Here is a 72,089-nt window from a genome sequence, read left to right on the forward strand (position 1 = left end):
GATAGTGGAGTTTCCCCAAAAATTTATTTCTCAAAGTAGTGGTGAAAGGTATAACTTCTGGGCTGTCCCAGTGTGGGTGAGTAAGTACTAAATGAAAAATCCACTCTAACATTCAATTTTCTCTAAGCCTCTTAATCCCTTCCTCTACATTACACCAAAGGAGGTCAGGCATTTTCGGTTCACTCCAAGTGGTCAATATTTTGGTTCCTGTCTCAGCCAATCATTAAAAAAAACTGCTAGAGTAATTTTTAACTCCCTGAACTGCAACATTAAATGCAGAATGTCTGTTAAGTGAGCCTATATTAATAAATTTGGCTTAATCCAATTTTAGGTCACTTCCACCATTATCCCATAACCTCCATATTTATTTCCACACATATTTCCTGATTTATGTCTATATTAATTAGAAAAGTCAAGTAGTTTCTGGAAGTGCAGCACACCTCCTCATTGGTCACACTTTGTACCTCATCATTAGTGGCCTGGTGGTACCGGAGTCCAGTTACAGGTCTATAAGCAAATAAGGGTAAAATAGATGGATCATGAAAAGAAGCAACATTTTCTGGTGTGGCAATTGTCTCAGGGGAGGTAATTACTGTTTTTTTTTTCAGGTAATGCAGAGTTAATCCACTCATGCAGGGGTGGAAAGGCTGATACCACTGGGGGTGTGGATGATGCTGCCACTTGGAGTGGAGATACTGCTTCTGCTTGGAGTAGGGAGGCCACTTATGCTGAGGTTGGGAAGAACTGTTCCACTGACAAAACTATCATCAGAATTTAGAAGCTCAATTTCCCCAGCATAATCAGTCATTCCACATGTCCCCATTCCAACTTACAAGATGCCATTTTTTCCCAATTTTTTTTTCTACTTTTACACTAGACACCCTGTGAAGCTGGTTGGGAGTTCAACTTGAATTGTAATTCAGACAATTGCAGGATGAGATTCTGAGTTTGATTTTCAGCAACATCAGCTCTGTGGCTATAGAAGATAAAAGTTTCTTTCAAGACACACATAGAAACCTTCATTTATGCAGTGCTTGAGGTGGTATATATAAATATAGATATGCTTAATATACATAATATATTTATGTATATTTCAGGGATTCAATATATATGATATATATTAGTATATCATATATAATATATTAAATATAAATATATATTCAAATCCCTGATATATATTTAACATATATTATATATCATTTTTAGATATACGTACATATATGGATATATATTATATATAAATATATACCTATATGCATATATAAATATATGCCTATAAACATATATACATATATAGTACATATATATACCTATACACATATATAATATATAAACATATACATATATACATACATAAATATATTTAACCACATTAAACCAGTGACATTTGAGCAACTGACTTTATCATATTTCTCAGTTTTCTATAAATGTTCAAAAGTACTATAAACATAGTTATCAAGCTTCTTGTTTCTTATAAGTGATTAAACAAGAGTATCCAATACAAATATTTTGTATGTCTCTATCACCAATTTATGCTGTGGACTATCAGTGCTCTCTCTACTACTGGAAATAGAGTCACTGGAATATCTAAATTAGATTAGGAAGCCAATTCCAGAAACTCTAGATCAGATACAGAAATGCATGTTTAGATTTTTTTTTTCCTCTAGAATACTCCCAGTACCAAAATCTGCATTTTTCAGGGTTTTTCAGAAAAATTGAATCAGTAGCATAGCTAGCTAGCTAGATAGGTAAATTAGATTTGTTGTAAGACATTGTTTCACACAATTATGGAGGATGAAAATTCTCATGCTATGTCATCTGCATGCCAGAGACTCAGAGAAGCCTGTAGTTTATTTAAAAGGCCCTAGAGTTTAAGGGCTGATGGTTTAGGTCTTAGTCTGAAGTGTGAAGGCTTAAGAACCAGTAGTTCCCAGGACAGAAGAAGATTGTCATTCCAGCTCAAGCACTGTGGCAGAGGAAGGAAGGATCCAACCTTCTTTCACTTTTGCCTTTTTCTTTTATTCAGACTCTCAAAGGATTGGATGATGCCCACACGCAATGGGGAAAGCCATCTGCTTGACTCGGTTAACCAATTAAAATGCCAGAAACACCCTCACAGACACATCCAGAAGTAATGTTTAATCAGATGTCTACATCCTACGGCCATGTCAAGTTGACATAATATCATGCATCACACCCAATGTCTTATAATAATATACGTTTGTTCAGAAGTGTAATACAAATTTAGTCACAATAAAAATGTTAGCCTTAATAGCCCCAGTGTGAGAAATTATTATTTAATAATTGAAGAGTTTCTTTAATTTTAAATATGTAAAATTAGTTTTTAAAAATAAATTATTAAAACTAAGATTTATACCATAGTTAGTATCTGAGAGGCACTGGGTTAAGAAACCTTTGATGCCGATGCTCATTTAATCTTCATGGCAATCCTGCAATGTTATTCTTATTCTTATTTGACTCCAATTTTATAGATGATGAATACTTAAGTACAGATAATTTAAGTAATTTGAATGAAGGATCAGAGCTAGTAAGTCCATGCTCTTAATTACTTTGCTATGTAACCAGACTCTATGCTTATGACATTTATATTATTACATTCAAGTTAAATAAGGAATATATTAAACTTAACCATTCCTGTTTTTCCCTTCATTTACTCATTTAATTCAATAGAGATGTAGGTATGGAATATCTCTCACTTGGAACATGGAGTATGTTTTTGGAAAATGATAGCACCATTTATTTCTTAAATGATTACATTTAAAACAAAGCTTAGAAAATTGTTTCAGTCATATATTAGACTGTAAACAGATGTGTAACAAGGATAATTTACCTTGGTTCATATTCTGCTAAAATAAAACTGATAAATATTTGACCTATATCTGGAAATTTAACTCAAGTATTAAATGTGGTTGTTGTACAATATTTGTTTGCACTTTTCAGTAAGACTTAAGGTGAATGCAAATCTTAGCTCTAGGAGTTCTGCCACTTTCTTTTTTTGATGTCTAGACAGAACTCATAATGCCTATTTAACTATGTTTCATATGTTAGGAAAGGAAAAACAATCTCTCTTTCCCTCTATAGAAGAATGTTATAAGCATTAAGAGATTTTTAAAAATTATATTTGATATACGCAAAGTACACTTTATGGTAGACATTCCTGTATTTTCTTTAACATTCCATTAGAAGAAACAATCTAAATTGTCAAGATGCTTTATGCTGCTAAATCAAACCAAATTAATTTCTACTTCCTACTGGATGTAATTTTTGATCAAAAATACTCCTACATTTTGTAGGGATAGATGATTTGGAAATATAATTTACTGAACAATCTAAAATATACTTGAATGCACATCTCTGTGAATTTTTGATAATATAGGCATAATTACAAAAGTGGTATAATATAGTTTCAGGACATTATAACAAGCTAAGATTTTTTTAAATAATTTCAAACTTTCATTTCAGATTCAGGGAGTACATGTGTAGGTTTGTTACTTGGGAATATTACATGATGCTGAGGTTGGTGGTACAATAGATCCTATCACCCAGGTACTAAGTATAGCACCCAATAGGTTGCTTTTCAACACTTGCCTCCTTCCTCTCTTCCCACTCTAGTAGTCTGCAGTGTCTATTGCTGCCATCTTTTTGTGCATGAGTACCCAAAGTTCAGCTCCCACTTATAAGTGATAATATGCGGTATTTGATTTTCTGTTACTGCATTAATTTGCTCAGGATTATGGTCTCCAGCTGCATTCATGTTGCTGCAGCTGACGTGATTTCATTTCTATGGCTGCATAGTATTCCACGGTCTAAATATACCACACTAAAAAAAAATCCAGCACACCATTCATGGATACCTAGTTTGACTCAATGTCTTTGTTACTGTGAATAGTGCTGTGATGAACATAAGAGTGCATGTATTTTCTTTTTTGGTAGAATGACTTATTTTCTTTTGGATATTTACCCAGTATTGGGATTGCTCGGTCAAATCATAGTTGTGTTTATGTTCTTGGAGAAATCTGCAAATTGCTTTTCACAGTAGGTGAATTAATTTACATTCCCACCAACAGTATGTAAGCGTTCACTTTTCTTCACAGCCTTACCAACATCATCAACATCTGCTGTTTTTTTGACTTTTTAATAGTAGTCATTCTGATTCGTGTGAGATGGTATCTCATTGTGGTTTTGGATTACCTCTCTCTGATGATTAATGATATTAAGTATTTTTCATGTTTGTTGGCTACTTGTATGTCTTCTTTTGAGAAGTATCTGTTCATGTCTGTTGCCCATTTTTAATGGAGTTATTTGATTTTGCTCATTCAACTCTTTAAGTTTTTTATAGATTCTGGATATTAGACCTTTGTTGGATGCATAGTTTTTGAATTTTCTCCCATTCTGTAGGTTGTCTGTTTACTCTGTTGATAGTTTATTTGTTGTGCAGAAGCTCTTCGGTTTAATCAGGTTCCAACTGTCCATTTTTGTCTTTGTTACAATTGCTTTGGATACAGCCTAAATGTTTCTGTTTTTGCATATACCCACAGAATCTGAAACATGTAATTTCTTTCTTTTCCTTTTTTATTGCAAACTAAAAATAATCTGACAGATAAATGATTGTTCAAGTCCAGATGATTTATATATATATAGCCTTCTTAATTAGCAACAATAATGAAAAAGGGTTAAAATAACACAAAATCTTGTAATTATTTTTCATTTGGAAATTTCAAACCCCCAAAAGATGAATAAAATTCAGTTAGGGCTCATTACAAGCACAACCCATCCAGTGAGAGAGATTGCAATATTGGTACGTTAAGTTTGGTCATTTTTGACTCAGTAAATAATGATCTACTTAGAACTGTTAGTAGGTACATCCACAATTTAATAATAATAATACACACACATATTTACAATAAATATTTATTTTAGTGAAAAAAATTGTGACAAGAGTGAAGAATACAATGAAATTTCTATGAAGTTTTGCTTCAGTTTTTGCTTATACTTTTTGATCACATGAAAATTACATTAATATATAAAAAGATAAGCATGAGAATTCATCATTGCTGACAAACATTTCTGATGAAACTAAGTTGATATGCATTTATTCTTCATAGTTGGTAAAATCTAGGCCTTAATTTACTTTATATCATTTAATAAAGTATTTTTAATTCTAATTGGAACACTTAAATGATAAAAAGAAGATAGATATTTGACTTTGCTTTACCCAGAATTCTTTTTAGGGTTTATGATATTTTTTAGAAAAGAAATATAGCTGGACCCAGTGGCTCATGTTTGTAATCCCAGCAATTTGGGAGGCTGAAGCAGGATGATCACTTGTGTCCAGGAGTTTGAGACCAGCCTGGATAATATAGTGAGACCCCACCTCTAGTATAAATTAAAAAAAAAATTTAAAAAGAATAAAAATAAGAATAAATATAATTTAAAATTCCTCCTTTAAAGATATATATTTAATTTTGATTTTTGTGGGTACACAGTAGGTGTATATATTTATGGATTATTATTTTGAAAGTCAAATGAAAATTTTATCATTTAAACCTTAAGAAGCTTTAATATAAGTCTCAGATTTTCAAATAGGTACCTGAGAATATGCATATGATTTTATTTCCTTTAGAAAATAAAGCAAATAAAACAGAGTAAGCACAAAGGAGGATCAACTAGTTGAAAATGTTTATTATACCTTATCCAGAACGTCATGCCAGGTACCTAAGCTGATATTTTAAATACAGCTAGTATAAACGGACTCAAATATAATTTTCTTCAAGTCATTCAGTTTAATAAGTTATTATGATTTAGAATGGCATTTCACTGTTACCCACTCTATGTAGTTTTCAGAAACCTCCATTAATTAACTTTGGTTACTCTGAAAATTATTAGAAGAGAAACTCATGTCTTCTTTGTACATTGTGGCTTACACATTTCTGTCTCCATTACTTCAACCCTGTCTTTTAACTTATATATCTCCTCAGAATTTATCTGCACTTGCTAATTTTTATTTTGGTTTTGTTCTAAAGCTGCTTTCCTCCAATAACCTATCTTTTACTAAATCCACTTCACAGTCATTACATCATATATTCTATTCACACTTACATTTTATATGGCTTACCCCTTGCATGTAGTATTTTTAATTAAAATTTTCACTTTGGAGTAGTTATAAATTCACATCCAGTTTAAAAAAATAGTACAACACCATTTATTAAATAGGGAACCCTTTCCCCATTGCTTGTTTTTGTCAGGTTTGTCAAAGATCAGATGGTTGTAGATGTATGGTATTATTTCTGAGGCCTCTGTTCTGTTCCATTGGTCTATATATCTGTTGTGGTACCAGTACCATGCTGTTTTGGTTACTGTAGTCTTGTAGTATAGTTTGAAGTCAGGTAGCATGATGCTCCCAGCTTTGTTCTTTTTGCTTAGGATTGTCTTGGCTATATGGGCATTTTTTTTGTTCCATGTGAAATTTAAAGTAGTTTTTTTCTAATTCTGTGAAGAAAGGCAATGGTAGCTTGATGGGGATAGCACTGAATCTATAAATTACTTTGGGCACTATGGCCATTTTCACGATATTGCTTCTTCCTATCCATGAGCATGGAATGTTGGGAAAATTGGCTAGCCATATGCAGAAAACTGAAACTGGATCCTTTCCTTACACCTTATACAAAATTAACTCAAGCTGGATTAAAGACTTAAATGTAAGACCCAAAATCATAAAAACACTGGAAGAAAACCTAGGCAATACCATTCAGGACATGGGCATAGGTAAAGACCATGACTAAAACACCAAATACAATGGCAACAGAAGCCAAAATTGACAAATGAGATCTAGTTAAACTAAAGAGCTTCTCCACAGCAAAAGAAACTATCATCAGAGTGAACAGGCAACCTACAGACGGGGAGAAAATTTTTGCAATCTATCTATCTGAGAAAGGGCAAATATCCAGAATCTACAAAAAAACAAATGTACAAGAAAAAAAATAAACAATGCCATCAAAAAGTGGGCAAAGGATATGAACAGACACTTCTCAAAAGAAGACATTTATGTGGCCAACAAACATATGAAAAAAAGCTCATCATCACTGGTCATTAGAGAAATGCAAATCAAAACCACAGTGAGATACTATCTCACGCCAGTTAGAATGGCGATCATTAAAAAGTCAAGAAAAAACTGCGTGTGAATTTACAATTACTTCACAGTGAAAATCTTAACAGAGGAGAGGATGTGGAGAAATAGGAACGCTTTTACACTGTTGGTGGGAGTGTAAATTAGTTCAACCATTGTGAAAGACAGTGTGGTGATTCCTCAAAGATTTAAAACCAGAAATACCATTTGCCCAGCAATCCCATTACCAGGTATATGCCCAAAGGATTATAAATCATTCTACTATAAAGGCACATGCACACGTATGTTTATTGCAGCACTGTTCATAATAGCAAAGACTTGGAACCAACCCAAATGCCCATCAATGCTAGACTAGATAAAGAAAATGTGGCACATATACACCATGGAATACGATGCAGCCATAAAAAAGGATGAGTTCATGTCCTTTCCAGGGACATGGATGAAGTTGGAAACCATCATTCTCAGCAAACTAACACAAGAACAGAAAACCAAACACCACATGTTCTCACTCCTAAGTGGGAGTTGAACAATGAGAATGCATGGAAACAGGGAGGAGATCATCACACACTGGGGCCTGTTGGGGGATGGGGGGCTAGGGGACAGATAGCATTAGGAGAAATACCTAATGTAGATGACGGGTGGATGGGTGCAGCAAACCACCGTGACATGTGCATACCTATGTAACAAACCTGCACATTCTGCACATGCATCCCAGAACTTAAAATATGATAATAATACAGAGAGATCTTGTACACTTTTCAGCCAGTTTTCCTCATTTGTAACATTTTACATAGAGTCAAATAACACAACCAGAATATTGACACTGAAATTATTTCTTCATGCTTATAAGTTTATCATTTTAAAAATATCATATAATTATGCAGTATATAACCCTGGGGGATTTTATTGTTTAATTCAGCCTAAGTCACTTGAGATCCATCAAGTTGTTGCATGCATCAGTAGATTATTTCTTTGTATTGTTGAGTAATATCCCGTGTGCCACAGATTATTTAACCATTTATCCATTGAAAAATATCTGATTTGTTAACTCAGTACTACTAACAGTAAAGCTGATATAAACATTTGTGTACAAGTTTTTGTGTAAATATAATTTTCATTTTTTGGATAATATGGAAATTGCATATTTAGTTTATAAGAAACTGTCAAAATAATTGCAATGTATGTGTGCCCTTTTATATTACCAAGAAAAATATATGCGTAATCTAGTTATTTTACGCAGCCTGTGCAGCCCTTGAGGAGTATATCCTCCCACAAAGATGAGAAATGGGGATAATAGAAGACAAGGTACTTCCCACAGGGTGAAGCCAGGTGCCAATGGAAAAACAAATATATCAGATCACAGAATCAAAATATGACTTTTACTATTGCCATGACATCAATGAATAGGGCCCTTCAAATATGAATTTAAAATATCAGCTTTACTGTTAGTAGTGCTGAGTTAACAAATCAGATATTTTTCAATGGATAAATGGTTAAATAATCTGTGGCACATGGGATATTACTCAACAATACAAAGAAATAATCTATTGATGCATGCAATAGAATAACCAATACTGGTTATTCTAACCAGTATTGACATTGTCACTTAAAAAAAACCATAGCCATTTTGATAGGTATTTAGTAATATACCACGAGGCTGAATAATTAATAAAGAACAGATTTATTTCTCACAGCTCTGGAGACTGAAAGTCCAAGGTCAAGGGGTTCACATCAGGCAAGGACCTTTTTTTCTGTGTCATTCAATGGTGGCAGGCAGAATGGCAAGAGAGTGCAGGAGCAAGAGAGAAAGGGTGTGGAACTTACCACTTGTTCACAAACTCACTCCCCTGATAACTAAGTCATTTGTGAGGGTTCTGCCTAATGACCCCTTAAACGTCCCCCATTTCAATGCTGTTGCACTGGAGATTAAGCTTCCAATACATAAACTATGGAGGACACATTAAAACCACAGCAATTACTAATATTGAGACTTTCTTAGTGTTAATTATTTTCAAAATGAAAATTGGTTAGAAATTTTTAAATAAAAAATTAAAATGTTTAAGCTTGAATTTGTTCGGATATTGTACTTATTTTGATGTGGTTTGAAAATATATATGTAGAAAATGTGAACAATTGATCTAGTTTTGAAATAGAACTATTACAAGCAGACTGTTACTCAGAGAATAGAACCAGAGATCTGTGGGAACTTGAAAGAGGCAATAATTATTGAGTGCCTACTTCATGTCAATCATTGTTCTATGCACCAGGGTTTATCCAGTGAACCAAACAGACAGAAATACTTACCTTCATGGAACACCATATTAATGAGTATTATAAACAAATAATATTGATAAGTAAAATATGTATTATATTTAAATCATTGAGTACTAAATGAGAAAAAATAAAGCAATGAAGGATAATATAAAATTATTATGTGGATAGTCATCTATGGAAAAAATCTTTTAGGCAGAAAAAATAGCCATTTTAAAGATTCTTAATAGCTAATATGAAATTGAATGTAAGTGTCTGGAGTTCCTTGGAAAGGTCATGGCTGGTAATAAAAATGTAAGAGTCACTAATGTCTGTGTATAGCTACTCTGAAGTCATTTTTGACTGCTAATCTTGAAGTAATGTAAAGTTGCCAAATAAATTTGGTGATCCTATTGGTTATAACTGATATTTTTTAGAAGTTACTTGAATACTTACTTATGTATTTTTGCATCTAAAAATGATTGATAAATCCCAGAAATAAAAGGAAGAAGACAAAATATCTATTCATAATGTCAGATTCTGGCATTCAAAATCCTACTCATATGTCAGTTGGAAAACAAAACTTTCAGCCAACACAATTTGAACTGGAAGCTACCAGGAATTGCTCCAGATCCAGAATGAAGGCACTTCATTTTAAATTCATATTTGAAGGGCCCTATTCATTGATGTCATGGCAATAGTAAAAGTCATATTTTGATTTTGTGATCTGATATATTTGTTTTTCCATTGGCACCTGGCTTCACCCTGTGGGAAGTACCTTGTCTTCTATTATCCCCATTTCTCATCTTTGTGGGAGGATATACTTCTCAAGGGCTGCACAGACTGATTTGTGTGTTTTACTGTTACCATCATTTTAGAAAAAATATTTTCTCAAAACCCTAGTGACTTTCTCATCTATCTGAGTCTAAGCAATTCCAAACACCAACAACCACATAGAAAAGTTTTTCCTGGGTGTAAATCTCAACTCTGATGTATTTTGTGGCTTTCTTGCTCCTTTGCATGTCTCAGCTTGATGACTTACAATTTACTGTCATGTGAAGTAATAGTTTGGAATAGATAAAGGAAACATCTAAATATGATCTTTATTTGGAAGAGTAAGTTCCTTTGTTTAACTAAAAATTCTTAATGAATCTCTGTTGCTCAAAGTCTTTTTCAGTTTTATCTCCCACTCTCTGGGGTGCAAACATACTCAGATGTTCTAATCCAATAAGGCCTCAAATTCATTCAGTGTTCTCTATTATCTTTGCTATTTCCACAAGCCAGCCAGGAGTAATATTTCAAGTCCATAGCTAAAGATAATTTATTTCTTTTTATATATAAATCCAATATATTTGTTTGTAATAGATGCACAGATATACTGCATACATAAGTTTAAGGATTCATTCTTCTTTCATCTTGTGGCTTCAGCATGCCTTGGGGCCTTTGAGTCCTCTGTTTAAAACTGGCTGACTTGAAAAGAGAGGCAAGGTAGAGATGCATTGGCCTTTTAACAGTCTTTGCCTTTAAGAGACACATACCACTTCTGTTGATATTCTATCATAAGAACTAACTATATTGCCCTTCGTATATCCACAAGCATCTGAGAAATGTAGTTTATGGCTGGGCAGCCACTTACACAATGACAATTTTATAGAAGAACCACGAATTTTGATGAAAAGATAGCTGACTTTATAGCATTGTATATCATAAGTGTGCACTTTTATTCTTCTCTAGATCATGGCATACAGATTACTTCAGTTCATTAACAGAATGTGGACTCTGGGATTTAAAATTATAGGAAATAGGAGTTAGTGAAAATGGTTTTATATGTAACTATGGAGTGAATATCTGATAGACAAGTAGCCACTGGTCTGGTCAGAATACACCTCAAATGCCAGAGTGCATTCTCTACATGGGATACTATCAAATAGCACTACAAGGTATGCTAACCACAATGCTTCCACCAGGTCTTATGTATAGTCACCACTTGTGTAGCAAAATTATCCTTGAGTTCAGAGTCAGAATTGATTCAGATATTAAGGAAATTATGAAACTTTAAGTTCCGTACTAAGAAAATTAAAACATTCTATAATGATTTCATTTAAGGTTACTATGACATAAAAAGTTTCATAGCTTTTAAATAAGCACACATTTATAATAATAGTTGTTATTTTCGGTAATATCAAGGTGTTGTAAAATAATTGCCCACTAACCTCACTTCCAGTTACCACTAACAGATGTGTAAAAACAAGTTGTCTCTCTCTCCTGATAGTATCTGATAGTCTAACTTTCTAAATGTCTAACAACCCTATCTTTGTCCCCTTGATCCTTACACTATGATCTACTCCTTTTATCCCTCAAATTCAAAAGGTACTCTAATCCTGAAATATCAGGTCAATACCCACTCTCCTTAGAGAACATTCTCTGATTGCTTTTAAGATCTTTCAAGTGAAAATTGCATATATCTTATTTGAAGGTTTTTAGAATCTAAAAAAAAAGATATAAATTTTGCCTCATTCTAGTGCTTTTACGTGAAAAGTCTATGCTTGGGACTTCTATAATGATTGGATTTTAGGTTAATATGACTTAAAAAGATTTCATATCCTTTAATTAAGCACACATTCATATTAATAGTTATTATTTTAGGTAATATCAGGGTGTTGTACAAATTGCCCAGTAACCTCACTTCCAGTGATCACTGATAGATGTATGAAAACAAGCTGTCTCTCTCTTGATAATCTATTTTATAATTCAAGTGCTAAAGAGAATGCTAATGGATTGATTGATAAAATTTAATCACAGTTATTTTATGAGTTGCTTATTGTTAGAGTTAAAAGGGAGTGAATAAGAATTGCAAATGAAAAATGGATTGTATATTTGGGGAAAAGAGAAAATAGTCTCACAGTTATTACTTAATGTTTAATAATATACCAAAAATAGATTACATCAAAAGAGAAAGGAACCTATGAGATATGTGACTCAGAATAATTCTTTATAGTCATATGAGAAATTAAGCCTATGAAATAATGTGAATATATATTTGTTTACATATGTGAACACAAACTGATGTCTTAGATCATTTTAATTCAAGCAAAACCATTTCTTTAAAAATAGAGATTCTAGCATCAGTTGAATCCAACGAATCACATGCAAATTAGTTGCTAAAGGACTGTATTCCTAAATAAAATCTCTATACCAACCTATTCCTTCACAATTTCTTTTTAGAGAAAACATAATTACATTGTTTTGCTAACTTTTTTTGAGGACCGCACCTAGTTCATCTATTGGCAAAATATTTTTCTTTTCTAAAGCTTTATATAACAATAAAACTACTTTAGCATTTATTTTGATATTAGGCTATAAGTGCTATAATACCAAAAAATAAAAATTCATACACACATACACACTAATGAACCCCTTTACTGAAACCAGAACATCTTTCTGAGAATAAATATAGTGTTGTTAAATCAAGTTTAGCCTAAAACTGCCTCCTTACATATTTTAAGTTTGGCCTAAAAGTTTCTGTGTACATTGTGAACTATAACAAGTGGAAGTGTAAACACATCATAGCCTACACTTGTGCCAATCATCGAGTTTTGCCCAATCAAATGTAGCCAACTGTTTGAATTGTGTTCAAATAAGGCAAATGCTGAGCTATAACCAATCCAGCTCTTTCTATACCTCATTTTCATTTTCTGTTCGTCACTTTTCTTTTTCTATCCCATAAATCTTCCACCACGTGGCTGCAGTGGAGTCTCTGAGCATACTCTGGCTTGGTAGGCCACCTGATTCATGAATTGTTCCTTGCTCAATGAAGTGGGGTACATAATAGAGTTTCTAACAACCCCCAGGAGTGCTGAGTGACCAAGCAAGCTACCCGCCAGACTCACTGTGTCCATTGCTGTCTCAGAGTAGCTGGGAATCGTGGTAAGATCTCTTGCTGGATTCCGAAGCTCTACGGATTTGGGTTTTAAGCTCTCTGAGTTTCTTCAATCAAATTTCTGATCCAAACTGGGTTTGGAAGTCACAATAGAAACTTGACTGGGCCCAGGATCAGATTGGATCTGGTAATTAACTGGCTTGGATCCAGTTAGAGGCCTCTTACATCTGACTGGGTCAAAGAAACCAGTAGTAAATGGCAATATTGCAGGGGGTGTAAAATTTGGCTTTGGGGCCGGGCGCGGTGGCTCACGCCTGTAATCCCAGCACTTTGCGAGGCCGAGGCGGGCAGATCACGAGGTCAGGAGATCGAGACCATCCTGGCTAACACGGTGAAACCCCGTCTCTACGAAAAATACAAAAAATTAGCTGGGCGAGGTGGCGGGCGCCTGTAGTCCCAGCTACGTGGGAGGCTGAGGCAGGAGAATGGCGTGAACCCCGGGAGGCAGAGCCTGCAGTGAGCCGAGATCGCGCCACTGCACTCCAGCCTGGGCGACAGAGCGAGACTCCGTCTCAAAAAAAAAAAAAAAAAAAAAAAATTTGGCTTTGGAAAACTCACAGGAATTTTTGTTTTCTACCCCTTTATTTCATTCTTCTTGTGTACTTAGGCAAAAAATCACTGGGTAAGTTGAGAAGGGGAACATGAGAGTAAAGTCAATATTTGAAGTAAAAATGGGATCCTTAATTTCTGAAGAACTGAGTTCCTTCAGCTTACACATGCATAAGTATCAGGCCCAGGAAGCAGCAAAGTCTTACAGAAATGGCAAAATGTTACTAAAGATAACTTACAGTGGAAAACTCCAAATGAACAACACTCCACTTAAGTGCATTTGGAAATGAAGCCTCCCAAATTAGTCTCATCTAGGGATGCCTAATGATATGCAGAAACTTCTAAAATTTTTTCAATATTTTTATTTAAAGCTTTTACAAAAGGCAAATAAAAAGCTTAAGCAATTAATTAATATAGAAAATGAAATCTGCTAACTTTTTGGCTTAGTTACTATCCTGATCCAAAGGAAATCGACTTCAGTACCAATTAGTCGACTTTTGGTAAGTAGTGGGGTACGCTTGACCTGGGCAAAGAATGGGATTGAGTTTGAGGCCCAACTTGGGAAGGTTAGATTCCCTCCTAAGACATAGGGAGTTAGAGGCCCTCCCCTCAGTAAAATCCCTCTTGGTTAAAAACGGATTTGGCACTATGTGATGTTAACTCCTATCCTCTTTGGATTAATCGGCCTTACACTTTTCGCTGATGGCTATGGGTGACAGGATTAGGCATGTACAGGATCACAGGACATGGGGAACTTTTTTCTCCCCAAAGGGGGAAACTTGAGAGTTTATAGGATTGCTGGAAAAGATCACTTCCTGACTGACAGGTAGCCACCTGAACTTTTGATTCAGTATCTCCGCAATGGATGGGTCTTTCTCTGGCCTCCCTGAGCTCTTTGCCTTCCCCACCCCACCACAGGCAATGTTTTTCTTTATTCTCTTTCTCTCCTTTCCCTTTTCTCTTTTTTCTGTTATTCAGGGTGACCATCTTGCCCAGAGACCACATGTTGCAACTCCTGATTGGAGGTAAAGATGACAGAGCCCAACCAGGGGAAAGATTAAGCCATGCCAGTTTGATATTGGATGCTAAGCAGAGTAGCTAATGTGTATGCTTTGTCACAGAGAAGTATCTGTACAGCCCCTGTCACTTGTGGCCTATAAAGAAATACGTCGCATCATGTATTAGAGAGATTCAGTTGTAGGGGATTAACAAAGAGACGCTTAGTTAAGTGAGCAAACTCTATCTAGCCCATTCTTTGATCTATTTAATTTTAGATGGTTTGGTTTATGGGGATCCTAGGTAAGGAGCATACTCCAAACTCTTGGTATTATCCTCCTAATAGTATTTCCCCTGGTGTGCTGTATTCTCCCAAAAGTTTTAAATGTTTCCATGTAGCAATCTCTAGAATGTCAACTGGTCTCTCTTCAACTGCAATGATAAAAGCTGAAAAAAATGTGTGACCATAAGGGAGCTATAACCTATGAATGACATGCTGAGACCAGAAACGCAAAATGATGGTAACTGAGAGTGATGCTAAGGCCCTATATTATGGTCACGCTCTTCCCTAAGTGAGAACCTGACCAAAGAGGGGAAATTTTTAAACAAAATTGTGGGAGGCCGTTGTTTTGGACTGAGCTCATGTACTAGGCCCCAGACCAAATCAAAATGAAGTCACTCGTGCTAAATGTGACATAATCAAACTAAGATTTTAAGGAAACACAAAGATCTTAGAACAGACCCAGTTTTGGGTTTTTTTTTTTTTTTTTGCTCCTGTAAACAGGACATTCAAGCATAAGTAAGTACCCTCTACTCTAACCCGTAAAGCAAACAAACAAACAAAAAACTGAAGTCCTTGTTCCCACCTTGCAAAACCCACTGTTCAACTGGTTTTCAGTAGGTTTCAAGACCAAATAACTACATTTACAATAGTGATAGTGACATCAATGAGCAAAGTTTCAATCAATCTCTCAAAATTGAGAAGATGACCAAAAGGAGGGAATTGTTAAATCAATTTTAGCCTAAAGCTGCCTCCTTCCATATTTTAAGTTCAGCCTAAAGTTTCCTCTGTAAGTTGTGAACTATAACAAGTGGAAGTATAAACAGACAATAGGTTACACTTGTGCCAGTCACTGAGTTTCGGCCAATCAAATATAGCTAACTGTTCGAACCGTGTTCAAATAAGGCAAACACCAAGCTGTAACCAATCCGGCTGTTTCTGTAACTCACTTCCATTTTCTGTATTTTTTTTTTTTTTTTTTTTTTTTTTTTGTCAGTAAGTCTTCTTCCACCACATGACTGTGCTGGAGTCTCTGAGCGTACTCTGGCTCAGAAGGCTGCCCAATTCGTGAATCATTCATTGCTCAATTAAACTCTTTTAGAATTTAATTTGGTGGAGGTTTTTATTTTATCAATGTCTACAATGGGAAACTTTTCTCAGTAAAAATGGATGCAGTAATATAGGTGGTCTTTCTCTCACATTATGCCACCTTTATGGGGCGAGAAAATAAGAACTTTATTCCCAGTAGGATACACAAAATGAGAGTAGTGAATCATAGCAGTGGTAGAGGCAATTTTTGTCAACAAAGAAAAAAATTTTCAAGTGCAACATATTTAAGTGAGCATGCACAGGCAAGATAGGTGTAATATAGGTAAACATGATTTTCAGGGCTTGTACAATCAGATTAACAATCCTGCTAAAAATTTCCCAAGCATAAATCCTTAATATGTGGTGAACATAGAATCTGTGTTAGACAGGGGACACATGAATGTTGATGAACCTGTCTCACAGACAACACCAAAGTAAGTACTATGTTATCTTACTAGGAGAGTGGAAATTACTCCAGTCAGAATAAAACCTCTTTCCACAAGAATTTATGAGATGAATAAGCAAACATATTTCACATATTAAGATACCAAACTTTCTTCATTAAATTTTTATGAAATGCACACATTGCTCTCAATGGTAACAACAAATTAATTCACCTCCAAAAGCAATATTCCCAATTTGGTGGATAGTCTCTATATGCTAGCAAATTACATTTGGGTGGTTGGATACATTTCAAGTGGATTCAATAATGAACTTGTATTAATTGTGAATATGTCATTTCTTCTAAAAGTGCTACCTAAGATAATCATTCAAAAAGCAAGTGAGACAAAAATTGTAAACTGTTAAAATACAATTACTCAGCATCAAAATAATAAAACAATGTCTCTCATTTCCTAATTTCAGTGAAAGTACATATCGTGGCTTACAATAACTACACATTTTGTCTGTGACATTTAAAAATATTTTTATTCTCACATTTTGTGAAGTAGTTTTTATGTACAGTAAAATTATTTTTTGGAAGTAAGAATTTATATACTGGGGCAGGGGAAAAAAGAAAAAATAATACATGCATGCATAGATATAGATAAAGCAAATGTTGAAAGTTTTAATAACTGGCAAATTCAGGTGTAGGGTATGCAAGGGCTTCATTATCCTAATCTTTTTATGTATGTAATCTTAAAGTTTCAAAACAAAACATTGGGAAAATACAAAAACAAAACACTATTAAAACATTTGCCCTCCTCCCTACCTCCCCTGTATAGTAGTTGCAGTGTCTATTGTTGCCATCTTTATGTCTGTGAGTACCCACTGGTATTTGGTTTTTGTTCCTGTGTTAATTCGCTTAGGATAATGGCCTCTAGCTGCGTCCATGTTACTGCAATATATGCAATTTTGTTCCCTTTCATGGCTGTGTAGTATTCCATGGTGTATATGCATCATATTTTCTTTATCTATTCCATCGTTGATGGGCACCTAGGTTGATTTCATGTCTTTACTATTGTGACTAGTGCTGCAATGGACCTACAAATGCATAGAATGATTTATTTCCTTTTGGATCTATACCCAGTAATGAGATTGGTTGGCTGAATGGTAGTTCTCTTTTAAGTTCTTTGAGAAATCCCCAAACTGCTTTACACAGTGTCTGAACTAATTTACATTCCCTGTCAATAGTGTATAAGCATTCCCCTTTCACAACTGCCTCACCAGCATCTGTTGTTGTTAGACTTTTTAGTAATGGCTATTCTGACTACTGTGAGATGGTATTTTATCAAACATTTTAAAAGAACTAGTACTAATCCTACTCAAACTATTTCAAAAAATACAGGAAGAGAGGATACTTCCAAACTTATTCTACGAGGCCAGTATTACCCTAATACCAAAACCAGACAAAGACACACACACACAAATACAGGCCAATACCCTTGATGAACTTTTTTTTAAAACATTTATTTTAAGTTTAGGGGTAAAAGTGCAGATTTATTATATAAGTAAATTTGTGTCATGGGAGTTTGTTGTACAGATTTTTTTTCACCCAGGTGTTAAGCATAGTAACGATTATTTTTCCTGATCCTTTCCTTCCTTCCACCCTCCACCACCCAAAAGGCCCCAGTGTGTGTTGTTCCCCTCAATGCATCCATGTGTTCTAATCATTTAGATTCCACTTATAAGTGAGAACATGCAGTATTTGGTTTTCTGTTTCTGTGTTAGTTTGCTAAGGATAATGGCCCCTAGCTCCATCCATGTTCCTGCAAAAGATAGTTCTTTTCTATGGCTAGTTCTTTTCTATGGCTGCATAGTACTCCATGGTGTATGGAGCTAGTTCTTTTGGTGTATGGTGTATGGTGTATGGAGCTAGTTCTTTTGGTGTATGGTGTATGGTGTATGGAGCTAGTTCTTTTCTATGGCTGCATAGTACTCCATGGTGTATGTGTACCACATTTTCTTTATCCATTCTATCATTGATGGGTCCTTGATGAACATTGATGCAAAAACTCTGAACAACATACCAGCAAAACAAATTCAACAACATATTAAAAAGATAATGACCAAGTGGGATTTATTCCAGGGATGCAGAAATGGTTTCAGATTGACAAAGCAATCAGTATGATACATTATATTAACAGAATGAAGGAAAGAAATTACATGGTCATTTCAATTGACACTGAATAAACATTTGATAAAATTCAACATTATTTCATTACTCAATCTATGCATCTGATGAAGGCCTAATATCCAGCATCTGTAAAGTACTTAAACAAATTTACAAGAAAAAGAAAACAACACTAACAAAACCATTAAAATGTGGGCGAAGGACACAAGAAGACACTTTTCCAATGAAGACATACATGGGGCCAACAATCATATGAAAAAAAGCTCAACATCACTGATCATCAGAGAAGTGTAAGTCAAAACCACAATGACATACTATCTCATACCAGTCAGAATGGTTAATTATTAAAAAGCCAAAAAATAACAGATGCTGGCGAGATTGTGGAGAAAAAGGAATGCTGATACACTCTTGGTAGGAGTGTAAATTAGTTCAGCCATTGTGGAAGACAGTGTGGTGATTCCTCAAAGACCTAAAAACAGAAATACTATTTGACTCAGCAATCTCATTACTGGTTATATACCTAAAGGAATATAAATCATTTTGTTATAAAGAAACATGGATGCGTATGTTCATTGCAGCACTATTCACAACAGCAAAGACATGGAATCAAACTAAATGCTCATCAATGATAGACAGAATTTCAACATGTCGTACATATACACCATGGAATACTAGGCAGACATAAAAAAGAATGAGATCATAAAAAAGAATGAGTTCTTTGAAGGAACATGGATGAAGCTGGAGACCACTATCCTTAGTAAACTAACGTAGGAACAGAAAACCAAATACTGCATGTTCTCAGTTATAAGCGGGAGCTAAATGATGGGAACACATGGACACATAGATGAAAACAACACAAACTGGGGCCTACCGGAGGATGGAGGGTGAAAGGAGAGAGAAGGTCAGGAAGAATAGCTAATGGGTACTAAGTTTAATACCTAGGTGATGAAATAATCTGTACAACAAACCCCAATGACACAAGTTTACCTATGTAACAAACCTGCACACATGCCCTTGAACTTAAAAAAGCAACTCGCAAAAATCTGAGTATAGAAGGAACACATCTCAACACAATAAAAGCCATACATAACAGACTCACAGGTAGTATTTTTCTGAATGAAGAAAAGCTGAAAGTCTTTCCTTTAAGATCTGGAGCAAGGCAGGGGTGCCCACTTTCACCACTGTTATTAACATAGTACTGGAAGTTCTAGCTAAAGCAGTCAGACAAGAGAAATAAAGGGCATCCAATTTGGAAAGGAAGAATTTACATTATCCTTTTTTTGCAGATGTTACAATCTTATATTTGCAAAAACCTAAACACCCCACTAAAAATGATTAGAACTGATAAATGAATTCAGTAAAGTTGCAGGATACAAAATCAACATACAAAAATCAATAGCAAAAATCATTAACAATGAACAATCTGAAAAATATTAAAAAACATAATTTTATTTACAATAGCTACAAATAAAATCACATAGCTAAGAATTAGTGTAACTAAAAAAGTTATAGATCTCGACAATGAAAACTATGAAACATTGATGAGAGAAATTGAAGAGGACATCAACAGATGAAAAGATATTTTATGTTCATGGGTTGGAAGAATCAATATTGTTAACATGTCCATACAACCCAAAGCAATCTACAGATTTAATGCAATACCTATCAAAATACCAATAATATTATGCATAGAAATTGAAAAAACAATCATGACATTCATACAAAATCATAATAGACCCAGAATAGCCAAAGCTATCCTTTTCAAAAAGGACAAAATTGGAGGAATCACATTGTCTGACTTCAAATTATACTACAAACCTATAGTAATGAAAACAGTATGATGCTGACATGAAAACAAATGCATAGATTAATGGAACAGAATGGAGAACTGAGAACAAACCCATTCATCTACAGTGAATACATTTTTGACAAAAGTGCCAAGAACATACAATAGGGAAAGGACAGTCACTCTAATAAATTGTGCTGAAAAAAAATGGACATCCATATGCACAAGAGTAATACTAGACCACTATCTCTCACCATATGCAAAAATTAAAATGGATTAAGCACTTAAAGCTAAGACCTCTAACTATGAAGCTACAAAATGAAAACATAGGGAAAACTCTCCAGAACATTGGACTGGACAAAGATTTCTTAAGTAAATACTCCACAAGCGTAGGCAACCAAAGCCAAAACGGACAAATGGGATGAAATAATGTTAAAATGCTTCTCTACAGCAAAAGAAATAATCAATAAAGTGAGAAGATAACTCACAGAAAAGGAGAAAATATTTGCAAACTATCCATCTGACAAAGAATTCATAACCAGCATATATAATAAGCTCAAACAACTCTATAGGAAAAAATTTAATAATCAAATTTAAAAATAGGCAAAAGAATTGAATAGACATTTCTCAAAAGAAGACAAATAAATGGCAAAGAATTGTATGAATTCTTTCCATTTCCCTCCTTTCCATTTTCCCTCTCCCTCCTTTCACCCTCCACCCTCCAGTAGGCCCCAGTTTGTGTTGTTTTCATCTATGTGTCCATGTGTTCTCATCATTTAGCTCCCACTTATAACTGAGAACATGCAGTATTTGGTTTTCTGTTCCTACGTTAGTTTACTAAGGATAGTGGTCTCCAGCTTCATCCATGTTCCTTCAAAGAACTCATTCTTTTTTATGATCTCATTCTTTTTTATGTCTGCATAGTATTCCATGGTGTATATGTACGACATTTTGAAATTCAGTCTATCATTGATGACCGAATTTGGTACAACATCATTGGTAATCAGAAAAATGCAAATCAAAACTACAGTGAGATATAATCTTACCTCAGTTAAAATGAATTTAATCCAAAAACAGACAATAACAAATGCTGGTGAGGATGTGGAGAAAAGGGATTCCACCTACACTGTTGGTGAGAATGTAAATTAGTACAACCACTATGGAGAACAGTTTGGAGAGTCCTGAAAAAACTAAGAATAGCGCTATCATACCATCCAGCAATCCCACTTGTAGGCATATATCCAATATCAAAGAGATATTTGCACACTCACATATACTGCAGGACTATTCACAATAGTCAAAATTTGGAAACAACCTACGTATTCATCAACATATGAACGGATAATGAAAATATGGTACATATACACAATGAAGTACTATTGAGCCATAAAAAGCAATTAGGTCCTTCCATTTGCAACAAAATAAGTGGAACTGGAAGTCATTATGCTAAGTGAAATAAGCTAGGCATAAAAAGATAAACTTCACATATTCTCACTCATTTGTGGGAGTTGAATATTAAAGTAGTTGAACCCTAGGAGACAGAGTGTTGAAGGATCATTATCAGAGAACGCGGAGGAACTGGGGATGGTTAACGGGTTCAAAAAGGAGTTGGAAAGGATAAATAAGACCTAGTATTTGACAGCATAACTGGGTGAATATAGGTTATAATAATTTATTGTTAATTTTAACATAACTGAAAGAGTGTAACTGGATTGTTTGTAACAAAAAGGATAAATGATTGAGGTAATAAATACTTCATTTACCCTGATGTGATTATTACATATTGTATGCCTGTATCAATATATCTTATGTACTCCATAAATATATAGATCTTCTATATACCCACAAAAAATTAAAATAAAAAAACACTTAAAATGTATAATGAAGCACCATATCTGACAATCAACAACATATGATCATTGATCCTTGGTCAATTATGGTATATGATGTTTACATTTGAACTTAAAATCCATCATGGAAAGTTGTTACTTATATGCAATAGTAGGCCTAATGGAGAGATTTTTGAAATTTGGAAAATTATTCATTTTCTTGAGGAAATGTGGTTTGGTAGGATAAAACAGAGGCTTTGAAAAAGGAAGATTCACAACATTTGAATCAATGTTTGCTCAACCATGTACAACATAAATGTTTCTGGGTCAGTTTATTAAGCACATTTAGGGACTAATTTCACCTTTTAAAATTGGTTTATAACTACCCAATTGCATAATACTTGGCACATAGTGGAGTTAGTAAATAATATATTTTGTCATTTTGTTTTACTATTTGTTTTGACAATTATGATTATTGCAACTTAGTTTTCTGACACATTTGGCGCTGTTTTCTCACTTACAAAAGAAAGGTCATGAACTAGACAATCCTTACGGTTCTTACAGATCCAACATTCTCACTGTAGACAACAGGTCAGCAAATCTGTAATAAAAAAAGTATACAACTCAAATGTCCAAAACCTGATTAATGAATAAAGGAACATGACATAGTTATAAATGGGATGGTATTTTGTGATGAAAGGGAATGAAATACTAATACATGCTATAACTTTCCAAAACAATGTAACATGGGAAAGAGATATATAATTTGCTATGGACTCAGTAATTATTCTAAACTTTGTTTCTCACATACACGCACAGCCACAGGAGAAGACACTGCATAACACACAGGACCACACAAGGGTTACATCCAGGAACAGAGTGAACAACCAGGAACTTTGAGAAACAGATTTTTTAGTGTGAAGAGGGTGGGATGTCCCGTTTGCTGCAGGAGAATGTAATTGGTTTCTTTGCATAATTCTGTAGGCTGGTAGGGCACTGAAATCCACTTATCAAGAATATACAGAAACTACTGCTGGTACTTTTCATAACGAGAATTGTTTTTTTCTGTTTTTGTGTGTGTGCCCTTTTTTTTTTTTTTTTTTGGTGCTTTATCCATGGGAGCAGAAGGGGAGGTGAACATGTAGTTAGGCCATTTGAAACACGAACGATGTTACCAGATATCAAGAAGGCACATAATATTGGACCTTTATTTCAGACCTTAACCCGCAATTGACCTTTGATTCATTGGTATCAATTTAAACTCAATAATGGCTAAAACTTTTAGGGAGTAGGACAAGTGCATCCCTAGTGAATTTAGTGCATGAAATAGAGGAAGAAGGCCACACAATGAGGTAGTCATCAAAAAGAATGAATTTTAGAGGTATCTCTCTTTATGTCCAATAAAAGAAATCGAGGGACTTGTGTGGGATTGGTGTAGGGAGAGCATGTCTCCAGGGCATGTGATTTGAGATTAATTAATGCCTCTGGCAATAATGACATCCATTGGGGTTCTCTTTGCCATTTGTCAGTTAACTAGTATTTCTGAGGATTCCATTATACTTCTCAATTAAACTTCTGCTTCAGACCTATAGGGAAAATGTAAAGTCCACTAAATGCCTTCTTTGAGAACCCAGCATTGTATATTCTGAGAGCCTTGATCATGATCATTAATATCTAGAACTCAAAAAGATAAGTGTCCTGGTAAAGCTTTGTTTTACAGCCTTAGTAGTCTAGAGATATTCATAACCTTGTTTAAAATTTTGAGTATATGTGAGTCAGGAAACTATCTGAGTGCTTTACCCCAAAGGGGGAAGCTCTTAGTCAGTGACCCGGAATTTGTAAAATGTGCAAAACGGGACATTTGTTGGACAGGGCATCCAGTGCCAAGGTGACTACCAGAAGTTTGGCCATTTGCACTGATCCTTGGGTCTTGTCCTTTAACAGGGATGTTCTGGTTAAGAATGGAAAGCAGTCACATTTCTCTGAGTTCCATCACCTATCATGGTGGTAATATCTGTAAAGTGTTATGAACTTTGAAAGAAACCAAAATATATCACTCCAAAATATATTTTCTTTGACATATTTCAAGATGGCTATTTAAAAAGGTTGGAATTTGCTGAAATGCTATCTTTTGTGGGAGAGATATGAATCTGTAGAAAAAATCTCCATTGATGTAGTAAGGCTTTTTCCGAGGGCCTTCTCTTGTTACTCATTCACATCTAGGAAATATTAACTGAGAGCCTGAAATTTTTAAAGGTTCGAAAGAAACACCAACTACTCTAAGGGCCACTACCTGTGATGTTTCATCTACATAACAGACAACATCTGTTAGTGAAGCCTCTTCTTCTCTCTCCTTAGTACCTGTACTGCCACTATAACCTGTTTTGCCACGATTCAAGCCACCATTTTTTTTTTTTTTTTTTTTTGAGACAGAGTCTTGTTTTGTCGCCCAGGCTGGAGTGCAGTGGCATGGTCATAGCTCACTGCAGCCTTGACTTCCTGGGCTCAAGTAATCCTCTTACCTCAGCCTCCTAAGGAGCTTGGATGACAGGCATACACCATCATGCTTGACTAATATATATTTTTTTATTTTTTTGTAGAGAGACAGTCTCACTATGTTACCCAGGCTTGTCTCGAACTCCTGAGCTCAAGCGATCCTCTCACCTCAGCATCCCCAAATGCTGACATTACAGGAGTGAGCCACCACATGTGGTCAAATCCTTTATTCTTTTTGTAAACCTCAAAATGCTTTTATAAGCTTATGAACACTATTGGGATTGGGAGTAATCACTGCGGTTCTCCCTGAGCATGTTAAAATTGCATGTCATTTATTCTATTAATCGGCCTTTTGTTTGTTGATTTTTCAGCAAAACTTCGGAGGGCAAAGGGGAAGTTTTCTTTGGCCCTTAACAACTTTTATTATTTTCACTCAGTGGATCCCAAGGGGCTCCATAGCCAGTGAAGGTTTCTGGTAGACAGGTTACCTCCTCCAGCACCATAGCATCTGGCAAGGGACTGAGGACAAGAGAGGTCACTACCTCCAATAGATGAGATATGCCAGAGGACCCATGTTTGGCTTCATCTTGTGGCAAGTAGGACTTGGTGGCCATGCCGAATTTGTGAGGTCTCACTTTCATGATCCAAGGCATAACGGGCCTCTAGGTATGCAGGGTTAGAGGCTCAGGGTCTGTGAGGGCCTATCTTCTCAGGGAACCCAGTATATGACCAGCAATTGCCACTGTAATAGTGCATAGTGCTGAGCCTAATAGGCAGTTTCTCACATCTAAAGCCCAGGGCAACCTGCATCAAAATGTAACTGCCCAATGGGTTCTCTTTGCCAGTTGCCTAGACAGAGCTGATTTATCAAGACAAGGAAATTGCAATAGAGAAAGAGTAATTCACACAGAGACGACTGTATGGGAGACCAGAGTTTTATTATTACTCAAATCAGTCTCCGCAAAAACTCAGGGACTGGGGTTTTTAAGGACAATTTGATGGGTAGGGGGCCAATGAGTCAGGAGTATTGATTGGTAGGGTTTGAGATGAATCACAGGGAGTTGAAGCTATCCTCTCGTGCTGAGTCAGTTCCTGGGTGGGGACCACAAGATCAGATGAGCCAGTCTATCTATCTGGGTGTTTCCAGCTAATCTATCAAGTGTAGGCTCTGCAAAATATCTCAAGCACTGATCTTAGGTTTTACAACAGCGATGCTATCCCCAGGAGCAATTTGGGGAGGGTCAGAATCTTGCAGACTCCAGCTGCATGACTCTGAAACCATAATTTCTATACTTGAGGCTAATTTGGTAGTTCTACAAAGGCAGTCTGGTTCCCAGGCAGGAAGTGGGTTTTTTTTGGGGAAAGGGCTGTTATCGTCTTTGTTTCAAAGTTAAACTATAAACTACGTTCCTCCCCAAGTTAGTTTGGCCTACACTCGGGAATGAACAAGGACAGCTTGGAGGTTATAAGCAAGATGGAGTCAGGTCAGATCTCTTTCACTGTAGTAATTTTCTCAGTTATTAATTTTGCAATGGCAGTTTCATAAAGAATCTCTAGGAGTGCCTGTTGATTTCAATTTAGACATATTCTAGCTTCTTTTGTTGGAGAGTCTTCCATTTAAAGTTTGTCAATTTTAAAGTCACACAGCAGTAATATTAAGCAAAATTTGTTAAGGAGGAATATGTTGCCTCCGGAATCCAAAAGTGATCAAAAGATGCTGGACTTTTATAAATATTACGGGTACTGAGAACATGAATAGCTCTTTCTTGACAGTATCAGGGATGAAGCACTCTTCAGTTCACCAAGTGATTTTTAGAAATTTAACAAAGGTGGCAGGGCTTTTCACTATATATGGAGCAATGACTTATTTTTTTTTTGAAACTCCCTTGTATCTGTATTTCCTTAATCAGCATATCAAACAAACCTTCCCAGAGGAGAATGTAATCAATGTAATATACTCATGCTCCTGAAATAAAAGACAGCAGGGTTAATATCTTGCCTACAAAAATTGTGTGTAATGGCAAGGCTGCTGAAATACACCATAGGTAGCATGATACAGGTGTATTGTGTCCCTTCAAAGGGAAAAGTAAACTTAAGCAGAGAGGCATTGAAATAGAAATTGAACAGAACGGGTTAGCCAAATTTATAATAGGACAATATTTACTAGTTGCTATTTGGAGGGAGTCAGTATTTTCAGTGATATTGGGCATAGGAGGCCTTAGTGGATGAGACCATAACATTAAAGTTGCCGTAATCTGCCATGAGAAACTATTCATTTTTTCCACGTTTAAGAGCTGGCCAAATAAGGCTGTTAAATGGAAAAGCTGTGGGGATAATTACCTTTTTACTAATTAGGTACTTGTGTTCGGATAATAATTCTCTGACACCAGCTAGGTGTCCTGATATTCAATTCAATTTTGATGATAACTATCTGAAATTAGTGCAGACCCCAAATGTTAAGTCCCGCAGACTACCCTCACTTTAAATGTCAGTCCCAAATTCTGGGTGCCACCTGCACTTTCAACTGACCAACTATAAATGTAGGGTTTCCCTTAAATTATAATAATTCACTAGAATTACTCACAAAACTCTCAGGCAAGTGTTATATTATGGGTACTGTTGTATTATAAATTACATAAATAAACAGTCAGATGAAGAGATACATAAGGCAAGGGAGTGCAGTAGCACAACATTTCTGTCCTGGTGTTGTTGGGGTGTGCCATCCTCCCATTACATAAACATGTTTACCAGGCAAGAAGCTCTCCAAATCTCATTGTACAGTTTTTTTTTTTTTTTGTGTGTGTGTGTGTGTGTGGAAGTTTTACCATGTAGGCATGCTTAATTACATCAGTGGCCAAGTTATTTAACTCAATCTTCAGCCCTTCTCCCTTCCTTGAAGGTAATAAAGTGCGGTTGAAAATTTTTTCTGCCTAATCATGTGGTTGGTTTTTCTGGCAACCAACTCCCGTCCTGAAGTTACCTAGGGACCCTGCCATGAGTCACCTTCTTAGCATAAACTCTGGTATGGTCCCAAGGGGCTTTTTATAAATAACAAAGGACATTTCTATCACTCAGGAAATATCAAATATTTGTTGAAACTCTGTGCCAAGAAGGGAGAACAAAAGTCCAAATAGATTTACTTTTAATATATTATAGTCTTATATAATACATTTCAATTGTTGAAATATATTGTTTTAATTTATACTGGGCTATGTTGACTATTTTACCTTGAGGTTTATAGGGTACCATGTTGTCAATCTATTGTGTAAATGACAGAAACAATTTAATTTTATGATAACTAAGGTGACTTATACCTGTTAATCTTCTATTGTATATTTAGTTAACCCCTGCTAAGATTATAGTAGGTACTGTTACATTAGATAGCTAGTCAGACATGAATAGGGAAGGAGAGGCCCCTACCACTACCGGGGATGTCAGGCAACTATCAGGTGATGGTCAGGTGGTTGTTAAACTGTTTCTCTAAAATAATAATTGGTCTCAGCTGGCATCAGGGAACGGTAGTCTCCAAACGGATATAGGAAACCTAGGGGCTGGTGATCGGCAGATTCCTGATGGGACCTTGGGAGTTGGGTGAGTGGGTTCAAGCATATTCACTAAAAGGCAAAATGGCAGAATATAACTGGTATATTACCTCCTAGGGACATTCAACTGGTAAAGGAAGAACGTCTCAAGTGAGCATGTATAAAACTCCAATAAATGCACTGCACATGCTCACTTCCCAAGTGCTGGCAGGCCACTGTGCATGTGGACAGCCCACCCCAAGGGAAGAACCAGGGGAGAAGGGACCCAAGACCCCAGAAATATGCCAACATATAAAACCCCTAGTCAAAAGGTCGAACAGTGCACTCGATCTCTCAAGTTGCCCATTGGCCCTCTTCCAAGCATACACATTTCTTTCATTCCTGCTCTGAAACTCTCTAATAAACTTCACTTCTGCTTTAAAATTTGCCTCAGTCTCTCCTTCTGCCTTATGCCCCTCAGTCGAAATATTGCTTCTGAGGAGGCAAGAATTGAGTTTGTTGCAGACCTGTATGGATTCACCGCCACTAACATACTCTGGTGCTGCGTGACTCAGTTACGTCCTGCTGCTAACATACTTTGGTGCCGTGTGACTCATACGTTCTGCTGCTAACAGTACTATGTTTAAATTTAATGAGATTCCCAGGTATAACTGTAATTTGAAACCAATATTAAATTTACAAGAGTTTTCCAGTTGGTACATTTTAGCAGATGTTACAGTTAATTCACAACTTGTGTTTTAAAGGTGCAAAAGCCAGTCAGTCTATTAAACAAATGGTGCTGGGAAAACTAAATGTTCACAAGCCAAAGCATGAAGAGCAGCTGTTACCTTATAGCATATAAAATTTTTAAATCATAATGAATCAATGATGTAACAGTAAGAGCTAAAACTATAAAACTCTTAGAAGAAAAAATGGGGGTAAAGCTTTATGACATTGAATTTAGAAATGATCCCTTTTTTATTTTTATTTTGTTATTATTATTATTATTAGAGGCAGAGTCTCGCTCTGTCGCCCAGGCTAGAGTGCAGTGGCGCGATCTTGGCTCATTGCAACCTCCGCCTCCCAGGCTCAGGCAATTGTCCAGCCTTAGCCTCCTACAGGCATGCACCACTGCATCTGGCTATTTTTTTTTTTTTTTTTTTTGTATTTTTAGTAGACACGAGGTTTCACCATGTTGGCCAGGCTGGTCTCGAACTCCTGACCTCAGGTCATCCACCAGCTTCAGCCTTCCAAAGTGCTGGGGTTATAGGCATGAGCCACGGCACCTGCCCAAAATGATCCCTTTAATATGACAAGCACAGGCAACAGAAGAAAAGAGATATATTAGACTACGTCTTTGACTTATAAAAAATTTTAAAAATCAAAGGGCACTATTAACAGTATAAAAAGGAAACACATAAAATGGGAGAAGATATTCACAAATCATAGTTGACAAGGAGCTAATATCCAGAATAAATACAAAACTTATACAACTCATCAACAAAAAGACAAAGTGTCCAGTTGAAAATTGGATGAAGGACTTCAGTTGACACTTATTCAAATATTTACAAATAACCAATATGCACATAAAACATGATCAACATCATACACCATCAGAGAAATGCAAGTCAAAACCATAATGAGATACCATTTCACACTCATTAGGATGAATGTTATCAAAAACACATAAAATAACAAGTGTTGCTACAGATTAGGAGAAATTAGAACCCATGTGCTTTACTGGTGGGAATATAAATGCTGCAACTGCTGTGGAAAAAAGTATGGAATGGCAGGTCCTCAAAAAATTAAAAGTACAAATACTGTATAATTCAGCAACTCCATCCAAAACAATTGAAAGCAGTAATTTAAACAGATATTTGTATACCCTTCTTCATAGCATTATTATTCACAACAGCCAAAAGGTGGAAGCAACCCAAGTAGCTATCGGTTGATGAATGGATAAACAAAATCTGACATATAGCATCTGGGATTAAGTCCATTTTTAATTAACCCCCTTGTTGTGCCACAGGGGTGACATAGGTCTTTTCTCCTATAACAGTAAGGCCAGAACTTTGTTGAAACAAAGCCATCAACAGAAAAATGGCACAGCAGGTTTTGAGCATCACAACTCAGATGACAAACATCCTTTGCTATGGCCCTTCCTTTCCTCACAACATTTTATTTTTATTTTTATTTTTTCTCTGCATAAATTTTCTCATAATATTTTGGATTTCTAGCCGTATAAAGTCATGGCTTTCAGTTTCTGTCTCCATCCAATTTTGCATGAGTGGTAACATTCTGCATAGTTACAGAGATAGTTTTGGAAGCATGTGGCCTGGCCTGCCTCATAGGCAGCCACCTAGTTTCTCCAGGGATTGCCAGTCAATTTGCCTGAGAATTCCACCTCTGGTAAGGTCATTTTGCCTGTGGCATGGCTAGAGGCCATCAAGCCCCAGCATCACAAGATTACCCCTTTGATGTGCTTATAAGTAGCAATATTGAGTAAAACCCAGGTACCTTGGCTAGTTGTTTTGCATTAGAATAGCTTGTTTTTCGATCCTTTCTCATCACCAGCCACCATGGATGTGTACCTCAATACACTTAGGGTTTAGGAGAATGTGTGCAACAACAGCAAGGCAAGCAGCAGCACAGAAAATATGTGAAGTTGTTACCCTCACCTGAATAACAATGACTCTTGTTAAGCACCAGGGTGCCATGTTTAATTCTTCCCAAGGTGGTGGTCTCCTTTGTTTTCACAATCCTCACCAAGGTCTATGCCTGCGTCTATCCCAAGGGTACACAATCACAAAAATGTCTGTATGGCTCTCAACCAGTCAATGACAGTCACCAGGCTAGACACATTTGACCAGAGAGCTCTAGGCTGATTCTTGGAAAGTAGGACTCAATAGCCAACCAGTTAGGCTGCTGTGTTGTTGCCACCTTTATAGGTGGTAGACTTGAAGACCACCGGAGGCCAAACTCATCTGCACATTATGCTATCGTCAATTAATAACAATTCTTGCCTTTTGGATGAGAGTATTTTAGGGTAGGAAGAGATAGAGACAACAAAGTACCTTAAAAGCCAACATTCAAAACCAAGATAATCAGAAATTGGCAGTTCTGTCCAAGGCAGCCTTTTCCTACCATTGAACCAGTTAGTTAACGAAGAACAGTTAATTAGAACTGACCAGGTGACCACAGCAATGGTTGGATAATTCTGTTCATGATAGCAGTTGTTATAATCACTTCCTACTTAGCTTATTGATAAGAATGGATTCTTACCTGAGAATTATGGGGGTGACCAAACACAAAACACCTCTCACTGGACAGTTAAGTTTATTAGTCACACAGACACACAGCGCAGGATATGAGGGCACTGCCTAGCATACATGGCCACCCAGAGATTACAGTAGGGAATGGAGTGGACAAGCATTGGCTTTGTGAGATAGCCTTTTTAGTAACAGAAGTGTAGGATAACTCCTGATTCCTGAAGGAAGATGTGATTGGCTAGTTTGAATAATTCTACAGGCTGGCAGTGAACTGAAACTTGCTACTCATGAAAAAGCAAGAATTGCATCTGGTCCACTTATAGAGGAGGATTTGTTTGTCTGGGATACCTTATCCTTGTGAATAGAATGGGGAGGGGAACTTGGAGTTAAGCCATTCAATGTCTGTCTTATTTCCCCATACGTAAAGGCAGCAAATACTATTGTGACTTAGTTTCAGACCTTACATGACATCTTTTTATGTTCTTGTTGGTTTCATTTGAAGAATGCTAGTTTTTAATTTTTATGTAGTTGAATTTGTTTACTTTTGTCTTTTGTCACTTGTGTCACATCTATTAAATTATTATCTAACCCAAGGTCTTAGATTTACTTCTATTTTTTTCTTCTATGAGTTTTATGGTGTTAGCTCTTATATTTATGTTTTTGATACATATTTACTTAATTTTTGTATATGTATGAGGCAGGGGTTTAAATTTATTATTTTGTATGATGATATCTAGTTGCCCCAGCATTATTTGTGGAAAATATCTTTTCCCCCATTCAATTGTCTTGGTACTCATTTTGAATCAACTCATTATTCCACTATTACTTTCCTTATGATAGCACCACAAAGTCTTGATTACTGTAGATTTATGGGAAGTTTTGAAATGAGGGAGTGAGTACTCCAAATTAGTTTTTTGTTTTTAAACAGTTTTAGCTATTCTTGGTTTCTCATATCTGCATGCAAATTTTAAGATCAACTTGTCAATTTCTGAAAAGAAAGGAAAAAAGGCAGCTGGGATTTTTAAATGGATTTTTAAACAATCCCTGTAAAATTAATGTGAGTATTGTATGTCATTGAATCTGTACATTAATATGGACATTAATGCCATCTTAACATTATTAACACTTCTAATCCATGAATATGAGATGTTTCTCTATTTAAGTCTTCTTTAATTTCTTTCGGTGGTGATTTGTATTAATTTGTGTATAAGTCTCGCATCTATCTTGTTAAATTCTAGTCTTCATTGCTATAATACAATATATAATCATGCAATTGGTTTTTGTATATTGCTGTGTCCTTCAAATTTGTTGGACTCATTGACTAGCTCTAATGGTGGATGCTTTGAATTGTTTTATATAACATGATATTTTGAGCAAATTCTAGTCTTATTTCCTAAATTGATGGGGTTTTTAAATTCATTTTTTTCTTTTCTTCTTCTTCTTTTTTTTTTTTTTTTCTTTTGAGACAGAGTCTTGCTTATAATCCAGGCTGGCGTGCAGTGAGTGGCAGGATCACAGCTTCACTGCAGGCTCAAGCAGTCCTCCCACCTCAGTCTCCTAAGTAGCTAGGACTACAGGCATGTGCCCCCACACTTGGCTAATTTTTTAAAATCTTTTGTAGAGACAGGGTCTCACTATGTTACCCAGGCTGGTCTCAAACTCCTGAACTTAAGCCATTCTCCCAGCATGTTGAGATTACAAGCAGGAGCCACCGTGCCAGGACTAAAATTTTTTTTTTACTAATTTCTATGGCAAGAATGTCCAGTACAATGTCAAATAGAAGTGATGATAGAAGACCTCTTTGTGTTATCCCTAATTTAAAAGAGAAGCTTCCAATATTTTCTCATTTAATATGGTATTAGTTGTAGATGTTCTTCATCAAGTTGATGAATGTCTGTTCTATTCCTAGTGGCAATGGATAAGATCTATATATAAGTTCTATTAGAATAATAATGTTCTAGACAAAACTAGGAATAAATCGTTTATAATTAAAAGTGTAATTTATCATAAAATATTTTTGAAAATATAAGATGTAACCAGAGCAAACATTTTAAAATAGGAAATGTTCCTGTCCACTTTATAACATCCAATATCAGGGGGTTGGTTAATTAACTTTTCCTTCTATAGTGAAATATCAGGTATCTGAGGCCTAAAAATTCTTAACAAGAAATAATGCCAATTATTCTACAATTAGATAAGGGGTTTAAAAAGTGGAGAACCTGCCTGCGGTGTCATATGGGAACTTGTTTCAGGAACTTACCCCTTCAAATCTAAACTACCAATGATAGTGTTTGTCAACATTCTCTAGACTTGGTATTAGTCAGAATAGAATAAGACAAATTATGCTGCTGTAATCATTTTGACCATAAAATTTCAGTGGCATAGTCCAACAAAATTTATTTATTAGTTACACAACGTCAGATGGTGTTTAGTGTTATCCAACTATCATCCAGTAACTCAGTCATGAAGTCATGAAGAGAGTTTTTCCAGTTTAAGTGCGATTTTGACACATGGCCACAAACACACACATGAAAATAAGGAGAAGCACAGAAATAGTGAGCACTGAATGTCTGCTATAAGCACTTCATCTAGATCAGACAATACACTTTACTCAAGATACAATTACAAAAACAGGGTTTATGACCTTCTGGATGTACGTGGTATTTTGAGGAAACCAAAGGAATACGTAATCTATTGCACTACAGTGTAACACATTGATCATTTAGTAGAGGACTATGAGACAGTTATTTGTGGTGTTAATTGCACAATTAGGGAGGATAAAAGAAGAGAAAAGTTTTCCTAGAAGAAGTGATATTTAAGAATTCAATAGCTTAGCATGGAGGGGGAGAAAGAGCACAATGTGATTTAGGCACAGAAAGAAATGTTCACATTTCCAGCAAGTGTGTGTTAGAACATAATGAGATATATTCTCTAGAGAGATTTCTCAGGAAGAAATAAAAGGGTTAACAAAAAAAAGCACTGAAGGCAGACAGAAAATGTGAGCAGCTATTAAAATTTACCATTACGTCAGGGCACACACCTTAAAAATCCCAGATCAATATGGTGGATAGTCTTTCAGGGTCTTCATCCTTGGCAGGCCACACATTTTTAATTGGTTTATCAAGACATTAAAGCCATCGATAGCTCACAATCAAAATAAAATTATTTAAAGGGCTCACTTAATCTGGTTTCATCTTTTCTCACAGATCTTTACCCAGTCCTTAGATTTTTTGATGAATTTAAGAACAAATTTTAGTATACTCAGAACCATATTCAACATTTTTTTGAACTAGAAAGTTTGTCCAAATTAATTAGTCTATCATTATGAGAATAATTATTTCATCAATAATCCCAACCTCTATTTCTGCTAAATATGCTGATTTGATCTTCCTGAGAAAAATGAGTGTGTTGAATGGGTTCTTTTCATTCTTAATCTATTCAAATACTACCCAGGATTTAGCTTGATCTTGTCTCATGTATAAAGCTTCCCTTGGCCACCCCAGATCAAAATAACCTCTCCTGCCTTTTTACTTTTATTTCACTTGTCTGTGTCTATCACAGTAGCTAATCCCTATAGTTAATTTTATGTGTCAATTTAGAGGGTATTTGTGGATGAGATTAATATTAAAACTGGTTCTGGTGAACTTTGAATAAACATGTTTCCCTTCATCATGTGGACAAGCATTATGTAATCAGTTAAATGCCCAAACAGAACAAAAAGACTAGCCTTTCCAAGCAAGAGGAAATTTTCTCCAACAAACTGTCTCGGAATCCATCTGCACCATAGGCTTTCCTGGGTCTTAAGGCAGCTGGCCCAGAACACAAATTTTGGTTTTCTCAGCCTTTGTAATCACATTAGCCAATTCCTCATAATTTTTCTCTCTCTCTCTCCTCTCTCTCTCTCTATATATATATAATATACAGACATACATATGTGTATGTATACAAATATATATATCCTATTGTTTCTATTTTTCTGAAGAGCACAGAGCAGAACACTACTGTATAAACACTTTCAAAATATGTGTATTTTTCCTAAATCAATCCGTTTGTTAGGTACTCAGACACTGCCATAACATCTACAATAGATTCAGAAAATTTATTATTTTGTCTTCGAAATATTGATTATATTTCAACACCTATTTCAGGTCAGTTATTCTGTGCTTTATTCAGCTTCATATATTCTATAAAGTCTAACACAATGATCAGCACAAAGCAAGAGATAAAGTTTATTAACATTTATAAAAAGCATAAATGACTGATAAATTAATAAAGATTTACTTTTAATAGTACCTAGGATTATGAAAAAATTAAATAATTGACATAAGTAAAAATTATTGTTCACCAAAATACTTCCCAGTATTTGTATTGTTTTCCTACAAGCATGGCCATGATCTATGCTAAAGAATATCCTATTTTACAGTTATATTCCTTTCAAATATATTTTATCTTCTCAGGTATGTGTAAATGTTTACTTCTTGCAAAATAATTAGGGGTGATAAGGGCAAGGCCATATTGATTTACTGTCTAGCATGCTTCATAAGTGGTCTACATGTTTAACTGATAAGTTAGCACCTCACACAGTATATTCCTTTTTAAATCCCAAAATAAATGTTTGCTATTAGAAACTTTCAGTACATTGTCTTTGAAATGTCAGCAGGAGTAACATTTTTTGAAGTCATGGAATTTATGTTTGCATTTTCAAAGATGGCAGTGCAGTACTTCCATATAATGATTTTACTTTGGTTTTCTGTTCCTACGTGTTTGCTAAGGATGATGACTTTCGGCTCCATCTGTGTTCCTGTAAAGGATATGAACTCATTCCTTTTTATGGCTGCAAAGAAAATACCACATGTTCTCATTTATGAGTTGGAGCTAACTGATGAGAACACATGGACACACAGAGGGAAACAGCAGACACTGAGGTCTACCTGAAGGTGGAGGGTGGGAGAAGGGAAAGGATCAGGAAAAATAACTAATGGTTACTAGGCTTAATACCTGGGTGATAAAATAATCTATACAACATACCTCCATAACACGAGTTTACCTATATAAGAAACCTGAACATGTACTCCTGAATTTAAAATAAATGTTTAAAAAATAGTTGTGCTTTGATATTTACAGTTCATATACATATATATATATTTTTTAAAGTGTGGCCAATCGTACACCTTTAACATTGGGTATGGCAGCTGGAATATTGCAGATAACACAAAAACTGATACCACATCAAGGCCACAAATTAAGAAGATGAACTTTCTCAAATGAGGGAGTGATTTTTCTTACTATGGTTTTCACTAACGTCAAATTGAATGGTAAGATGTGGGGCCATTGCAATGTTTTTCTTATGGTGAAATCACGTGCATTTTACCTTAGCCTGTTAAGCAAATGTAAACTGGACTTGTGTCTCAGCTATATCACTGAGTCTAAAACCATTGACTCAATTTGTTTGTTGTGCGAAATTTTCAGCCAACTTAAATGGCATTGAACTGATTTATGATACTATTATTATTAGTTTTTGAGATGGAGTCTCGCTCTGTCACCCAGGTTGGAGTGCAGTGGCATGATCTTGGCTCACTGCAACCTCCGCCTCCTGGTTTCAAGCGATTCTCCTGCCTCAGTCTTCCGAGTAGCTGGGATTACAGGTGTGAGCCACCAAGCCCAGCTAAATTTTTTGTATTTTTAATACAGATGGGGTTTAATCATGTGGGCCAGGCTGATCTCGAACTCCTGACCTCAAGTGATCCACCCACTTTGGCCTTCCCAAGTGCTGGAATTACAGGTGTGATGAGCCACCACGCCCAGCCTATGATACCATTTTCAATGCCATACCCCTCATTCATTGAAGTGGCAGAAAATTATACCATAACTGGGTTCACTTAAGCCCTCCAAATTTAATCTCTATAATATTGAAGTAGAAAATGTAACTGTTACATTTACATCTAAAATTTTATTTATAATTTAGTAAGTTGAATGATTAAATTTGCAAATATACAAGATCGGATTAGTCCATTTGAAGCTTACAGTGGAAGTCTTCCTTCATAGAAACAACTCAATTCCATGTTAACCATGTGGTAACTAATAAATGTGGCAGAAATTTATTTAAAAATAATTTATACTTTCTATTATTTAGACCAAATTATAGGATTCTGAAAGCTCACAATCTTTTCAGTTGATCATGACACATATGTTGTACTTTTAAACCAATAATCACTGTTATATAACCTTGAAATGATTCCAAACACCTATGTAGTTTGCTATATAAGTGATATATTTTGCCATGATAAGAACTTGGAGTTTACTCCCCATTCCCCTTAAGAAGGTGACACCTTATAAAAATCCATATGTGAATTATTTTGATCTCAACTCCTGCACTTCAAAATACCTATAAACCCAAATTTGACAGAAATTTTGAGAGCTTAGGCTGTAGCAGGCTATAGATCAAGAATATCTTCTGTAATAGGGCTGCATTGTCAGCTGCTTCTCTGAGGACTAACAGGTCAGGTAGTGGCAAAGCAACATCTTTAGCCTTTGAGTTAACCATTGAAGGCTTGTTGGTCAACAGAAACCTCATCTTCTTGTGTCAAAGACCTGAAGCGCCTTCACAGATCTCCTACTATGTTGGATATAATCTCTCCTGAGAACCACTCCTATAAAGTCTTACCTCAAAGTTGAATTAGACTTTACTTTCCACAGAGGCCTGCTTTTATTCAGATTTAGCAAGTAGACTAATAATTTTGAAACTCACTTACCATGTGGTTAATGTACCTTGCCTATTGAGTGCATTCTCTGTGAGATTTGTTCATGTAATTCTCCCCCTCTTTAAACACTGCAAACCTAAGGGAAAAAAATTATATTTGTATGTCAATAAACTGTGTAATTCCTGAAACTATGCTGTTATCATCTCCTTAGTTTTATGATACAAAACAACCACCAATTCAAAATAATACAATGTGAGTTCTAATATCAATAATAACTCTTGAAAAATGAAGTAGAGACTTAACATTTCATTTGAGAAACAGTGAATCAAAATATCACCAGGCAATAGTTACAAGGGATTCATTACCGTATTTACACTGGAAGAATCTCCTCCAGGTTTTTTCTTAATGAAAGAAGTCATGTGGAATAGAATTTTTTTTTTTTTTCTTACCAGATTTTATAAAGGTATTTCCTGAATTTCTCTGGGGAATCTACAGCTGGGAAATAAACTTTCATTTTTCAGTTACTTAGAAATTTTTAGGGAACAAGTTGTAACACAACTGGCATTTTAATTAAATGTTCTTATTAATGGACTGGCTGACACTTTCAAACATAGGTCTTGGTTTGTAAGAGACACAATGTGAAAGCAGAAATGTAAGAGATGCAATGTAAGAAGACAAACCATGTGACTGCAGTTGGCTAACACTTGAAAAGACAGTTTGCTTAAGTGTATAATATTCCAAGGTCACTGGTATTTCAGCAGATACACTGAAGAAGAATTAATATTTTATTTTTATTGTTGGATATTAAATGCAAAAATCCATCCTGTTTCTGACCATAAAAGAGTTACAGTGATTAGATTTGCTCTTCCTACACAAAGAATAGTAAATCTGGATACACGTATAAAATGACTTTCCATACGAGTTAATGGGTGCAGCACACCAACATGGCACATGGATACATATGTAACAAACCTGCACATTGTACACATGTACCCTAAAACTTAAAGTATAATAATAAAATAAAAATAAAATAAAATAAAAAATAAAATAAAATAAAAAGAATGGAAATTAAGCAGTACAAGTATGAGATAAAGGGAAAAAATAACTGGGTCCTTAAAAGCCTCTTGGCTCTCTGCTGGGAGGTGATTTCAATACTAAAAAAGGATGATTCACTTAGCTGAAAAAAGGTGGTATCAGGTGGAGTGTAGAGTATTGATGAGTTGAGAAGAGAAATATCAGAATTGAGAGAGTGAGGTGGCAGAAAGTAAAAGGAAAATGTTTATCAGAGGAGAGAGAGAGAAAAAAGGGTCTCCAGCCCTCCATTAAGACCTTAATTTGTGACAATGATTAAGTGTTATGATTTACCAAAAGTTGAATATATAAAGAAACAATTTTTGGTAACACTTTTGTTCAAAGGCAGAATAAAATATGTGAGTTAAAATTAGATGAGACAAACTCACGATCTACATTATATACAGTTTTTTTCCCGCTGGATAACTAATTTTTTTCATGAATTTTTTATACTGGGGCTCAAAGAAAGTTTAGATTAATACACGTACCGCCAAATCTAAAATTTAAAAATAAAATAAAAAATAAATGTGTAGACTTATTATTTTCTAGAATTGTAAGTAGTAAGATGAACTAACATTTATTTTGTGCCTTATACAAAATTGCTAATTTTTATGTTTTCACAACACTCCTATGAGAAAAGCATATCGTTTCTTATAGATGAGATAACTATGGCTCCTAGTGATCAAGACTGAAAGTAGTATAGTTAGAATGTGAATATGTATTTATGTTACTTTAAAGATAACACATATAGGAGAAGAATCATACACTAGGGGCCCATTAACACATGTATGTGTCCACATATATAATGACACCTCAACATGGAATATATATCTATAAATGCAGGTAAATAAGAAGTATGTAAAAACATGCTGCACATCATGTGTCATTAGAAATTGGAATGAGAACCACTACATAACTAGCAGAACAACTAAATGCATAAAATAAAATAAAATAAAATAAAATATAAAAACATGCATGCACAAAGAAATCCTATTGCAAATGGTTATAGCTGGTTTATCCATAATTACCAAAACCTGGAAGCAAATAATATGTCCTTGAGTGGATGAATGGACAAACTATGGTACATCCATTCAACAGAATATTATTCAGGAATAAAAATAAATTAGCTACCAAAAACCAAAAAGACATAGATGAATTTTAAATGCCTGTTGCTACCTGAAAGAGACCAGTCTCTAGAGCTAGATACTATATAATTCCAATTATATGACATACTGAAAAGGTAAAACTACAGAAATGATAAACACATCGATGGTTGTCATGGGTTGAAAGGGTGAGAGAATGTTTGAATAGGTGAACTACAGAAGATTTTTTAGGGAACTGACATTATCTTGTATGTTATTGTAATGATGGATTTGAAACATTGAGCATTTATCCAGTCTCATAAAATTTTATGCACTAAGAGTAAGTCTGGGCTAGGTGTGGTGGCTCATGCCTATCATTCCAGCACTTCGGGAGGCTGAGGCAGGCGGATCACCTGAGGTCAGAAGTTTGAGACCAGCCTGACCAACATGGAGAAACCCCGTCTCTACTAAAAATACAAAATTTTGTAATACATATTTTCCATCATTTTACTTTTATTCTCTTGTAGTTTTTAATCTAAATTATGTCTCTTATAAGCAGCATATTGTGGAATCAGGTATTTTTGTACAGTCTATTTCCTCCTTTTGATTGGATTAATCTATTTACATTTAATGTTACTATTAATAATTGGATTGCATCTGCCATTTAATTTTTGCTTTCTCTGTCATCTGTATTTTTGTTACTTTTGCATTAAGGGAATATTTGCTAATTCAGAAATGAATAGGCAATTTAATAGCAATAGATGGGAATGTCAACACTCCACATTCAATAAGAGATAGAGCAACTAGGTTGACAATCAGCCTACAGATATAGAAGACTTAAGTAACACTATCAAAAGCTGTGGCTTACTTCCTTTGTATATGGTACTCCACATAAAATAATAGAATATACATTTAGTTTCAAGATTACACACATGTGACCATATATCACAATTAAAACACAATCATGCTGCTATAAAGACACATGCACATGTATGTTTATTGCGGCACTATTCACAATAGCAAAGACTTGGAACCAATCCAAATGTCCAACAACGATAGACTGGATTAAGAAAATGTGGCACATATACACCATGGAATACTATGCAGCCATAAAAAATGATGAGTTCATGTCCTTTGTAGGGACATGGATGAATCTGGAAACCATCATTCTCAGCAAACTATCGCAAGGACAAAAAACCAAACACCTCATGTTCTCACTCATAGGTGGGAATTGAACAATGAGAACACACGGACACAGGAAGGGGAACATCACACACCGGGGCCTGTTGTGGGATGGGGGGACGGGGGAGGGATAGCATTAGGAGATATACCTAATGCTAAATGACGAGTTAATGGGTGCAGCACGCCAACACGGCACATGTATACATATGTAACAAACCTGCACGTTGTGCACATGTACCCTAAAACTTAAAGTATAATAATAATAAAATAAATAAATAAATTGCTTTTAAAAATTATAAAAAAAACAAAAAACACAGACTTGGACTTTATATTCCACTGGGTAAATTTGATTTCTGTATGTGTTTAATACATTTGTGCTATATTTTTGAGTTATTTTTACTGATTTGTCAAGGGTTTATTATACAGACCTTATCAGAATCAACTTCAGATTTAGGGCACCTTAATTACACTGAAATCTAAAAATATTACTTCTGTATAGCTCTGTGTGTTCTTCCTTATTTGTGTGTTACTATTTTTATACCTATTATACAAATATAGTCACAAACTTTAAAATTATTACTTCATATAATTTTAAGTCTTTTAAAAAATGAGACAATAAATTATAGTAAATATATATTATAAAGTTTGTTATATTACCCTTATTAACCATTTATGGTCCTTTTTGTTTACTCCTATGTACTTGTGTTACCACCTTTTGTCATTTCCCTACTGTAATACAGATTTTCTTTAATCCACCTTCTTTGTGTTATGTTAGTGTTAGATATATTACATTTCTATACGTTATAACCCAACTACTTTTTTCTGGTGGAATGCCCTAAAGGTATCAGTTAGTTTTTGATAGTGTTGATATTTGTTAGTCAATAACGTTGTTCAAGACTTCTATAATGCTACTAATTTTCTACCTAGTTGCCTTATCTCTTATTTGGTGTGGAGTATTACAGTTCCTAGCTACTATTATTGAATTGGCTATTTATTTATGTATGTATATATAAAAGAATAAACCCTTCTCCTGCAACTTAAACAGTGTAGGTATCAACTTGTTTGTTCACCATTAAGTTTATTATAAATAGAGTACTATACAAAATTATACTAGCACTATGAGTGTAAGTATGTGTGGCCATTGATCAGATTCATAATATGTGAAATTTTCACAATAGGCGAAAGAAATACTTGTCTGAAATAAAACATTTTTAAAAGCCAAAATAAATGGTCCTGGAAAAACTATTTTTTTAAATATATACTTTGTTTTCTATTTGGATAAATGTACATGCCAGTATATTCCACGACTTGTGTAATGTGATGATAAAAAAATGATGGCTGACAACTAATTAGCAAAAGTTTTTTCAAGAAACATTCTTAGCAAAACTGAGGCATCTTCAAAAGATATTTAAATGGTTCACACTTTTAATTACAAGGGATTTTTTGAATATACATTCCACTGTGTTATACTTTTCTGAGCTAGTTTTTGAAAGCTATAGTATTAGTTGTATGAAGCAAGTTATTAGCAAGGCATATTTTACTAAAATCATATTTATGTTAAACTTTTATGTTTATATCGACATGCTCACTGAGTGCCATTATCATGGTATCATGTGAATCACTTCCATGCAAGCTCATCACATATAACAATTAAAACTTAGCCAATCTGCAGTGTCAGCATAATGTCAGTTTAGCATTTTTCAGTGGTTTGGGTTTTTTAAGCCTGTTCAGCACATGTGTCTAATTAAGTGTATTCTGAGTTCTACAGGAATGATATTTTCATAAAAATAAAAATTAATATTATAACCATAGTAAAACATTGCAGAATGCTACTTTTTCTACTGATATACTTTCACACTATTTGGTGCAAAAATATTCAATATCAAGTAAACTATAAAAAGTACATAGTCACTACAGCTCAAATACACTGTAAAACATAGAATGAGTCAATCAAAAACATAACAGGTTTAGGTTACCATTAACATTTTGAACATCTACTAAGTTAGGCACAAGAGAAAATGGATAATTAGTCACTGTTCTGTAGAGAAAATTCTCCTTTCGTGTTTATACAATAATTAGTATTAACTCATCACATGAAGCACAAAATAAGCTTCAATTATTCCATTCCTAATTCTAGATTTATATGAAGCAAAACAGAAATTACTTTTTTGGGCCACAAAAGCCTCTGGGTGTCACGATATGCCTATGGTGATAGTGTGATGAGTTTATGCTAACTGTTCATTGCCAGAGTAGCAAGGAAGAATTTGTCTCTATGATCTGTCTTATAAGAAGTTCTATATTAGTAAATATGTTTTCCCATTATTTACGAGATGATAGATAAGGGGCATTTATAATGTCTCTAGATGTCTTTAACAACGATTAGTTAAAAGGAGTTAAAGTGCATAAAATGTGCTTTTGTCTGAAGACCAGAATTTTAAGATGCTGATGCAAAACCCGAAGAAAGGCATTAAATCTAGGAAAGTCCTGAATTTGAGCTTCACATAGGTTATTACTATCAAATGATTCCACACTTGAAAATTGACTTTGCTTGCTTTTATAAACATTACACACTGATAAATGGAAAAATTTAAATCTATACTTTCTGGTATCTCTAGGAAGCATTTATAAATCAACTATACAAAATGATTGTCCAATAAAGATCATAAGAAATTATTATAATATTGGGTCACAATTTTTCAAACTTGACATAATCAGCAACTATGGTCAAAGTTTATCTGCACAAAAAAATGAATGCAGGCCGGACGCGGTGGCTCACGCCTGTAATCCCAGAACTCTGGGAGGCAAAGGGGCCTGTAATCCCAGAACTTTGGGAGGCAGAGGGGGGCAGATTACAAGGTCAGGAGTTCAAGACCAGCCTGGCCAACATGGTGAAACCCCATCTCTATTAAAAAAAAAAAATACAAAAATTAGCCAGGCATGGTGGCTTGCACCTGTAATCCCAGCTACTCGGGAGGCTGAGGCAGGAGAATTGTTTGAACCCAGGAGGTGGAGGTTGCAGTGAGCCGAGATCATGCTACTGTACTCCAGCTTGGGCGACAGGGCAAGACTCTGTCTCAAAAAAAAAAAAAAAAAAAAAAAGAAGAAGAATACAAATGGAGCATTTTATGAGATGTTAATAATTACTTTTTGATAATACAGATACACATATTCAGGACAACAACCTCAAAATAATTTTGCTATTTTTTTAAGTTGTTGTTCCTCTCTCATAGAAGAGCAACTACGTATCTATATGTATGCATTACACCTTACATGCTTCCTGTACTGAACTCAGCACTGTGCTGAAAGCAGCTTATACTGGCTAGCAAGCATAGAATGTTAATTTATAGACTTTTTAAAAGCTAGTTGTTAAATACATCCATTATTATAAATCAAATTGTATAAAATTAAAATTTAATTAAATTAAAAACAAAGTTTAATAGATGAGCGACAATTCCAGAAGGGTAGCATAAAAAGCTCTACAGACCCTTTCCCCAGTGAAACAAACATAATTTGTGAAAATTATTTAAAATTGCCCAAAGAGCATGCAGAAAATTTTACATATACACATATATATGTGTATATATTCACACATATACATATATATTTATGTATATAAATACATAAGGAAGCACTTAAGTATATATACACACTTATATACATTTATATATTTAGCATATATTTAAGAAAATATACTAAATATTGGAAAGAGTCATGATAGTCTGAGACATTTGGACCATAACACACTCCTTCATATTGCCATGCCCTTTTCAGTGTGTTGAAATTCTACTGTGAGGTAGGGGAAGGGGTCCAACCAACAACACATGGCTACTTCTCTCCTTCCCGTCCAGTCTAAGGCCACAACATCTTTCTAAGAGGAGAATGATGCTAAAAATTTTCATTCCTCTTCAGGTCCATCTGGCTAAGAGGTCAGAGGTTTTGTTCCTGTACCCAGCCCCCATTCATATGGCCGGAGCTTTATCTATCCCAGTTTCAACAAGATGAGCTTTCTTAGAGGGCATAGGTTCTATGCCAAGAGAGATAAGCTGAAAAGACCAGAATCTACCCAAACTGCCCATTGGCTTGCTTATACAGCCAGAGTACCACTTTGAGAGGAGGATTGGCAAAAAGATTTTGCCCAGGAGAAGAGGCAGTCCGTAAGACAGAGTTGTGTATTTTTTTCCCAAGGGCACTGACTTTACCTGGAACAGAGCTGGGAAGTTTAAATCTAAAATAGCAGTAGAAAACAATGGAGATTTTTGGTAGTAATCAATTAAGAGGAGGCTAGTAGTTCTAAGAATGCAGCAAGCTAAGTTGTACACCAGCTAGAAGTTTAACCAGGTGAAATGAGGAAAAGAGAGGCTTCAAAAGAAGTTATTCTAAATATAAGATTATATTGTCTGCAAACAAGAAGATTTTTTACTTCTTCCTGGCCAATTTGGATGCTATTTATTTCTTTCTCTTGTCTAATTGCTCTGTCCAGGACTTCCAGTAGTGTGTTGAATAAAAGTGGTAAAAGTGGGCATCTTTGTGTTGTTCCAAATCATAGAGAAAAGGTGTTCAATTTTTCCCCATTCAATATGATGCTAGCTGTGGGTTTGTCGTATATATGTCCTTTATTAGGCTGAGGTAAGTTCTTCCCATACACAGTTTTTAGAGAGTTTTTAGTATGAAGTGATGTTGAGTTTTCTCAAATGATTTTCTGGCATGTACTAAAAGGTTCATATAGATTTTTCTTTGATTCTATTAATGTGATGTATTATATTTATTTATTTGCATATGTTGAAACATCCGTGCATCCCTGGGATAAATCTCACTTGATTAGGGTGAATTATCTTTTTAATGTGTTGTTGAATTTGACTTGCTAGTATTTTGCTGAGGATTATTGTATGTATGTTCATCAGGGACACTGGCCTGTAGTTTTCTCTCCTTGTTGTGTCTTTGTCTGGTTGTAGTATCCGAATAATGCTGGCCTCATAGAATGAGTATGAATGTATTCCTTCCTTTTCAATATCTTGAAATAGTTTGAGTAGAATTGGCATTTTTTTTTGGTAAGTATTTGCTATAATGAAGCAGTGAAGTCATCAGGTCCTGGACTTTTCTCCAATGCGGGACTCAAAAATTCCACCAAAACATGTTAGAACTGATAAACAAATTCAGTAATGTTGCAAGTTAGAAAATCAACAGGCCGGGCACAGTGGCTCACAACTGTAATCCCAGCACTTTGGGAGGCTAAGGCTCACTTTGGGAGGCTAAGGCTAGGGTGGATCACGAGGTCAAGAGATCGAGACCATCCTGGCCCACATGGGGAAACCCTGTCTCAACTAAAAATACAAAAATTAGCTGGGCATGGTGGCATGCGCCTGTAGTCCCAGCTACTCAGAAGGCTGAGGCAGGAGAATCGCTTGAACCCGGGAGGCAGAGGTTGCAGTGAGCCAAGATGACACCACTGCACTCCAGCCTGGTGACAGAGCAAGACTCCATCTCAAAAAAAAAGAAAAAAAAGAAAAGAAAAAAGAAAATCAACAAACAAAAATCAGTAGTATTTCTGTGTGCCAATAGTGAAACATTTGAAAAATGAATGAAGAAAGCAATTCTATTTAAAATTGCTACAAAAATAAAATACCTAAGAATGAACATAACCAAAAAAGGGAAAGTCCTCTACACTGAAAATATAAAGTTGACAAAGACACAAAAAAGAAAATGCTATTTTATGTTCATAGACTGAAAGAATATTGTTAAAATGTTCATACTACCCAAAATGATGTACAAATTCAATGTAATCTCTAATAAAGTATAAGTGATATTCTTCATAGAAATACGAAAACAATCCTAAAATTTTTATGGAACCAGCTGGGTGCAGTGGCTCATGCCTGTAATCCCAGTACTTTGGGAGGCCGAGACGGGCAGGTCACCTGAGGTCAGGAGTTTGAGACAAGCCTGGCCAACATGATGAAACCCTGTATCTACTAAAATTAGAAAAATTAGCCGTGCTTGTTGGCAGGTGCCTGTAATCCCAGCTACTCAGGAGGCTGAGGCAGGAGAATCGCTTGAACCCAGGAGGTAGAGGTTACAGTGAGAGGTTACAGTGGGGAAAGGACATGCTATTCAACAAATGTCCATAATCCATCTTGAGCTGATTTTTGTATAATCCATCTTGAGTTGATTTTTCTATAAGGTAGAGGATCCAGTTTCCTTCTCTTGCATGTGGCTAGCCAATTATCCCAGCATCATTTGTTGAAAACGGTGTCCTTTCTCCACTTTATGTTTTTGTTTGCATTGTTGAAGATCAGTTGGCTGTAAGTATTTGGGTTTACTTCTGGGTTCTCTATTCTGTTCCATTGGTCTATGTGCCTATTTTTATATCAGTACCATGCTGTTTTGGTGACTATGGCTTTATAGCATAGTTTGAAATCAGGTAATGTGATACTTCCAGATTTATTCTTTCTGCTTAGTCTTGTTTTGGCTATGTGGGCTCTTTTTTGGTTCCATATGAATTCTCAAATTGTTTTTTTCTAATTGTGTTAAGAATGATGGTGACATTTTGATGAGAATTGCATTGAATTTGTAGATTGCTTTAGGCACTATGGTCATTTTCACAATATTGATTTTACCCATCCATGAGCATGGGATGTGTTTTCATTTGTTTATATTGCCTATGATTTCTTTCAGCACTGCTGTTCCTTTATCCCAGAGGTTTGGATATGTGGTGTCTCTATTTTCATTCATTTCAAACATTTTTTTGATTTCAGTTTTAATTTTGTTTACCCAGATGTCATTCAGAAACAAATTGTTTAGTTTGCATTAACTTATGTAATTCTGAGAGTTCCTCTTGGTATTGATTTCTAATGTTATTTCACTGTGATCTGAGAAGATAATTGATACTATTTTGATTTTATTAAATTTATTGACATTTGCTTTATGTCCAGGTATATGGTTGATTCTGTATGATATTCTATGTGCAGGTGACAGAAATGCATATTCTGCTGCTGTTAGGTAGAATGTTCTGTAAATATCTATTAGGTCCATTTTGTCTACAGTCCAGTTTATGTTCAGAGTTTCTTTGTTGATTTTCTGCCTCAGTGATATGTCTAGTGATGTCAGTGTGGTGTTGAAGTTTCCCACCACTATTGTTTGTGATCAATCTTTTTGCATAGGTCTATAACTACTTGTTTTATGAATCTGGGTGCTCCAGTGTTTGATACATATATATTTAGGTAGTTAAATCTTCTTGTTGTATCAAACCCTTTACCATTATATATATAATATTCTTCTTTACCTTTTTAATTGTTGTTAGTTTAAAGTCTGTTTGACATGAGAATGCCTACTTCTGCTTGCTTTTGTTTTTCATTTTCATGATGTGTCTTTTTCTACCGTTTTGAGTTTGAATGTGTCATTAACCAGTAGGTGGGTCTCACATAGACAGTAGATGGTTGATTCTTATTTTTAAATTCAATTTCCCACTCTGTATCTTTTAAACAGGGCATTTAGGCCATTTACACTCAAGGTTAATATTGATAAATGAGGTTTTGTTCCTGTTGTACTGTTGTTAGCTAGTTGTTTTGGAGTTTCAATTGTGTAATTTATAGGATCTGTGAGCTTTGTCCTTATATGGTCTTTTCTGATGGTGAGTATCATCCTCTCATTTCCATATTTAGAATTCCTTTAAGCATTTCCTATGGGACTGGTCTATTGGTAACAACTTCTTTTAGATTTTGTGTGGCTGGGAAATATTTTATTTCTCCTTCATTTATGAAGCTTAGTTTGGCAGGATATACAATTCTTGGCTTACATTTTTTTCTTTAAGGAGGGTAAAAAGAGGTCCCCAATCTCTTTTGGCATGTAAGGTTTCTACTTAAAAGTATGTTGTTAGTCTAATCGATTTTCCTTTATAAGTGATTTAACCCTTTTCTCTAGCTGCCTTTAAGATTTTTAAATTTAGTGTTTACCTTGAATAATACGGTGACTATATTCCTTGATAATGTTCATTTTGTATAGCCTCTTGAAGGCACTCTGTGGATTTCTTGTACTTAGATGTCTACCTCTCTAGCAAAATTATGGCAATTTTTGTGAATTATTCTCTCACATATGTTGTCTAGGCTGCCTAATTTTTCTTCTTCTCTCTCAGAAATGCCAATATGTTACAGGTTTGGTTGCTTTACATAATCCCATATTTCTTGAAAGTTTTGTTTATTCTTTTACATTTGTTTATTTTTATCTGACTTAGTTGAATTACCCATCTTCAAGTTCTGAAATTCTTATGCTTAGTATGGTGTATTGTCAAACCTTTCAACTGTAGTTCCAAATTACATAAGTGATTCTTTCATTTCCAAAAATTCTGTTTGATTTTTAAATATATCTCTTCTATTTCTCAGATTGCTTTTGTTTCTATGTGCTGATTTTAAACCTTCTCTTGGATTTCTTTGAGCTTCCTCACAATCCATACTTTGTATTCTTCATCTATCATTTCTGAATTTCCAGTTTGGTTAGGATCTATTGCTAGAGATCTAGTGTTATCCTTTGGTGGTCTCACAATATTCAGTTTTTTCATGATGCCAGAATTTACACTGATTCCTCATCTGCAAAGGCTGGCACTCCTTGTTTTTGAAATTATTTTCTTTAGGATAGGATTGCTTTTTTTCCTTATTTCTTTTTCATCCTTCCCCAGAAAGTGTGACTATAATGTATGTTGAGTAGGATCTTTTGTCTTTGCTTCTGTAGACCTGTTGTCCTCTATTGGCAGGTTTTATATGTGGCTGTGCAGTTTGAAGTGCAGGCCACTAGGTGGTGCTTATGGGTAAGAGCCAGCTGCAACACAAGCAGATATGTATGCACTTTGTTGTTTCCTGTGAGATGCTCTCTGTTGTTTCCTGTGATGGGCTGAATAGTGGAGTGTCCAGTGCTCTTAGCTTCCTGTTTAATCGAGGGATGGTGACAAAGCTGAGCAGAGCTGGATCCCCTGGCATGCTTACGAGTACTTCAGTGATGGGTGCAGGCACCAGCCCTGATGGGGGTGGCCAGCAGTCTTTGAGGTCTCCGCAGGAAGTGAGGGGATGGCACCGGCTCCATACCCTGGATAGGCTAGAGCACGATCTGTCTCCCAATAACACCCTTGTCCCATGGCTCATGACTGTCAGTTTAGAGGCATACTGTTGTCTATCTTTAAGCCACAGTAAATGCCTGTATTGTTACTGTTAAGCCAAAATATCTGAGACAGGTCTCAGTCAATTTAGAAAGTTGATTTTGCCAAGGTTAAGGACAGACCCATGACACTTCCTCAGGGAAGTCCTGATGACGTGTGCCCAAGGTGGTCGACAGTACAGTTTACTTTTACACATTTTAGGGAGACATGAGACATCAATCAATATGTGCAAAATGTACATTGGTTCCGTCCAGTAAGGCGGGACGACTCTAAGTGAGGGCTTCTAGGTTAGAAGACAAAAGGTTGCATTCTTCTTAGTCCTTGATCAGCCTTCCACTCAATACACAATTTAGCCTGGCTCAGTAAATCTGGATTTTTACATAAACAACAGGGCAGAGGAAGCAATCAGATGTGAATTTGTCTCAGGTGAGCCTCAGAGGAATGACTTAGAGTTCTGTCTGTCCTATGTCTAGAAGGAATTTCCTGTGGGCAAATAGTGAGGAAAGTATGTAGCTTCTTATCTTCATAGCTATCTTATTTAGGAATAAAATGTGAGGCAAGTTTGCCTGAAATAGTTTTCAGCTTGACTTTTCTCTTAGCTTAGTGGTTTAGGGGTCCTGAGATTTATTTTCCTTTCACTTTACTCTCTGTGGGAGTGGCTTCAGTTTGGAATTCTTTCACTCAGTACAATACAGACAGCTATATGGCTTGCCTGTTCTCTGATTTGGTAACACTACTGATATGTATAGACAGGTCTCTATTTTTTGGCCCACGTAGATGGGCATCAGTTGTGGAGGTGTCAGCTGGTTGAGTTGGCCTGACCTAATGCCCTGTGGGGAGTGGTCTGGTGGCAGAACTGTTGGACTGGGCTACATTGTCCCATAGTTCACAGGTCCTTAAATTGCCTGCTGGTTAGTGTCTATGAGTCCTGAAGAGGCTGGACCAGGCAGGGTTGGGCTAGCCCAGAGTTCAGATGCTGGCTGTGATGAGGAGTGGGCTGGTCACTGATCACCAGCAGAACTCTCAGGTTGTGGGGTTACACTTTCAGGAGAAATGCTCAGGTGAAGGCAGGGCAGCAGTGCTGTGGGCCTTTAACTGCAGAGACCAGGTCCCCTCAGCTGGAGCAATAGAGACTGGCAGCTGTGGGGTGTGTGGCACACTGGCACTTCCCTCCTACAGAAGTAGCATTGGGTTTTATTAATACTCTTGGGGGCACGCACATGTGCTGGGCCTCCTTGCCTTCTCTCTGGCCCTGGAGTGGCAAGGACTTAGCCAGTGGCAGTGGCAGCTGCAAGGGGCTTGTCAGCAACCTCTGGGAGTGTGCTCTCAGAGGAACACAGAGCCACAGCTGCAGTGTTCAGGTGAGGGTGGGGCAGGTGCACTGGAGGCCTAAAGATGACAAGCCCCATTTAGCAGGAAGCAGTGAAGGTGGGGAGCTGTGGGGCATAAAATCTGTTGCTGTTCTGGACCTCATCTGCAGTTATCTGTGCTGACAGTGCCAGAATGTGTCCAGCCTCCCCATCCCCTCCCTGGCGTAGGGGCAGCAAGGGTGGAGGCAGCTGTAAAGGGCTTGTCAGTGACCTCTGGGAGTGGTGCTCTCAAAAGAATGCTGAACTGTGGCCAGTGTTCAGATGGAGATGGTATGGGTGTGCTTGGGGCCAGAAGGTGGCCTGATTTGGCAGGGAGCAGGAGGGTTGGAAAGTCACGTGGTGCACAGTCTGGCTGCTCCACAATACCATGGATGTGGTTTCTATCTTTGGGGTACATGAAAGTACCTGGTCTTTCTCTTTGGTGGGGTGGTGAGTAGCTGACAGTGGCCTACTCAGGGATCAAAAGCCTGTGGGATTCCATGTGGGCTTGAACGGTGCCTCTGCACTGTTTTCAGGTGGCTCTTGTGTTTTTCTGGTGGCCTGGGGGCATCGAGGGGACTCTCCCATGACTAAGATTGTAAAGGTCCATGGTGGAGGTGTGTATCACTGCTGGTGTCTCATTCACCCACCCCTTTCCCACCTTCGAGATCCTCTCTTGGCTCTGCACCTGTCCTGAATCAGTGGTAGTCTGGCTGCACACTTCTCGGCTTTCTGTGGGTCCCATCACTTACCTGGTGAATTTCAGTCTGCTCTATGAGATGATGTACTTGAGGTCTTGCTATTTACTTGTTATTTTGGCTTATCTTTGTAATAAAGGAAATAAATGCTTCTAGTCAGCCATATTGAACCAGAACCTCTCAAGATTCATATTTGGAAACACTTCACCCCCGCCCCCACACACACCTTTTTGGTCATACCCACAATATCTTGTATGATTTCTTTGATTGCCTCTGTTTTAAATCTGTGAAGTCATGTACAACGTCTGAACACAATTTTCTCCAGCAGAAATTTATTGTTTCAAGCTTGATACCTTTGGTGGCTTTTTTTAGTAAAGATAATAGCATCTTGAATGGTAGATTTTTATCATCTTCTCTCCATTAGAATTATTTTCCATACAGTTGACAATCCTTTCCTTAGAGAACCATGAGGCTTATAGATCCCTATGACCCCCTAATCTGGAGGCTGAATTGAAAACATTATTTTGGGGGCAATTAGACCACTTTTTATACATTCAGTGTTGAACACCTAGGGTTCTGGGTGGCAACGGACATTGTACAATATTATAAGAACTTTAAAAGGCAGTCTCTTTTTGGTAAGGTACTTTCTGACTTCAAGGACAAAGCATCAAATGATTAATAGAGAAAAAAGATTCTTATTGTCCCAGTCTACTTGTTTTACAACCAAAAGACTGGCAACTGGTATTTATCCTTTCCCTTCAGTGCTCCAGGGTTAGCAACATTATAGATAAGGGCAGTCCTTATCATAAATCCGGCCGCGTTTACACAAAACAGAAGAGTTATACTATCCTGTCTCTAATCCTCGTACTCACCTCTCTTTTATCCTAATGAATGTCCTTTTGTGGCATTTTATTTCAAAATAGGGTACTTGTGTGTGCACTACAAACTCATTCAGGTAGATATACTTTCTCCTCAATGATTTTCTTAATGGTAGCTGGGACCTGGTCTGCTTCCACTAGGTCAGCAGAAGATGCTTCTCCTCTTTTCTTGACATTTTTAAGCCAAAATTTCTGAAAACGTTTTAAGCCAGAATTTGTCTTTCTGAAATTATCAAACCATTTCTTGCTGGTATTAAAATTTTCAGCTTTAGATCCTTCATCTTCCTTTTGCTTTAAGTTGTCATATAATAACTGGGCTTTTTCTTGCGTTGTATTAGAATATTTAGATGTGCCTTTCTTTTAGCAGTCCTTCACTCACTATAAAAGCTGCATATTCAACACAAGATAAGGTATTTCTCAAAAAGTGCAAGCTTTTGGGACTTGCTGGTATAACTACATTGATGGCTTCAACTTTTTTTTTTACAATGATCCTTAAGTTTGAGTTATTAATCTTGAAATGTCAGGCAAGCTGCAGACCTCAACCTATAGTACATATCAGGCAATTCAACTTTTTCTTGAAATCTCACGACTTTTCTGTGCTACCTGTAGTACATATCAGTCAATTGAACTCTTTCTTGTAAGGTCAGACTTTTCTGTGCTCCTTGAAAGCACTTCCAGCATTACTAGTGGCACTTCATATGGGTCCCATGGTTTTATTCAAGGGTTACAGTATTGTACTAAACATTATAACAAATTAGTATAGTTTAAGGAGATACATATGTGTGTCACATTGTCCAGAATTGGATTTGTACTTAATTTTAGGTGTCAACTTGACAAGATGAAATAATACCTGGAAACCTGGTTAAGGATTGTTTTTGGTGTGTATGTGAGGTTGTTTACAGAGAAGATTAGTGTGTGAATCTGAGTGGATTAGGTAGGGAAAATCTGCCGTTGTTATTGGTCAACATCATCCAATCACTGGGCCTGGAGAGAAAAAATTTAGAAGGAGAATTTGTCTCTCCCTGAGAACTAAAATAGTCTTCTTCTGGTGTCTCAGTCATCAGAATTTTAGGCTTGCCAGCCTTTGGATTGCAGAATTTACTGCAGCCTCCCTAGGTTCTGAGGCTTTTAAAATCCTGAACAATTCTACCAGCATCCCAGGGTCTCCACTTGCATAAAGCCTGTCATTGGACTTCCCAGCTATCATAATTACATGAGCCATTTCCCCTAAGTTCTCTGTCATATATCTACATACATATCCTATTGCTTATTACTCTCTGGAGAAACATGGGTTATACAGACTTGGCATAGGGGGAAGCTGAGTATCATTCCTTCTTATTGTGTTTCTTAACAAGACAACGAATGAGATCTCTGAAATTATTACCTTTTAAAAAGGCTGTGATTAGTTAAATGTACAAGGTTACTTAACGCCGAATGATACAAGTTTAAATGTTAATTATAATTGGTGCTGCAAAAGCAAAAATCTGCTTAATTCTATCAGCTGAGCAATAACCAGATTTTTAAATGGACAGAATATACTTACAAAATTTGTAGACCAGAAGCACTCTCCAAATACAAGTGCAGTGAGTATTTCAAAGATCACAGAATAAGTAAAAATGCAGGTGAAAAACACAAGAACTCTCCTCTGCCAAATTATTCAATCATCTACTTCTGCTCCTTCATATATAGGTGCCATGCTTGCCTTCAAAAAATGCCTGTCAGAGAATATAAAGAATTCCACAAGCTCAGTGACCTTCTGAACCAAAGACACTTGTTCATATTTTGGTTTCTTCTGTGTTACAAAACACATTAAATGGTAAACTTCTTTGATTTTCTTATATTTACCACTAACCCTAATATAGAAATATGCTTTGCTGTATCTAATGAATGGCACTTCCAACTGTCCCCACTATTTTTTATGAACCATATACAATTAATACCCTGGTTGAATCCAAAAATTTCAGAACTTTTCTACTCATTTTTGTATTAATAACTCAAAATAGTAAAGCATTTTGTAAATGCTCATTTGAAGATCTGGTGAACTTTGCAGAAAAAAAATAAATTTTCAAACTACAATGACAGTTTTGAGTAAGTGTGGCCAAAGCTTCCACAAGTGAATTTCAAAATGTTACCAATAAAGTTTTTTTCCCATTAACCTCAATGCATTTGGTAAAAATTCTAATGAATGGATTGGTCACACAGCATGACAATGACAAAAGCTTCAGTTTAAAAATGTATCATTTGCCTGCATTGGCATTCCTTCAAGCTTATAATATTCCAGGAACTTTTCAGCAATTAAAACAGCATTTGCCCAAAAAGTCAATGTAGTTAACTACTGACTATGGTAGTATAAGAAGCCACTTATTTAATAGTGTTTAACTCCTGACTATGGTAGTATAAGAAGCCACTTATTTAATAGTGTTTAACTCCTGACTATGGTAGTATAAGAAGCCACTTATTTAATAGTGTTGCTCTTTGGCCAGTGTTGTTTATATGAAATTTGTGGCCTATAATTGAGTGCATACAGACTGGATTTTTTGCATAACCAAAACAATATAGAAGCATTGCACATAAAATGGAAAAATTTAATCAGAAATGCTCATGTTGTTGTATATCAAATCATGAAAGAATTTCAAGAAAAGGCAATGCCATGTAGTGGCAAATGAATGTGATCATATTCTCTGAGGACAGCCATTTCCTAAAAGAAAAAAAGCAGCTATTCATTAAGACACAATATTTCAAAATATAGTTAATGATCATAAAAGTCAGTTATCTCTTAGGGAGTATCTCCGTGAAACTGCCCGTAAACTATCCCTGTGATATACTTTTTCATATGTTAAAAATTTTCTTTTTAGTTATTTTTATCTTCTCTTTCTTTTTTCAAGTTTCTTCACTATTTTAAATTATCAGTATTTTTTTTTTTGCAATTTGCTATACTATATTTCATCTTCACTTCATTTCCAATACTGGAGGTTGAAATTGTGTAGAGACTTTTAGACGGTTCTAATTCATTTTATATATTTTTTATAAATTTGATGCCACAAAAGTGCATTATCACAATGTTGACTTTGTATGTAAGTATTATGTATGTATATAAAATGTTGAAACTTCCCCAAAATAGGCATATAGACCAATGGAACAGAATGGAGAACCCAGAAATAAATGAAGAGATGTCCTATCATGTATTTTGTTGAATCTACATATACAGATCATTTGGGGGAGAAATTTAACTTTATAATATTGTTTTCTAATTTGTGGTCATAATATATCACTTAATTCAAGCAGGAATTTTTCTTGGACCAGTTAGAGAATTGAGGTGACAGTGCCAAACTGCCACTGAAAACTTGAAGTGAATGATGAATTCAGAAGCCACAGCAGATGCCACAGCTTACCCAGAGCAGAAGATAGAACCATAAACTGACAGGATCACTAAAACAGTAATTATAAAAAATTGATGGAGGCTGAGTGTGCACTACAGCAAAAGTGATAAATGTCTTGGGGTCATATTTCTAAGGGAAAGTCCACATTTTTGTAAGTTTTACCTCCAGGAACTCACCAGTTTCTCATGGTAAAGAGAAAAAAAAAAACAAACCCTAAAATCTTCCTTTGTATGGCAAGGAGATGGAAAAGGTAACCATTTAAAATATGCACAACATATTCAACATGACAAAGGCCATTTCTGCAAAAGAAAGAATTTCACCAGGGTCTCATCCAAACTAGAAGAAAGACACTGAACCAAGTTTATCTCCTTCTAGGCTTTCTGTCTTATCTAAGCGGAAAACAAATAGCTATAGAACCACAGAGGAAATGTGAAAGTCACAACCCAGGGACACAAGCACTCTAAGAGACTAAGATTCTTCCCAGCTTCACTAAGGTATAACTGACAAATAAAAATTGTATATATTGAAGGTCTACCACATGACGTTTTGATATATGTATACATTGTGAAATGCTTACCACAAGAAAGCTAATTAACATATCCATTACTCACATAGCTACTTTTTCTTGTGTGTGTAGTAAAAACTTAAGATCTACTCTCTTAGCAAGTTTTAAGTATACAATACATTGTAATTAACTGTAGTCCCCATGCTGTACATAAGATCTTCAAAAGTTATAAATCTTATAACCTCAAGTTTGTACCCTTTTACCAATATCTCATTTCCCCCATTCTTGATCTCTGGTAACCACCCTTCTAAACTGTAAAATGATATAGTGTTATGTGAAAGTAAGCTACATTGTGAACTCTGGGGAAAGCAATAACAAAATCAAGAATAAGAATAATTGATGTGATAAAAGAGAAGAGAAAATAAAGATACATAAAATGATGAATTAAAATCAAAAAGACAGAAAAAAGATAACAAAACTAAAAACAAAGAACAAGTGTAAGAAATAGAAAACAATTAACAAGTGTGTTAGATATTAATCTCATTATATCAGTAATCACTCTAAATGTGAATGGTTAAAACTCATCAATGTAAAGACAGACTTTCAGAGTAGATAAAAAGAAAGACTAAACTGTGGTTTATAAGAAATCCTCTCTAAATATAAAGACACAGATAGATTAAAAGTATAGAAATGTAGGAAAAGATGCCATGATAAAACTAGTTTAAGAAAAGGATGCTTAGCTACACCGATTTCAGACAGAGTAGATTTCAAAACAAGAAATAAAACATTAAAAGAGGTATTACATAACAATAAAGGGGCTGGGCACGGTGGCTTATGCCAGTAATCCCAGTATTTGGGGAGGTTGAGGTGGGTGGATCACCAGAGGTCAGAAGTTCGAGACCAGCCTGGCCAACATGGTGAAACTCAGTCTCTACTGAAAATCAAAAAATATATATATATATATTAGCCAGGCATGGTGGCTTGTGTCTGTAATCCCAGCTACTCGGGAGGCTGAGGTAGGAGAATTGCTTGAACCTGGGAGGTGGGGGTTGCAGTGACTGGAGATCGCGCCACTGCACTTCAGCCTGGGCAACAAGAGTGAAAACTCCATCTCTAAATAAATAAATAAATAAATAAACAAATAAATAAAGGGGTTAATTTTCTACAAATACACAGTAGTCTTTAATATACATGTATTTAATGAGAGATCATCAGAATACCTAAGGCAAGCTTTGGAATAGTGACATTGGGAAGGTGTCAGAGTAGGAGATACCTGCTTTCATCCTCCTCCTCTACCACCACCACCACCACCACCAACAAAACAACAAACCATAATCAAAAATAGCCTTGAGAGGGCTTAAGGATCTTTTGCAGAATAAACAGTAACAAAGTAGAAAAAAAAATGGAAAAAACTGCACAGAAAGGATATATGATGAAAGTGGCATATCTGTAATGTCTGGAGATGACTAAGAGTTAAGAAATGTGATGGCTATCCATGTCAGCCACATGTTGAGTTCCACTGCAGACTCCAATGGCCTGATCAGCAGAGGATACTGGCACCTTTCATCACTGAGGTAACAAATAGCCATCACCACTGCAGACCCCCATAGAGAAAGATGTGGTTGCACCATGGCCACACAGAAGTCAAAACTGTGCTACTCTAGGACTGAAGCTGCCATCCCTCCCAACCCTGTGCATGCTGCTCCCCCACACCAACCGCCACAGAGATGTAGCCACTTCACCAGTGTCCACATTCCAGACCGTGGCTCTGTAATCTCTCTGTGCTTACCAGGGAACATCCACACCTTAAACACTGGAACTACCATAGTTAAGGACTAGCACCACCATAGGCCCTAAACCCTACAGTTACACTGTGTTTGCATAAACTACAGGTAATTGCCCTGTAGCCACCCCATGAAAACAATGTATCTGGTGTTTGAGCCACAGTCACAGCTAACCCATTCTCCAGTCCCTAAGGCTGCTATAGCCCTTCATGTGCTAACATTCCAAACTCTAGCCCCATTGCTGTACTGCATGCACCTGCACCTAAAACTCAGAAACAATGTTACTATGAGATAGTCTGCACAGAAAACTGCATTGCTGTTGTTGTCCTACACACATTTGTGTTCCATACTTCAATTCCCCAACTACTTCACAAACACCTATACCTCACACATTATTACCAATATGGCAATGAGGGTTTCTGTACACGAGGCACCATTGTCAATGCAGCCCAGGACCCTAGAGTCTTGATCTTTCCATGTGTGCCCATGCTTCAGATCCAAGCTCCATGGCTGCTTCTTAGGCAATGTTCATGAGACACTAGGGGAAGCATGCCATTAAGCTGGATCCAGTGCTAATAAAGATCATCAGGGCCATGACTTCTCTGGTAGAAAAAAAAAATGATGAGAAAGATCCAACAGCCTTCACCATTAAAAACTTTAATGGCCTTCATCACCACTGCAGATACCTTCAGCCTTGGCTGTTAAGAACCACTGCAATCTTTGCCAACGTCAAACTTAGCTGGTAGATTTGCATGGAAACTATGCTGCTGTGCCCAAACCAGAGCCAGAACCTCCACAACCACTCAAACAGTGTCCTTGTAACTACCCACCGAGGAAAGACTTTCCTCATGGAAAGTATTTCAATAAACTCTGGAAGAGGTGACTACTCCATCACATGTGCAGATATCAATGCAAGGCATTGAGAAACATGAAAAACCAAGGAAACATATTACCACTAAAGAATACAATAATTTCCCAGTAACTGACCACAAAAAATGGAGATCTTTAAATTGCCTGAAAAATAATCCAAAATAATTGTTCTAAGGAACCTCAGCAAATTTCAAAAGAAAACAGAGACAATTTAACAAAATCAGTAACATAATAAATGAACAAAATAAGTTTAATAAAAAGATTAAAGCTGTATAAGAAATTACCAAAGAGAAGTTCTGGAACTAAAAATCAAAATGAAGGAAATGAAAAATGTAATAGAGATCATCAATAGCAGATTTCATCAAACAGAAAGAACAATCTATTAACTCAAATGTGGGTTATTTGAAAATATACGATCAGTTTTTAAAAGTAAAAAGAATGAAGAAAGTATGGACTTTATGGGACAGCATCAAAATGGCTAACTTTCACATCACAAGAATTTGAGATGGAAAAGACAGAGAGAAATGGACAGAAATATTATTTAAATAAATAATGGCTGAAAGCTTCTCAAATCTAGAGAAAGATTTAAATACTCAGGTACAAAGAGCTCAAAAGTCTCCAATCAGTTCAATCCACACAAAACTACACAAAGTCATATTGTAAATAAATTGACAAAATTATAAGGCAAAGAGAGATTCTTGTAAGCAGGAAGAGAAAATTTTACAAACTCACATATAAAGGAACACCATTTGGCTATCATCAGATTTATTAGCAGAAACTTTACAAACGAGGAGAAAATGGGGTGATATATCAAAGTACTAAAAGAAAAAAAATACTGGCAAGCAAGAATACTTTACCTGGCAAATCTATCCTTCAGAAATAAAGGACAGATAAAGGCTTTCTAGACACAGCAAAGCTCAGGGAGTTCATCACCACTAAATCCTTATGAGAAATTCTGAAGGAAGTTCTTCAGGCTAAAACAAAAGAATGCTAAATTAGTAACATGAAAACATATGATCATATAAAACATACTGGTAAAAGTAAGTACATAGTTAAACTCAGAATACTGTAGTGCTGTAATGGTTGTGTTAAAATTATGTATTTTTAGTGTAAAGGCTAAAAGACAAAACTGTTAAACATAACTACACCTCCAATTAATTTTAAGGGATACACAATATAAAAAGGTGTAAATTGTGATATCAGAAACATAAAATGTGGGTAGGGGCATAAAAGTGTAGATTTTTTTAATGTGATCAAACTCAAGTTGTTATCAGCTCAAAAGAGTCTGTTATAAATAAACGTGGTGTTTTATATAAGCCTCATGATAATCACAAAAATCTATAGGAGATATGCAAAAGGAAAAGAGAAAAAAATAAGGCATATCACTACAGAAAATTATTAAATCACAAAGAACGACAGGGAGGAAGTAAAAAACAAAGAATGAACAAAAGTACCAGAAAACAATAAACTAAATGGAATTAGTAATTCCTTACCTATCAATAATTGCCTTGGATAGAAATGAATTAAATTCTCTGCTCAAAAGATATAGAGTGTCTGAATGGATAAAAAGCAAAACCCACCTACATGTTGCTTATAAGACACTTACTTTGGTGTTAAGGACACACAGACTGACAGTGAAGGGATGGAAAAAAGATATTCCATGAAAATAAAACCCAAAACAAACAGACATGGAATGTGGTTGTATGATGATAAAATAGTCAATTCATCAATAATATGTAGTAATTTTAAATATTTATGCATCCAGCATTGGAAAATCTAAATATAGAAAACAAATATTCATATATATGAAGGGAGAGACAAACTGCAATGCAATAAAAATAGGGGATGTACATACCTCACTTTGATCAATGATAGATCATCCAGACAGCAAATTAAGAAGGAAATATTGGCCTTCAACTACACTTTATATCACATGAACCAAAGAGACATGCAGAAATTAGATCTTACAGCAGCAGAATACACATTATTCTCAAGTGCATGTGGAATAGTCTCCATAATAGACTATATGTAATGCCACAAAGACAAGTCTTAACAAATATAAGATAACTGAAGTCATATGAAGTATCTTTTCTAATCACAATGGTATTAAATTTTATATCAATAACAGGAGGAATATTGGAAACTTTATAAATATTTGAAAATCCAAAAACGTTTTCCTTAACAAACAATGGGTCAAAGAAGATCAAAAGAAAAATTTAAAAATATATTGAAACAAATTAAAATGAAAATACAATATACCAAAACTTATGGGATTCATAAGAAGTAGTTCAAAGAGAAATTGTAGTACAAAATATTTACATCAAGAAGGAAGAATGATCTCAAGTAAACAACTTAATGTTACACTTCAAGGAAGTAGAAAATAGTGAACTAAGCCCAATGTTAGTAGAAGAAACAAAATAATAAATAATAGAGCAGAAATAAGAAATAGAGACTAGAAAAACAATAGATGAGATGAAAATAGTTAAGCATTCATTTTTTGAAAGATAAAATTTGAAAAAAACCTTTAGTTAAGCTTACTAAGAAGAGAAGACTCAAATAACTATAACTGGAAAGGAAAAAGGAAATATTAACATTGATGCCACAGAAATACAAATAATCATAAGAAACTACATGAACAATTACAGACTAATAAACTGGATAACATAGAGGAAATGGATAAATTTCTTGCCATGTGAAACCTACTAAGACTCAATCAGAAAAACCAGAAAATCTGAACAGACCAATAATGAGAAAGGAGAATTAATCAGTAATAAAAATACCTCCTATCAAATAAAATCCAGGACTTGATGGCCTCATTGCTGAATTCTACCAAACATTTTATGAATAATACCAATCCTTCTCAAATTCTTCCAAAAAAAATGAAAGGAAACACTTAAAAAATGTCATTTAATGAGGCCAGCATTACTCTGATACCAAACCTGACAGGCACTAGAAGAAAAGAAAGAGGATGATGACCCTGATGAACACAGATGCAAAAGTCTTCATGTCATGTAAAATGGAGTATCCATATCCTCAAGCATTTATCTTTCTGTTACACAAAAATTCTGTTATATTCTTTTAGTTATTTTTAAATGTATAATTAATTTATTATTGACCACAGTCACCCTGTTGTGATATCAAATACTAGGTCTCATTTATTTTTTCTAACATTTTTGTACCCATTAACCATCCCCACTTGCCCCTAACACTCCCAATACCCTTCACAGCTTCTGTTAACCATTCTTCTACACTTTCTCTTCATGAATCCAATTGTTTTGAATTTTAGATTCCACAAATAAGTGGGAACATTTGATATTTGTCTTTCTGTGCCTGGTTTATTTCACTTAGCATAATGACCTTCAATTCTATCCATATGATTGCTAGGTCATATGACAGCTCAATATTTAGTTGATTGAGGAAGCTCCAAACTATTTGCCATAGTGGTTGTACTAATTTACATTTCCACCAACAACGTGGGAGGGTTCCCTTTTCTCCACATCCTTGCCAGCATATGTTATTGCCTGTGTTCTGGATATAAGCCATTTTAACTAATCTCATTGCAGTTTTGATTTGCATTTCTCTGATGATCAATGATGTTGAGCACCTTTTCATATGCCTGTTTGCCATTTGTATTTCTTCTTTTGAAAAATGCCTATTCAGATATTTTGCCCATTTTTCAGTCAGATTATTAGATTTTTTCTTATAGAGCTGTTTGACCTCCCTATATGTTCTGGTTATTAATCCCTTCCTAGACGTGTAGTTTGCAAATATTTTCTCCCAATTTGTAGGTTGTCTTTTCATGTTGTTAATGGTTTCCTTAATCATTTCCAGCTTTGCTGTGCAGAAGCTTGTTAACTTGATGTAATCTTATTTGTCCATTTTTGCTTTGGTTGCCTATGCCTGTGGAGTACTGCACAACAAATGTTTATCCAGACCAGTGTCCTGGAGAGTTCCCTTCATGTTTTCTTGCTGTAGTTTCACAGGCTGAGGTCTTTAAGTCTTTGATACATATTGATTTGATTTTTGTATAAGGCAAGAGATAGGGGTCTAGTTTCTCTCTTCTGCAGATAAATATCTACTTACCCCAGAACCATTTATTGAAGAGACTCTTTTCCTCAGTGTATGTTATTGTCACTGTTGTATAAAATGAATTCACTGCATGTGTGTGGTTTTGTTCTGGGTTCTCTCTGCTGTTCCATTTGTCTATGTGTCTGTTGCTATTACAGTACCATGCTGTTTTGGTTACTATAGGTCTGTAGCATAATTTGAAGTCAGTTTTGTTCTTTTTGCTTAGGATAGCTCCAGCTATTTTGTGTGTGTGTGTGTGTGTGTGTGTGTGTGTGTGTGTGTGTGGTTTTATATAAATTTTAGGATTATTTTCTATCATTGTGAGGAATGTCATTGTTATTTTAATAGAGATTTCATTGAATTTGTAGGTTGCTTTGGGTATTATGGACATTCTAACAATATTGATTCCTCCAATCCAAGAATGTGGAATGTCTTTGCAATTGTTGGTATCCTCTTCAATTTCTTTCATCAGTGTTTTATAATTGTACTTAGAGAGATCTTTTAATTCTTCATGTAAGCTAATTTCTAAGAATTTAATTTTATTTGTTGTGATTATAAATTGAATTACATTTGATTTCCTTTTCAGATTGTTCACAATTGCCATATAGAAATGCTACAGATTTTTGCATATCGATTTTATATCCTGTGATTTTACTAGATTTGTTATCACTTCTAGTAGTTTCTTGGTGGAGTCTTTAGGTTTTTCCAAGTATGAGATCATACCATCTGCAAACAAGAACAATTTGAATTTATTTTTAATTTGAAAGCCATTTATTCCTATCTCTTGTTTGTTGGCTCTAGGTAATACTTCCAGTGCTATATGGAAGAACAGTGGTGAAGGTGGGCATTCTTTTCATGTTTCAGATCTTAAAGGAAAGGCTTTCAGTTTTTCCCCATTCAGTATGATAATAGCTGTGGGTTTGTCATATATGGCTTTTATTAGGTTGAGGTATATTATCTCTGTGTCCAGTGTTCTCAGGGTTTTATTATGAAGGGATATTTAATGTTATCAAATGCCTTTTCAGCATCAATTGAAACGTTCATATAACTTTTGTGCTTCATTTTATTGATATGATTTATCACATTGATTTGTGCATGTTGAACCATCCTTGCATCGCAGTGATAAATCCCACTAGGGTATGATGAATGATCTTTTAAATATATTGTTGAATTATATTTGCTAGTATTTTCTTGAGGATTTTTGCATCATTATTCGTCAGGGATATTTGTCTGTAGTTTTCTTTTGTGGACATGTCTTTGGTTTTTGTATTAGGATAATATTAGTATCATAAAAGGAGGTTGGAAGTATTTTCTCCTCCTCTAACTTTCAAAATTAGTTGACTATGATTGGTATTACATCTTCATTAAATGTTTGGTGGAATTCTGCAGTGAAGCTACCATGTCCTGGGTTTTTCTTTACTGGGATAATTTTTATTATGGCTCTGATGTCATTACTTCTTATTGGAAAATTCAGGTTTTGGATTTCTTCATGGTTAAATATTGGTAGATTGTATGTGTCTAGGAATTTTTCCACATGTGGGGAGTACTGCCAGACTACCTCAGAGGTTCCCTTATGGCCCAAGGGCTCTTCAATCAGCTTGTGGTAAATGCTGCCTCACTTGGACTCCCCCTTTAGGGCAGTAGGTTCTCCTCTCACAAAGGGCTGGTCTAGTAATGTCTTCTAAGAGCCCAGTCCTGGAACTGGGGACCCCAATAGCCCACTTGATCCTCTACCCTTCTGTGTTTAAGCTGATATCTAAAGTGCAAGATAATGTGCCCTTTACTTTTCCTTCCATTTTTCTCAAGTGGAAGGAGTCTCTCACCTTGTATCCACCTTAGCTGGGAATGTGCTGAGTCTCACCTGAAGCCTCCAAATCTCAGAGTCTCACCCAAGGTCTTTGACATAGTACCTGGGTATTGCTGCTGGTTATTCAGGGTCCAAGGGCACTTCAGTTAGCAAGTGATAAATGCTGGTAAAACTGCACCCTTTTCTTCATGTCAGAGGGTTCCCTTCAGACCTAGGGTATCTAAAAATGTTATCTGGGATCGAGGTCCTGGAAAGGGAGCCTAACAACTGTGATTGGTACCCTATCCTGCTGTGGCTGAGCTGGTATTCAAGATGCAGATAAAGTCCTCCCCACTCTTTCCTCTCCTGTCTTCAAGTAGAAGGAAGCAGTCTCTGTTGGAGCCATGAGCTGTGTAGCCTGGGGTCAGAAGAGGGGTGATTCCAGCACTCTCTTAGCCACCCTACCTGGCGTCTCAATAGGTCATGTGTCCCTGCCCCCAGTCCACCAGCTCTGGGCCTAGTTTAGTACAGGGACTTCTCTAGGAGTTGCAGCCTTTGTGACAGAGGCTACCTTTCAGATTTATTTCAGCTCTCAGTAGTGAGGCTTGCTGGAAGTCAAGTTTGGACTACTGGGATTGGCAATTCCCCTCTGGCTAGGGCAGGCTTAAATGCTCCCTCTGTGGGCAGGTGTCAGCTAAGTTTGGTCCAGTTTTGTTTCTGCTGTAACAGGGCAGCACTGAGTCAATCCCTTCCCCCACAACAACAACAACAACAACAAAAATGCTCTTCACACCACACTAGCACTGCCAGTGGGTGGAAAGAGGGGTGGCATTGGTGATTCAAGACTGTTTTTCCTACCTTTTCACTGTCCCTTTCAGCAATAAGTAGTTGAAACCAGGTACTGCGAGTAATCAGCTGATTTCTGTTTCTCACAAAGGGGCTTTTCGTGTGTAGATAGTTGTTAAATTGGTATCGTTGGGTGGGGGCCAATCAGTGGCACCTTCTATGCTGCTGCCATCTTGCTCCCCTTCTGAATTTGCTCCTAGAATATTAATTTCAGCTCCAAAGTAGATTGCACGACAACTAATCAAGAGAAAAAAAAATCAGCATTCTAAATGAATCAAACACCTTTCATTAAAATAAAAGGACTACCAAGAACAGATAAAAATGTTGGACCTTAGTCCAGGATAGAATTTCTATCTAGGCCAAGGAACTCACTCTTACCGTTTCTAAGTGGGAAGAATGTGAATCCTTTAAGAAATAAAACACTTCATAGTAAATAAGCATTCTGTAGATTTGAAGATACATGAAAATAACAAGTCCATTTTTGTACTTTTATTTACAAAATTAATTTAGAAGCATAATTCCTAATTCAAATAACTACCTCCCAATGTCTTCCTATATTCCATCACAATAAATACCTCCAATTCCCAGGGCATAGCAAACAGCAAAAACAATAACAGTAACAAAACTAGTTATATATTAGTTGCTGTCTGTTCAAGGTTGATCAAGAAGTAGATTCTAAATTTTCCACAAAGAGGTCTCTAAAGCATTAAGAATCCTTTGTTTTAAGCAAGAATGTAGTTTCACAGGTTCTGTGGATATTTTAATTATTATTTATTTATTTATTTTTTGAGACAGCATCTCACTCTGTTGCCCAGGCTGGAGTGCAGTGACACGATTTCAGCTCATAGGGTCTCACTCTGTTGCCCAAGCTGGAGTGCAGTGACACGATCTCAGCTCACTTCCATCTCACAGGTTCAAGCGATTCTCCTGCCCCAGCCTCCCGAGTAGCTGGGATTACAGGCACCTGTCACCACACCCAGCTAATTTTTGTATTTTTAGTAGAGGTGGGGTTTCATCTTGTTGGCCAGGCTGGTCTTGAACCCCTGACCTCAGGTGATCTGCCCTCCTCAGCCTCCCAAAGTGCTGGGATTACAGGCGTGAGCCACTGCGCCCAGCCTGGATATTTTAATTATGTTCCTTAGAAAGAAGTGCATTGATCATTATGGCTGAATTACTGCTATAATCTTTATATTCTTTTGAAACTCTTCTTTATATTATTATATTACCTATAAAACTGCTTTTTTGTTTTTGATGCTTAGCCTATTTTTGTCTTAATTCAGCAATAATAATTATTATGTGTATTAATTTTATAATAAATTGAAGTATACCCTACACTTTTTAGACAATATATCATAGGTAACATTGAAATTAGTTTATATACATTTATTAAAAATGATATCTACTAACGTGTAGATTTTGAAAAAATGTTGAAAAAAGTCTATAATGTTGCTTCCTCATCTGTAAAATAAATTATTTGTAATAGATTGTCTCTAGGTGTCTTACAACACCAAAATTTTGTGTTCTATAATAGACAGAAGTAAAAGAAGCAGTTTCAAAGAATGTAAGAATTATACCAATACTTAAATGTCATATCTTTTGTACAATTCACTAAGTAAGTTACACACTTTGTGATGATAAATACCCAACTTTCTAAGGAACACACTTAGAAAACTTCAAGTGCTATGTTTTTGAGAGAATATTATATGATTGGTGCTAGAACTGAAATAAAATAGTCTCAGGCAGTTTTATAAGTATTACTATTTTTATTAATAAGCAGTAACCATGTCCCTTCATTTTCTTCTTATCACTGAACACAAAATGTAAGGAGAAAATCTTTGTCAAAGTTTTTGAAAAATTTTATTAACATGAAGAGGTCCTTCCCTGTTTCTGCGCTAAACAGTACATTTCAATCAGCAACAAAAGTAAGTGGTATCTGTAACTCTGACCATGAGTTTTGTAATACTGTGTGATGACAGCCGAAATGTGAGATATGGACCATCAAGTTTGCTTAACACTGATCACAGCTGCCTTTTCAAATTCAAGAGAACCCAGCATTCTTTCGTTATCATGAATTAATATATCAATATTAAATAACATTAAATTTTTGTGAAAATTTCTTATCTTTCACTCTCTAGGAAATAAACAGCTGTTTTTTTCTATTTGAATTAACATTTTGTATTGTCTTTGTTCTCCCTTGTTACATTATATCCACTTTTAAAAATGAAAACAATGAGATTCTCCAGGAACTTTGACTTTAGTGGAATGAAAAATTCATCTTGTAGCTGGTTGGTAAAAAAAAAAAGTAAATATTAGTGGAATTAAGAATATATATGGGTTCTTTCCAATGCATGGTGCAATCCTTTCCACAGGCCCTCATTAGTAAGTGGTGGTGGTATTTATCTGAATGGATAGCCACACAGTTTATTTCCATAAAAATATCAGGGTTTTAAACTGGTATTTAAAAAAGGAAGAAAAAAGAACCCCAAAACCATGGGTTTCTAGCAATGATGACTGAGTGGGGGCAAGGAAGACTCAACCTAAGTAGTATTTTAACAAATCTGTCATGTTTGAATAGTGAGAGCATCATGGAAGAAAGGAGATGCCAAGTAGTGCTTCAAAGCTTCGGGCCACAACCAAAACACAGCATCATTTCAAACAGAAGCAGCAGCCAAACACTGTTCACTTTGATACGGTTCAAGGATGCTGACATCAATATTTAATCATCTGCTCACTCATCCAGGAAGAAGGGGAGATCAGTTACTACTGTACTTTGATTGTGTTCAACTCAATCATCATGTTATAAAAACAGCAAGCTGCCATAATAAAAAATAAAGTTCCTCTATCCAGTACCAGTAATCTTCAGTTCTTCACCTCCAAGCCTACAAACACCATAACCATATCCAAAGAACATAGGGGACCAAAAAAAAAAAAAAACACACTTGATGTATTAGCTGGGACCATGATACTGTTCAGGCTGAGTTATTCCTCTGCAGTGTTATTTTCCTTATATTTTTGGTGTTTCATCTAATCATAAGGATTTTTAGGTCTAAATTATATGTACTCAAAAAAATGGGTGCATATATTTATATATAAATTCTGACTGAAGATGCATGGCCATCAGCCTAGCGCATGTTACATAGTAGGTGCAAGCTTGCAAAGCCTCATTTTTACTGGTACAGCAGCTTTGTGTCAGTGTAAATTGCTCCTATGTCCCTTGTACATCTCCAAGCTCTGAACAGGAAAATGTTACAGACCACTTTGCCCCTTTGGCTACTGGCATTATATGACTTAATTCTCCATGTTTTCCCTCCCCATCTCCCAATCACCTGCAATAAACCATAGCCTTTAAGATGTTGTTTCTTTGGTTTTGATCGCCTGAGGTTTGATTGGTCCAGTTCTAACAGGTTTGGTGGCTATGGATGGTGCAGGGGGTGGCTTTTCTTCTATTTTTCCTGACAGACACCAGGAGGGTTGGCCAGTGTTTCAGGAGGTTTACTTGAATCACACCAGTTTTTAGCTGATGTTCATGAAGAACAGTGACTAGCTAGAACTGTGCCCCTAATTAAAGGAAATCCTAAGAAGGTGCATTTCTTTACAGAGCTGTGTCATGCTGTCCTTTGGGCCCCCTTCTGGAAAAGTAGAATCAACTCTCGAATAATGCCTTTTTAATTGTATCCTCTAGTATTATAGATATAGGACAGTACTGTATCATACCTCTGTGAATATAAAATATCTTGTACTTGCTTTATGATACTTAGTAGTGACCATACTTTATAAGAGCTGTTTTTAATTAGGTTATTCCAGAATGTTTTCTTTCCACATGATGATTCAGAAGCTAATTTTAAAAAATGGTGCCAGGCACCACAACAGTAACAGAACTTTGCAGTTTTCTGGGGTTTTGTTTTTTACCTCCCTCCCCCATTTTTTTTAAATGGAGTGTGCTGGATGTCTCTATAATTTTGTTCAGATGACTGCAGAACCTGGAAAAACTGTTGATGCTATTGATCCAAAACATACTGCTATTATTGGTCTCTATATATATACACACACACACATATATGTAATTTCAATTTTTAAAAACTTTAGATTTGCTGTCAACTTTGGAAAAAGTATCCCAGTTTACTGTGTTGAGTTGGCATTGTACAGAAATTAACAGCCATATTGGTCTACAAACATTAAACTTATCTTTTTCCATTTGTACAGGGGTAACACACTGTATTAAATATGCAAGGTCTTATCTACATGGGTTTGATTACAGAAACTAATATTCTCTAAATAATGAAAAAAAAATCAGGGTTTTAGCCACATAATCAGCAACATTGGTATATGCATGAAACTGTGCTAAATAGCATAAAAGAATGCAAAAGCCCTTGCCCTAGTATGAGAAACAAGAAATGAACACACACACACACACACACACACACGTAAACACATACACAAAAAATATAAACATTGATAGTTGACAAGCAGAACTTAACGGAGAATGACAAAGTGAGAATCGTGCCCCATAGGCATTTATTTTAAAAGCTGATTTGCCTGGAGTAAGGCAAATTTTGAAAGTGTCAACTTTTTATCAAGCAATTTTAACATGCACATGTAAATCCTTTATGTAAACTATTTATTTAAATCTCATGCAATCTTATGAAGCAGGTATTATTTTCTCCCAATTTTATAGGTTAAGAAACTGAGGTTTATGGGGATTAAGTCATTTAATCAAGATAAAATAGCTAACAAGTGATAAAGTTAGTTTTTTAAATCTAGGCCTATAGGCCCACTGATCTAGAATTCTTAATAAATAGAGATGCTACACTTTCTAAATTCCCCTGTATATTTCATTAGAAAAAACGATCTTATTTGTTTCTTTATTATTCTATTTTTTGTGTCCAGCAAAATTCCAGGTATATATATTAGATATACAAGAAATATTTGTAAAGTGAATGATCAGTAAAAGCATAAAATATAGAGGCTTTTAAGAAAAAAGACAGAAAAGAATAAGCCCAAAATGTACATAGTATATGGTTCATTG

Source organism: Nomascus leucogenys, chromosome X (assembly GCF_006542625.1).
Source record: "Nomascus leucogenys isolate Asia chromosome X, Asia_NLE_v1, whole genome shotgun sequence".
NCBI classification, from domain to species: domain Eukaryota; kingdom Metazoa; phylum Chordata; class Mammalia; order Primates; family Hylobatidae; genus Nomascus; species Nomascus leucogenys.